The sequence below is a fragment of the Juglans regia genome, chromosome 8 (assembly GCF_001411555.2).
Source record: "Juglans regia cultivar Chandler chromosome 8, Walnut 2.0, whole genome shotgun sequence".
In the NCBI taxonomy this organism is placed as follows: domain Eukaryota; kingdom Viridiplantae; phylum Streptophyta; class Magnoliopsida; order Fagales; family Juglandaceae; genus Juglans; species Juglans regia.
The window spans coordinates 24,115,440-24,187,528 of NC_049908.1; the positions used below are offsets into that span (position 1 = coordinate 24,115,440).

The following is a 72,089-nucleotide window of genomic DNA, read 5'->3' on the forward strand; positions in this document are numbered from 1 at the left end:
GTGGAACTAGAGATTTGACTTTGGAGTCTAAAATAAATACGATGGTGATTATAAGTGTACATGTGGACCCATATGGAAATAGTATGCATTTTTTTCAAAAAATATATCGAGAAAATAAGTGAAAAAATACATATAATATTATGTGTGACAATTAGTGTTCGCACGTCGTGTTTATATCGTGTCAAGTCACGAGTATTAGATTATATAGATCAATTCAAACACGATTCGATTAATTAAACATATCAAATCCTAAAATCCTAACACGACACATATAAATAACTAGTAATAAGATCCACTTAATGCTTTTAGTAGTTAACTTTTATTGAATTGATTGGATATGATCCACTAATCTATTTCAATCCGTTTGATTTATTTCATATAAATAAATTGAGTTGACGCAATTAAACTGAATAAACTCTTTAAGAATTTTTAGGAGGTTAGGGGTAGGGTGGTAATATGTGATACGAGCCATGAACTCAATACGAACACGATACGAAATTAGTAGGTTTGAGTTTAATACTAACAGGTTCGGGTTAAAATAGATTAACCAGACTCGATTTATAAACGGGTCATCGTGCTTAACACAAAATCAATCCGTTTTGACTTGTTTAGAATTTATTTTAAAATTAAAATTTTATTATTGTTAAATTGTTATAATGATATTTTTCAGTATGCTTATGTTTTTACTGTTGAGATTGTAATTTTAGACATATACTCATATTGTATTGTTTGTAATATTAGTTTTATTATATATTTAAATTTGAAAAATATTGATATATATATTTTAAGATATTGTGGGTATTAATAAATATAGATTTTAACTTTTATGTGAAATTATGTTAATTAGATCAAATGAATTATGCTTTTTAGTTAAACTCATTTACATGAAACAAACGAGTTTAAATGAGTCATGTTGTGTTAATATATTTCTAATTAATTATTAAATGAGTTAAAACGGATGACACGACACGATCCATTATTTAAATGGATTGAGTTAGAATTTAAAAATTTGACATGTTTAACTTAACGGGTTGACTTTGGATTGACTTATATAATCGAATGTTCATGACTTGACATGATACGAACACGAACATGATGATTTTTCACCTCTAATCACGGGTCCATGCCCCCCTCTAGACTCCATTAGTTCGGCTCCAACTACCATTGAATTTATGCTACTGCTCGAGCGATTACTCTCAGCCGTAGGTACAGCACTATAGCCACTTACCCAAAGAAATAAAAATAGAGCATTATAGCTACCAATCACTATTTATTTATTTATTGGTTCTAGAAGATGGCTCTCAAAAACTAGTGAAAGATATATGGGTTTTCTTTTGTTTTATGTTTTTTTTTTTAATTTCTCAAACGGTATTTATAATTTTATAATAATATACCTAACGTACATTCCTCCCATTTTGCAGCAATTTGTATCATTATGAAGGATTTATACTTCATTTGGTGCTTATTAGATCTACAATTTCTATTTTTCTTTTTTATTTTTTTAAAAAGAAAATTTCTCTATATAAGAATTAGAACCCACGATCTCACTTTCTCCTTTGTCACAACAAAAGAAAGGTATACTAATTGAACAACAAATCAACCATTAAAAATAAGAATTTTCATATATATTTTTGAAAAATGCTATTAACATTGGTCCCCTCCAAAGAGATTTCAATCCAACTTAACCTTTTGACTTTAGTCTTAATTTAGTTCATCCCTCCAAAGAGATTTCAACCTTTTAACTTTAGTCTTAATTTAGTTCATGTTCTTGGTGTTGTCTCTTCAACTTTTTTCATGGTAAATATATTTTGTATGTATTGGGTCCTTATCATGGATCTTTACCTAATCATTATGTCCTTGACGATGTGACCCTATGGCAAAAATATGTATAGTTGCCAATATGGATTTTGCTTACCCCAATTATGTGGAGCGGGATTGCGAGAGGGCTTTTCTTCCGCATCTCACCTATACCCCTTTGTGAGAGGTGGGTAGATGTAAGGGTTGCAATATTTGATACGATCTGTGAATTGAATACAAACATGATTCGAGATTAGTGAATTTGTGTTTGATTTTAACGGGTTAGCTAGGGTAAAAAGAAATTTATCCAAAGCTCTAAGGTTAAGGAATTGAGTAATGCTGTACAATCTTCTCAATCTCCACACACAACATGTGGTTAAAAGAGTTAGAAAATCGTAATGACGCGTAGAGTTACGCACAGTATTAGCGACTCATGAGTCTGACGCGCTGTTTTTTTTTTTTTTTTTCCTTCCTTCCTTCATTTCTTCATTTCTTTCTTCTTCTAAGCAAACAAATATATTTCATTAGAAAAGATGATACAAGAGGAAGGAGTGAGAGGTGGGTAGATATAAAGGTGGCAGAATATGATACGATCCGTGAATTGAATACAAACACGATATGGGATTAGTGAATTTGTGTTTGATCTTAAAGGGTTAGAATCAAAAGAAATTGATCCGTTAAAACACGATTTATAAATGGGCCAACCCGCTTAACCCGATATCAATCTGTTTGGATCCGTTTAGATTTTATTTCAAAATTATAATTTTATTTTTGTTGAGTTGTAATATTGGTATTTCTCATTATATTTATGTTTTTATTGTTGAGATTGCAATTCTGACCTATGTCCATATTTGTTATTATAGGGTTTGTAATATTGGTTTTATTATATATTAAAATTTAAAAAATATTGATATATTTTTGTTAATAAGTAGTGATCTTCTTTTCTTTTAAAAAAAATATTGTGGCTATTAATAAATATAGATTTTAAATTTTATTTGAAATTATGTTAATCAGATCAAATAAGTTATGCGTGTTAATTCAACCCATTTAAATAAAATGAGTTTAAATAAGTCGTATTGTGTCTACTTATTTCCTATTAACTATTAAACAGATTAAAACAACTGATACGACATAATCTGTTATCCAAATAGGTTGAGTTAATGTTTTAAAGTTTGATATATTTAACTTAAAGGGCTGGGTTTAGATTGACCCATGTAGTCAAATGTTAATGACTTTACACGATACGAACACGATACAAAAATACAAATTGTCACCTCTAGGTAGACGTTGAGATACTAGTTAGTATATTATTGCATATGTGATAAATATACCTTAGGTTTTGGGACTAAAGCTTACACGAGGATCATTTTGTAGGTTAATTATAAAATTAGTCCCTCGATTTTAGCTTGTTTGTACATCAATCAATCAATTTTAATTTTTTATAATTTACTCACCGGGTATGCAAATTTGTGTAATTTGACCATTTTGTCTATCTCGTCAATTGATCTAGTGGCAAGCTTGCCACGTGGCAATTAATAAGAACGCAATATATGAAACCGTTTTTAAAAAATAAAAATCTGAAAAATAAAATAAAAACATTAAAAAACTCAAAAATAGATAAAATAGTTTAAAAAATTAAAAATATTAGTAATTACGTTTTTTTTTTAAGAAGAAAAAGACATAGCAATTTTGGGGAGAGGGATCCCCTCCCCATGGTTGCCCTCCAAACCCCGCATTGGGTTAGGGGTGGTCTCGAAGCTCTAAGGTTAAGGAATTGAGTAATGCTATACAATCTTCTCAACCTCTATACACCAACCTCCACACATCACATGTGGTTAGAAGAGTTAGAAAATCGTAATGACGTATAGAGTTACGCATAGTATTAGCGACTCATGAGTCTGACGCGTTGGTTTTTTTTTTCCTTTCTTTCTTTCTTCTAAGCAAACAAATATATTTCATTAGAAAAGATGAAACAAGAGGAAGGAGTGAGATTCTCCAACAAACACTCTAAAATAATAATAACAGTGCAAAGTGGTGGATACAAAAGAAAAAAAAAAATTTATTATCAATTTCTTGATCTTCATCTATATCCTACAAAAAGGACATCATCTTAAAAGATAGAAATAAGCTGTTAGATGGTAACAATTCTTAGCAAATTATCTTGTAGATCAACGTTTGGCATATGTAGTCGGGTGGCAAGCATAGACTTTCCCCAGCCGTGAAATGGTATATTGAATATGGACACTGCTATGTCCACAGATGAAGGCCACTGAATAGAGTAAATGTTTGTTTTTTTTTCATACATTTTTTTATACCTTTAAATATTTTTTCTTAAAACAAAATTTATGACATTATTTAAAAACACTTCTTTAATCACTAAGTAAACAAAATAATAATAAAAAAATTAAAAAAAGGGAATCAGTGGCTTCTTTCGGTGGACATCACATGTGGAGTAAGCATTTTCTATTGAATATTAATCGATGGAAAGAGAAAAAAAAAAGAAAAAGAAAAAAAGAAAAAGAAAAAGGACAAAAAACAAATATGTACAATGTCGATGACAAGAGGAAGGAGAGAGAGAGAGGCTCCAACTCCTCCCTTGTATAGAAAAAACAAGAACAACTTTTTTAGTTTTCTAAAAAGAATGGAGGGCAAAGTTTTCTAGAGTGTTGTGACAAAATGCGATAACCTCCATTGTTTTGCATGCTTGTGAATATACAACATACGTATGATTCAATTGACAAGATTTTCTGTCAATATCCACTTTAAAAAAATCTGTCATGACCAGGTCCTAATTATTTCTCTAGAAATCCAAATCGAAAATCACCTCAAAACGGGTGCCCTCCCTCCTCCCATATACAATTTTCTTCAAGTATTTAACTTTCTGGTCGATGTTTTCGATTTTGTTTTGGTTTTCTTCATGTCAAAGTATAGAGAAGTGGCGTTTGATGTTTTTTGGTGACTAATGACCACCATGCTCTCCATTGCGGGATTTCTAAGTCGTCAATTTTTCAGACTACTAAAGGTTTTTCGTCAAAACGAGTGGCGCGTGATCTACACACGCAGGTCAAAGTGCATGTGTGGCCTCCACGCCCACCACACAAAGGGCCACGCGTGGCATTTTCTGAGGTCAATGATCTTTGACCTTAGAGTTGTAACCGGTCCGGTCCGGTTTGGTTTTGGATAAAATTTAGGACCAAACCGGTATGTATCGATTTTACATTTTTCAAAACTGATTACGCATAGGTTACCCTCTTAAATCGGTATCTCCGGTTTTACCAGTTTCCAATCCGGTCCGGTTTTTTAAAATATAAGTTTGTCATTAAAAAATAAAAATCTGTTAATAAAAAAAAAAACTGATTCAAAAAATATGTTATTGAATCAAATATTTTTTTTTCAAGATCTTTAGCAGTCAAGGCCACTGGCCCTGTGAATGTCTCTGCCTATGGATTTAGCCCAGCTGAATCCTTGAAGAAAGTTGGGCCCTTCACGTAGTAAAGGTCAACTGTGGGCCATGAGCCCAACTTAGACTTTCCCTGCTCCTTGGGTCGTGGGCCTAATTTGGCAGACTTCGGCTTCCTGGCCGAATAAAAATGTGTTGAGAGTGAGCATGTGGCCAACGAAATTATATGGGCTATGAATCTCTTGTATTATAAGTCTGGTAAAATGGGCCATGAGCTTGCTGAAAAAGGATATGAGACCAACAAAATACGATTTGAGCAGAAACTCTTTGAACAAAGATGGGCCATGAGCCTATTGGGCCTACGCTACAATTCAAATGTGATATGGGCCAGCTCGATGGACTGTGAGTATAAAATAAGATATGGGCCCTGAGTCCTGTAACATATGGTTGATATTTACGAAAACGGGTTTGTAATATTTCTCGTTCGAATGGTTTTTCAAAAGAGATTGAAGATTCTTAAAGGGTCTGTCTAAATCAAGGCAAAGAAAGAAGGAAAATGATGCTTTTTTTTTTGGCTGGGAGCTCCAGTTGGGATTTTTTATTTTTAATTTTTTTTTATTTAATGGTTAAGAAAGTATTTTTTTAATAATATTGTAAATTTTTTTAATATCTAAAAGTATTAAAAAAATACATATAAAAATAAATAAATAAATAAATCTAAAATACACTAACGAGATCGATCTTTTATTGTTATTAAATAATAAACTCTCTAAATATTTTTCTATTTCATTAAAAAAAATTATAAATATAATTAAATTAAGATAATCTAATTTTTCCAAACAAAAATTGAGGTTAAACTTGACTCGTTTATTTTCTTTTACTCAAAGTTTAAACATAATTAACATTTAGCAAATCAAGTCCAATTAAGGTATTTGAGTTGATTCGAGTACAAGTCGAGTTCAAACAATTATATATGCTAATTATAAAGCTCGATCACATTTGTTCGAATTTGTCTTGACTTAATTTAATATAGGTTGCTCATGGACTAGCACGATATGCGTGGTCTGTTGAGTCTATTGAGATGTGGTGTGATGGTTTTTTAGATTTTATCTCTCAAGCAATTTGGCTTGATAGTTGTCTGTAATGCCTTTTTCATTAAAATTATTTTCTTGTTATAAAAAAAAAAAAAATACAATGGATTCCATATGTTGTTATTGAATTAGAAAATTATAACAAATCTTAGGGTTAGAGTGAGAGATATAAGAGAAATTCTATTTGCAGTCCTCAAGTGGGGACTGCATGTGCAGACATATTATTAAATGAGAGAAAACATTATTTTAAGAGGAATAATTTCGTAATTTTAAAAAAAATTAAAGTTAAAATAGCCTAGACTTATATTGTAATCCCTATTTGTGGACTTTACCTAGCATTGCTCGAGATATAAACATATAAATTAGGTCTTATAATATTTATTATTTATCTGTGTGAATCTCAAACAATAATAAATACTGTAAGAGGTTGTTTGGCTGATGATAACTATAAAAAGTAATTGCCAAATTTCAAATCCAATATCTTCTTCCTTCCTATTGTGTACATGAGGAATATAGGTAAAAAAAAAAAAAATACTCATTGAGTATTTATGGTCTGTTTGGAAACACAATCATTCTTACATATTCTCAAATTATTTACTATTATTCATAAACTATTCATTATTATTTTATTACTATTTCATTATTTTTTACAAATTATGTCACTATAATTTACAAATATTTTGAAATATTCTTAATATCCAAACTAGACTTAATGATATTCAAGACACTTTAGATTTTTACTCAAGTTGGATCGAAAAGCATATCAAGAGATGACTTACAACCTGAATGCATGGGTGGAATGAAGGCCACATATTTGAGTTTGAGTCTTGAGAGGGATAGCTTGATGCAAAGAGACAAAAGTGTGGACCTCATCCAAATCATTAACTCCGAGACCCCATTCTATACTACATACATTAACTACTGATCTTTTCTGTTCATGATTGTAATTTTATTCCTTAAACATTTCCAAAAAGCTTATCTAATAATTTTTCTCTTCAAATTGATTACAAAAATATTTTAAGCACATGATTTTCAAGTAGTTAGGTCTAGAGATAATAACGGACATACGGCCTCGTTTGCATTAAAAATCCACTTCAACTAATATCATCTTATCATTATAATTTTCTTAAATTCGCACATAAAATATAATAAACAATTCAACTTTTTCAAATCCCAAAACAAATTTCTCAAGTTCTCACACAAAATATAATAAATAATTCAACTTTTATTCAACTATTCATAAACTATCTCAACCCATCTCAATTCATCTCTGAATCCAAACGACTACTAATGATTTTTGTGTCAAAAATATTAGATTCGAAGACAGAACCAAATTAAGAGTACATAAATACAATAGTTGCAATTAATACACCATATATGGTCTTATGTTATTCTTCGAGTATCGAGAACTCCGTATTATTAATCCTGAAAAATTCTACATATCATATTCTGAATCTACGTATCGTATCGTATCGTATCATTTATATATATTTATATATATAAAAGAGCTTGATCTATATATTTTATTGCAAAGTTTATAAATGGCATGGAGCCCATGGTACTTGAGTTATCTATATGGTACTAGCTAGAAATTAGAAGGGAGGTCCTAATCAAAGGCCTAAGGGTATAATGCTTTCACATTATATATATTGAACTAACGAATTAATGAAGATAGCCCCCCCAACCACCATTAATGTCAACTTCATTCAACAAAATACCAGTGAAGTGGACGCAAAGGAAACAAATCCAACCCCATCAGCATGCCCGCCCAATGACTTTTACTAATTAATTTATTAACTTAAATTAGTTTGAGGAAGCAAATTAAAAATGGGCACCACACCCCATTGGCAACAACTTAGCTAATTGATCAATATCCCAGAGCTTACTTGTATCAAAAGGAGACTATTGTCCCCCGCCAACACTTTCATATATAACTCATTCATTCACTTCCCATCTTTTTCTTCAAGTTAAATTAATTTTTGTGCTGTAATACTACTTCTTGGAAAAGTGGTGCATGCTAGCTTAGTAGAGAAGGATCAGATGAGCAGATCAGATCAAGATCAGGGTGCAGGAGTAGTAATGGTCATGCAGCGTGCAGAGATCGACACCCGAGCGCCTTTCAATTCTGTTAAAGAAGCAGTCATGTTGTTCGGAGAAAGGGTTTTGGCCGGTGAAATCTACTCCAAGCAGCTCAAAGTGGTTCTCTCTCTCTCTCTCTCTCTCTCTCTCTCTCATACTTTTCTAAGCTTTTATGGTCTATTTTTGATCTTATGGGTTATTAACTTACATTAATTGCTATATATGTTAGATACGAGCAGCAGCAAGTGGTCAAACTGGGAATGCTCAATCTAGGCTTGGAGCCTTGACAGCTGAGCTTGAAGAAACAAAGCAAAGCCTTCAGAAAGCAAGAGAAGAAGGTAACTCCATGGCAATGTGCATAAAATCCTTTAGAGAAGAGCTGGAACAAGCAAAGAAAGAAATACATGAGTTAAAGAAGGTAATGGAGTTCCAAAAAGATCAGCAGGCTGAAACTGATCAGATCGAAGACCTCAAGTTCATCGAAAATGCAATAAAAGTTGATCAGATCAAGACACAAAATACAGAAGGAGCAAAGGAGTTACAGAGGAAGAGATCATACGTGAGATTTGCAAGCCCTCCTTCACTGGCTAAGGTTATAATCAGTGCTGCTGAAGACGATCAGTTTCAGGCCGAGAGGTCCCCTTCTATTAAGAAGACAAAGAAGAAGTCTTTGATACCACTCATAGGATGGCTTTTTTCAAGAAAGAAGGGAAGCCATGAATAGAGCTTGAGTCTCTCTACTGGCTGAATAAGCAAAGTTCCTTCACACATGCATGTTAGTCATAAGTAGTACTTGAAGTGAGAATCATGATCTTTACAAAGCCATTAATGCCATTTTTTTAATTGTCATGTCATGCATTAAAAAAAAAAAAAAAGCTACAATTTCTTTTTTTAGAAAGAAAAACTTATAAGTTCATAGAAAATTATCGTTTCTTTTTGGTTTTTAGCAAGAAATTTTGATTGGAAGTAAATAATCGGAGATCTCGGCTAGCTTTATATATACCACAGTTCATTATAATTTGTTCTATTTGAATAATTTTTTTGTTCTTTCTATTTCCTTTCTTAGTCCCTCCTCTTGGTAGAAAAAAGAAATATAATAGTTGGAAACTTTTCTTGTTTTGAAGAGATGCTTCCTATTCTCTATGGTTATTTGCTACCAAATGGACCAGCTGATATAAATTTAACATTACCTTGATCTGCAGTACTAGTACTTAATCATATATGGGCGATGTTTGCTCGTTGATCAAGAAGATTCATGAAGAAGATCAGACTCATTAAGGAATTTATACCAATTTAGAATTTGAAAATACAATAATTAAATTTCCGCACAAAAAAAAATTTAGTTTTTATTTTTATTTCTTAAAAAACGATGATGGCTCGTAATTTTATTGAAAATTAAAGGGAATTGAACAAATTATATAACCCGACAATAGCATTGCAAGGTAAATGATTTGTACAGTTTTAGAGTTTGTAAGTCTCGTGCACTCACTTTAAAAATAGTGGGTAAATTTGAAAATCATATATATAAAAAAATTTATTTTTTAATAATGGATCTCACTTTTTTTCAAAGAGATTATGTGTAATTTGTATATCATAAAACTCTATCTAACATTACTTTAGAATGTAAATTGATGCAAGAAATGTCTCTTTTCCTTCTGCATCAACAATTTTACTAGATCATGCACTTGCCATTGCAAGCCATCGAGGCAAAATAATATATATTAGGACTAGAGAAAATATATTTGTAATCGTGAATTGTGCAACTGTCGCATAATCGCTTTGAAAAAAGTGAATAAAATATGGAATCCACATGAAAAAAAAATTAATTTTTTAATAATAGACTCCACTATTTTTCAAAGTTATTACGCGATATTTATACACTACACAATTATATGTAGAATTACTCATTAGACTAACATGCAACACCATGTGATTGGATTACTTAAGATTCCTATTCTGATAGTCATCATATTTTTGTTTCGAAGACATGCAGTTCCGATAACAGACATGCAACATCAGCTTTCTGGGTAAAAACAAAACAAGAAGAGTACTGATCACCTGTCAAATTTATAAGGACCAATATAAGGATCAAATTTCACATACAAATTAATTAAGGTCATGTACTGCAACAAAATGATGAACTAAAAATGAGTACTGATGCTGGCCTCCATACATATATATGACTAAAATGCATGGCCGTGTGTATTTGTATGTATATATATATATATATAGTTATGTTATATACAGTTACTTTTATATAGTTATTGCACAATACTCTAGTATTGATGTAACTGATCAAAATAATTATTTTATATTAAAAAAAAATGACACAACTAATTACATTAATAAAATATGAGTCCTGTTATGGATTCCGAATTTGGGATTCAAAAATTGTTTCGAAAAGAGTAAATTTTTTTTCTTCTTTTTTTCTTTTATATATTTTTTTAATCATTAAGTAAAAAAAAAATAATAACAAAGAAGTCCCATTCGGGACATTTTTTTGTAAAATTCACTCTACATCGAGTTTTTGATATATATATATATATATATATATATATGCATATTTTCTTGCACTCGAACATATATACATACATACTATGTACAAGTCTAGGCTGTCTAGCAGCTAGCTATCATCATGGTTATCATCATCAACTTTAAAATCTATTAAGACTTGAAAAAAGAACTTAACCCTCCACATGATGATTCGGTTGATTACAAATGAGCGCCTTCAAAATAATTTAACTAACCTTCACGTGTAACCATGTGAATTGCGACTACGTAGCATATCAATCAGGACAAAAAGCTGCTAGGACATGATATTTATATGATTATAAATTTTAGGGTTTTTGTCCGGACATTATAGCCTAAAATGAAAGAAAGATAAGTATATGAAGGATGTGACTTACGATATTTATTTATATATATAAGTTTTTGAGATAATATTAAATGTTTAATAAATATATATTGTAAGAGTGATTTTATATGACTATTTTTTAAGTGAGAAATGATATTTATAGTTTTAAAATATACAAATCTCACACAATTCTTTTTTAAAAAGAATGATAAATTTGGGATCTATATGAAAATAATATTTTGTAATGGTGGATCTCACTTTTTCAAAAATGAGTAAGCGAGACTTGCACAATCTAAAAAAGAAAATAAAAGGCTGTGTTGAAAGATTACTCACACCTATAGGGAGATTGATACTTGTTAAACATGTCTTATCTTCTATTCTTATTCACATAATGGAAGCTTGTTCTCTTCCAAAGAGAGTCATGAAGACTAGAAACTCTTTGATGTCCAACTTTCTCTTCCACATCATGCGGCTCCATCCTAAGCTTCCATCGTCGGCTCTTGTCATTAGACCACTATTTATATATCTATGCATCATGTATTTTCGGCCTAGACTCAAATTTTTTGCTTCTCAAGTGGTGGCGAAGAATGCAGCTTACGTTGCGGGAGATGCCTGCCCCTAGCTCCTATAGATTAATGCTAGGCCACACGAAAGAAGCTGGAAAGGTAGGTAGCCTCAAGGATAAGCGGTTGAGCAACCGAGAATAGCTACTCGATCGAGTAAAAGACAAGAGGAAGCGAGTGAAAAGTAAGGATAGACAAGAAGGCTTATGTCCTCCATAAGTCACATGGCGTTTTAACCAAATAAACTTCTTGCGCAATTCATACATTTGTGTTTTAATGATCAGAAATTGTTTATTGATTTACATTTCAAATTATATCTAGTATTACTCTTCTTCAATTAATGCATGATCAGTAATTAACTAGCTATACAACATATTAATGTAAATTTATACTTTTTTGGATGTACAACTTAGTTGTCATTTTAGGCATAACAGGAGAAATGTATGTACATGACTCCCCAAACAACCTTGTTTATTGCTTAATGAAATATTCTTTTCGAAGTGCCCATTCATGGACTGCATAGCAGGCCTCACTTAAACAAAATGAGTTTTTTCGCTTAAGTGAAGGAATCATCGTTGGCTTTGCTACATAGGGGAGAAATTATGTTTGCGGGGGATTAGCAGCTCTCTTCAGCCCTAAGCACCATGGGTCTCTGAATCCCACGTTGTCGTTGCCACTTTGTGTTGCCCAATCGCCGTCGCCCACTTCAATTCTTTTCATCACTTTTTAATTCCCAGAACCTTAATCGCATTTTCCAGATTCAAACTGTGATTTGAATGCTTTCTTGTCCAAAACTGCCCAACCCCATCCCACCATCACTCCACTCTACTCATCTCTCCCTGCTTTCCTGCACAATCATCCTCCACGCAACCTTATTTCTCCTTACTTTAATCCCCATAAACTTTCCACCACGACCCAATCATTTCTTTCCTTATTTCCTCCAAAACCCACTCCCACTACTCATCGTCCTCAGACTCTTGGACTTTATCTCATGGCAATCTCGGAGAGTGCTACCGACCCCTAAACCCACCAAGTGGAGGAGAAGCATGTCTACTCAGTGTGGGCGGTGCCGCCGGACAACGTTGCAGCCATGCTCAAGAAGCTTTTGGAGGACCTCCAGTCCGAGTTCGGTGGGCCACAGTTCGAGCCCCACATCACTGTCTTTGGAGCCATCAGTTTGACGTCGGACAATGAGCTTAGCAGGTTCAGGTCAGCGTGCAATGGCCTCAAGCCTACACTGCCACCGTTGATCGTGTGGCCACGAGGACCTTCTTCTGTCAATCTATGGAAACTCAAGGTCTTGTTCACATATGGATTGGTTTTGTTTTTGAATTTTTTAAAGGTCTGGATTAGGTTCTGTAAAGAAAACAAGGGAAATTTTTGCATTTTTTCTTTTGTTGTTTTCGCTTGGCTTTTGGCGGATGAGAAGCCTAGCTCTGCTATATGTGTTTTTGTCTTTCTTTTCTTCTGGGTATTTGTGCGCGAGTTCTATTTTGTGTGGTTGGTAATGGAAGGGAGAATCAACTTAGCCTGTCTGAATCTTGGGCTCAAAACTTCATTTGGGTCAAATTAAAACCATTAATTTGTTAACTTTCCACAAGACTTAGCATTTTGCTTGGTGAAGATTTTGATATTGTAATGGGCGATGGGGAGCTCGGTATCTGATAATGTGTATAGTCTTTTAGTCTCTTATCTGACAGAGAGGGTGTCGATGGGCAGTCGATGGCATGATCTGCTCTCTTTCGCTTTTGAAGACAAGAGGAGTGAATGTCCTGGGTTTCTGAACTTCTGGTTTCTCCTTACTCGTGGAAGACCAATGGCTTTTTGGTCATTTAGTTGACATACACGTGTGGACTGTAAAGGAGTCCCAAAATAGGGACTCTACGTAGCACGACTCTTGCTTAATAGCATGCAGGCCTTATATTTCGTTCTTAGTGTTGACTTACCACTGATCATTCCTACCCTAATTTCTAGCTTTAATTTTGGATATGTTGTGATTTTTCTTTTGCAAGTTCTAGTTTAAATTAACACCACATGATCATTAATAATTAGTATAAGCCTTAATTTATTATATTGGTTGTTAATTGGCATTATTTGATCCGGTGCTATTTTCTTCCTATATATATATATATTATTAGAAATTGTGCAAAGATATGCCTTTCATGGAGTTGAATTGTTTTAAATTTTTTTATGGAACTTTAAGAGTTTGGATCAGGGAAAGAGGTCGGGATAATTATATATATTATAATAAGTGGCTTTCTAACTGTTACCGTAATTTTTTCTTATTTTTCCGTTAAGTTTTATTCTTTTCCCGTTTATATTGTAATTAAGTCCGTTATTTGTAATTAAGTCCATTACTTACCCTTCCAATGAACCCATTATTGAGACCAACCATGCAATGAAGACATCCATACTCAACAAGAGTGGAGGAGTTGTGCAAAGAATTGGGAGGTGGAGAAGATTATGTCGGTGAGGTGGCGGTTGAATACTAAGAGAGAGAGACCAACTAATGAAAGAGAGAGAGACTACGGGAGGGAAGAAAGCATAGAGGGAGAGAGGGAACTCACTGTGAAACCGTGAGAGGCATGCGATGAAGATGAGTGATGGTGGCAAGTGGCTGAACAACATAGAGAAAGAGAGTGATGACTGAGAGAGCACGGAAAGAGAGAGAGAGAGATGCTTTGGGTGGTCGAAACTTACCCAATGAAGGAAGAAGAAGCAGTGGCACCCCCCGCGACAAAGGTTGAGTTTATGGTACTTCCGAGCTCGGCTAATTAAGAATGTTGGCCAACAAGTTTGAAATCAACAAAGGCCGATCTTGACATGAAGGTTGCGATGGAATTGGTAAGCAATGGTTTGCTCTATTTCGAGAGTGGGAATACAGGGGATAATGCTGCCTACTGCCAAGGCTCCTTCACACAGCTGCCACAACGCTGCCCTACCAGTCTGAAACTCAGCCACAACCTCCCACACCCAAAAACCACCTCTGTTTTTCTTCTAACAAATAGAGCAAGTTCTTTCTCAAGTCCCCCACCGTGCTCCCCTTCGTCGGCCTCTCATTAGGTGTTGCACCTTACGTCGCCTCTACCAGCACGGAAGCTGCCACCGAGTACTGTGTGTCACTCCAACGACTTTCCTCTTGATAAGCCATGGCCGAACTCCCCCATTACTTTATGAACAGATTGTAATTACTTTGTATATTTATTTAATTACTTTATGCTTGGATGTTAAAATCTTGGTTATGCGTTCTTTGAGTGTGATGGTAGTATTTATTATGGTGGCAATGATGCTATTTTTATTTTTCTATGTTATTCTAATGTATCTTGACTTTAATTTTGAACTAATCTTTTTGTTTTCTAATTTATCCAAATATGTAATTATTATACTTACCGACCTATCATTATAAAAAACATGTTTAACCCAACTAGGCAAACGTGCTTTACACATGCTCCTGACCTAATATATATATATATATATGAAGTAGATGTCATAATGTTTATTAAGTATTTAATGTTATTCGAGAAAATCACTCCTATCGTTATAAATATTGTGTGGTCCATCTACTTCACGTGTCTATCTCCCTCATTCTAATATCTAAAATTCAATAAAACTATAGAGAATTTAAATCGGTGCATGTTTTATCTTCTTAATTAAACTCCAAATTTGTGTAAAGTTTCCCTAATATATGAATATGAAAAATCATCGACTAATCAATAAGACACGAACTTACAAATTATTTAGAACCAAGTTGCTAGCTAGCTAGGTCTGTCATGACTATTTGACTGGATGAAACAACAAAATCACGTTGTGCGAAGAAGGTCATCATGTATACATATTTTTGTCAAACAATACCGACCATATTCTAACAAGCTGCTCGGTTTTCATTCACATGGCAGAAGCTGCTAACTAGCCAAGCACTTGATCAAGATACGTCCCTATGATTTTTCCTTGCATGTGTATTAGATTCTCCTATAAATTAAGACCCCATTTTCAAGCAACAATAGTAACCAATGGAAATATTTTCCTGCCCAACCAACACTAGCAACCAATGAAAATATTTTCATAGACCACTAGCTATTAGTTATATACCGATTAAAAAAACTATATAATATTATCATGAGAAAATATATTTACAGTTATGAATTGTACAACTGTCACGTAATCATTTTGAAAAAAATAAATAAAATATGAGACTTATATAAAAAAAATTAAATTTTTAATAGTGAATTCTATTCTTTTTTAAAATGATTATACAATAATTATATACTTCACAGTTATATGTAGAATTATTCATATATCAATACTATTCTGATGGTCACTTCTTCAAGTGGAAAAGTGAAGAAAAAAATCTTAAAAAAATTTGTAGTTATGAATTGTGCAACCGTTGTGTAATCGTTTTGAAAAAAGTAAATAAAATATGAGACTCACAAAAAAAAAAATTAAATTTTTAATAGTAAACTCTACTCTTTTTTAAAATAATTACACGACAGTTACATACTTTCCAGTTATATATAGAATTATTCATATACCTATACTATTCTGACGGTCACTTCTTCAAGTGGAAAAGTGAAAAAAAAAACCTTAAAAAAACCAACCCTAGTAACGAATAAAAGCCCCAATGTTGTAGTGAAGAAAGTAAAATACGATCACTTTATCCCATCCAAAATATCCCACTGCAGTACTCGTTACGTTTGATTATCAAATTCAATTCAATTTATTTTAATTTATTATTATAAATTTTTTAAATTTTAATATAAAATATAACAAATAATTTAATTTTTTTAAATTTTAAAATAATAATAATATTAAAAAATAATATTTTATCATCTCAATTTAATTAAATTTAATTTAATTTAACATTCAAACATAAGTTTAGATTTGTAAAGTTGAAATGTCGAGAAGAGAAATGGGACGGTTAGGATTTGTCCAATATTCTCTCTCTTTTTATTTTTATTTATAATGATGTGGCAGTGACAGATGTACGGTCATGTCAGCGCGCGTAGGGGGACCGCGTTTTTCAAGCTTTGGGTAGCAAGATGGATGACGTTCTTTCCTTTAAGCAAGTTTTGCCATTTTCGGCCCAGAACTAGAAGTATGGGCCGGAGGCCCGTATTATGGTCCATGATAAATTATTAATGAAGTAAATAAATTGTTTTTGAAGACAATGAATGAAGTAAATAAATAAATATTAGGTAAATAAATGATTAATAAACATCTCTCTTGATACTAATATTTGCTGCTCCGGATTCCAGAGGGTCCTGGTGGTGTGGTGCTCCGTTCTTATATTTTCCGGCGGTCGGAGATTTTAGTAGTTAGGGCTTCCGAACTTTCTTCAAAACTTATCCTTTTACTCTGAGTGAAACTTGCGAATCCGAGACCGAAACAAGATCAATAGAGAATGGGTGGTATGTGAAATTGGTCTCTCTCTTTCTCTCTCTCTGAATGTGTGTCGTGCAATTGTTAATGTTGTATATGCAGGAACACAATCTGAGAGAGAAGAAAAGGTTTCCTTGGAGCTCAGTGAAGAAATTCTTCAGAGCATGGAAGTCGGCATGACCTTCAGAGACTATGTAAAATTCTTTTTCTTTCAATTCCCTCTTCTGTTATTTTACCACTTCAAACATATTCGAATAATTTTTTCGAACGCTGTGATTTATCAGAATTCTATAGCTTTCCATGTGTCATGAGTTGAATTTTATGATTCTGATGCGCACAAGCAACGGACGGTGTCTGGTTTGCCAGTGTGTTTTTTGGGGATTCTTATTGGAACCCTAATCCTCTGTTTGGTAGCTAGATAATTTGAAAGAAGGAAAAACTTATCTTGCCAAGTCGAATAGCTTTCCTAGGTCTATCTGAATATGGTTTCTATGTTTTTACACTATAACTTATTGGAGATGTCTAACTTTATGTTTGATGTTTCTGCTTCATGGTTTTATTTTCCTTTACGTATTCTGCCTTGGTGAATTTTTTAGGATAAAAATTTACTGATTTTTCTGCGAGTATTTTTATTGCTATTCACAGAGTGGTAGAATTAGTTCGATGGATTTTCATAAGACATCAAGTTATCTAGTGACGGCTAGTGACGATGAATCCATTCGCCTTTATGATGTCGCCAGTGCAACGTGAGTGACTCATTTCCTTTTTGGCTTGTATATAAGAGTTCACTGAAAATCGTCCAACTATGTATTAGTAACACCATGCAGTCCTCAATCCTAGTAGTGATACGTAAATTTAATTGCTCCAAGACTCTTAAAGCATTTTCAGTTGGTAGATACTTAAAGCACAATGACCTTAAGCTTAACCTCAAAGTCACATTATATTTTCTAAGGGAACCAAAAAAGAGTATTAAGGGGAACTGTAATGAGACATCCTTGGTCCAGGTTTTAGACGCCAGTTTTGCTGCTTTAGTTGGTTTATTCTAAACAACTTTATCAATTGTGCCCATGAAATCCTCCCCTTGCCTTCTAAACTTTTATATTTTCAGTATGCATTATTTTGATTTTTAGGCCCTTGTTATCGTAGTGGCGCAAATTGTTGAAACACCCTTTTTTTATTGCCAGCTGTTTGAAGACAATCAACAGCAAAAAGTATGGAGTTGATCTGGTTTGCTTTACTTCTCACCCTACAACAGTCATATACTCTTCAAAAAATGGTTGGGACGGTAAGTTAATCCCCAAACGAAAATTATTGTATGTGCATTGTTTATGTAGAATAATTATTTATTTGATTAACATAATCAGAATCTCTGAGGCTACTATCATTGCATGACTACAAGTATTTGCGGTATTTCAAAGGTCACCACGACAGGTTTGGTTTCTTGAATAATATTGCTATTTTTTCTTTTTAATTCTCAAGTGATTGCTCGCACTGAACATATCTGTGTTTTTAAGAGGACAGCTTCTACTCTTGTTTCCAGGGTTGTGTCACTCAGCTTGTGCTCTCGCAAAGAATGCTTCATCTCTGGTTCTCTTGATCGAACAGTTTTGCTTTGGGATCAACGAGCTGAAAAGTGTCAGGTGTAGGCATTTGCAAGTAGTTTTTTTTTTTTTTCCTTTCTCATTTTTTTCCCCTTTTGAAGGTTTGATCCTTAACTGAGTAATCTATCATCTGCAATATAGGGGCTTTTACATGTACAAGGAAGGCCTGCTACGTCATATGATGAACAAGGGTTAGTCTTTGCTATTGCCTTTGGAGGATACATAAGAATGTTTGATGCTCGCAAGTACGAAAGGGTTAGTGTTGATGCAAGAATGTGGAACTCTTAGATTTTTCTAGATTGCTAAATCGGTAAATGAATATTATTTGCTGCAATTGGAATTCTTTAGGGTCCTTTTGACATCTTTCCTGTTGGGGGGGATACATCTGATGCAAATGTCGTAAAGTTCAGTAATGATGGGAGACTTATGCTTTTGACAACTATGGATGGACATATTCATGTTCTTGACTCATTCCGTGGCACACTTGTGAGTTTTCCACCTGCACTCAAAGTTTTTCCATAAAGTTTTCCATGCCTAACTTAAAAGGGAGCCATTTAACAGTGCTGATCCCATTTGCATGAGGTCATAGCAAAACTTTAATCCCTAGATTTGATTTTATGATCTCTATTGATGCAGTTATCTACGTATAATGTCAAGCCTGTTTCAGTCAATTCCACATTAGAGGCATCTTTCAGTCCAGAGGGAATGTTTGTTATATCAGGTAATGCTTGTAACTTAAATAAAAAAGAAAATCAGATACTGCTTGTATCATGTCAGCTTTTCCAGGAATGGTAAGTTTGAAAAATTAATTCAGAACTCGTTGCCTGTATGGATGAGTAGTTCCTGATTATGTGCTTATTATTGCATATTTGGTCTAATGAGCCCTATAATTTCCTTTCCCAAGTGGTTGGCTCAAGTGGTAAAGGCCTTGGGCTTGGGAGTATGCTCCCCCCCGGTCTAAGGTTCAAATCCCATTGGGTGCAAACAATTTCTAGGGGCCACACCCCCTGGTGAAAAGTCAGGGATTTAACCAATTCCGTGTAAGGAAACTTCCCAGGGTGCGTTGCACGGGACTGGGGTTTACTCTGTAGGGGTGGGTCCGAAGGAGAGGTTCCCCAACATAAAAATAAAAAAATTCCTTTCCCAAAACAAAACTGTGAAGTTTTGGAAGGCAGCTATAGGATTTGATCTTGCTGGTGAATAACATGGCTTCAAATGCAGAGCTTCTCCGAGGCTCTGTTTCCAGAACTAGTTTTGTTGGAATAACGTTTATATTTATGTTCATTGGGAGGTTGTTCTTGATTACCTTGGCTGCACATGCTAAAAAAGAAGGAACGTAGCTTGGTCACCGGACTTGCTGTCTCTTCCACCCATTCTCCCAAAACTCCCAAAAAACTTTTATCAATATATTTGGTTGCCCTCTTGGTGGGTATTTGAATTTCTTCAGTCTGATTTCTGGCAGGCTCTGGTGATGGTAGTGTTTATGCTTGGAGTGTACGAAGTGGAAAAGAAGTATGTTCCTTGACCTCATGCATCTCTAATACCTCTTCACTTTATTTCACTTGTTCTCAATGTTTATTTAGCTGGTATGTAGTGGTATGTTTCTACATTCTACTTGGTTATACATGATGCGGTATGCACACACTCGCGCACACACATACATTCTAGATTGAAAACAGAATACTTGTGGTGTTAACAGACTTCAGTGCCATCATTTTTCTTTTTCTTTTTTTGTTCTCTTTGCAAGTGTTCTCCCTAATAAGAAAAAAATGCTTAACTGAACTCGTGGAAATGGAAATGACCCACCCCGGTACATTTGCTCAATGGTGAAATTGTAAGATAATAGTGCATTGTTCTTATTTCAGGGATTTAGATTGGCTAGTGTATGCTCGTAATGCATGCCTTGTAATGCCTACTGACTTCAGCAGCACTTGTCATTTTTCTGTTTAGGTTGCTAGCTGGATGAGTACTGACACTGAGCCTCCAGTCATAAAATGGGCTCCTGGAAGTCTTACATTTGTAACTGGCTCGTCTGAACTGTCATTCTGGATACCAGACTTGTCTAAGCTGGGAGCTTATGCTGGAAGGAAGTAGAATTGCTGTCATCTAGCCACAATTTCAAGCGTGAAGCATTTGTAAGGTATACCATTTCTACTTGGGTACTTCTTGGTATGGCTTGAAATTGCAAACAGGTTTCCCTGTTCCCTCCGTAAAGTTTTTTGCTTTGCAGGGGACAGTTGCCGAACAGAGAAAGGAAAATGTGTTCCATATACAAAATCATATTGTTAAATCTGAGGAGCTCCTTTTGAGAGGCGGCTGTAGATGCTCATGTTAGTTCTAGGATGGGAATTACTTTCTTGTCATCATTCTGAAGGGAAAAAAAAAATCTTCTGTACAATGGACGGCAACGGGGTGGATTTGATTAGAAGAAAACCTCGGCTCAATCGGAAATACTCAGCCCGACCGCAACCCTATCCGGTCGCGGGTTTTAATGGGATGCCCAATTCCCGCTCTGTATGTATTTTTGAAAAGGTTTGTTGTGTATTCAGACGGATTGGAGAAATTGCCATTCCGAGTCTTTAGTTCAGGTATCAAAAAGTCATTTTTAATTAGCCGGTTCTCTAATCTTTTAAATTGTTATGCGATACGAAATCTGAGTCTTGAAAAGGACTTGCTGTGTGTACAACATAAAGCAGCTCCCAATGGAAGCCGTGCCTAGTGTCTGAGATAGTCTGCTAATTGCTTAGCTAGGGTTGGCCACCCCCCTCCTGTAAATTATAATGGCTGTGTGTAGGGTGTGAGTCAACAACAAGATCTATCCTTGTCGAGTACGAATAAATAAAGATGTTGGGCCTAATCTTCATGAGAATAATAGATGCAGCACAAATGGTAGCCCTCACCTTTTGAGGCTTCCTCTACCCTATTGATAGGGGCAGAAAAATCAGTGGTCATGTATGCGTTATATCATTCTCCCTAATAGCTACAAGTCCAAACATGGAAGGCTAAATTGTTGTAGAGAATAGGACCCACATGGGATGGTGTTTCGTCTACTCTTAGTTATAACAACTAGCAAACGAAATACATAATTGACACCGTTAGTAAGTGGATGAACTGATGTAGCATCGATAAGACAAGTATAGCAATAAATAAAGAGAAAAAACCCACCCATGGATAGCTCAATTGGTAGGGCGAATTTGTGTGCCTGAGTCTCATGTTATAGCTTTAATTCTTTCTAGAATCAAACTGCGATTTAAGTAGAATGTTATGGCAGTGAGTTGTTGTGTTAGTCTCTCTGGAGGTTTAGGTTCCATGAGTGAGTCTTGAGGGTTTTTCTGGAATCAAACTGCGATTTAAGTAGAATGTCATGGTAGCGAGGTGTTGTGTTAGTCTCTCTGGAGGTTTAAGTTTCATGAGTGAATCTTAAGGGTTCTGCCGTGAGGTATTGTTCTCACATCATAAAAATAAATAAAATAATAAGCCAAAATAATGTAAAATGGATGGCGAGGGCAATAGGAAAGAGTCTCTAGCTTATAATAGGAAAGGAAATGAGAGAAATGAGGAGTAATGAAGAGGAAGAGGAGGCGGATCGAGCGGGAGAGAGATTGAAGAGAGCTGTGTTGATGAAAGGCATTGCATGCACATACATATAATACGGATATCCCCACGAAAAGGGCATTGCGTACACGATCGATCGAACACTAATTAACAATCCCCGTGGGGCATTGGAAAATCCCTCATATTACTCGTAAAAGGCATTACGTACTTGAAGTCTTGAAAAGCTTGGAAGATCCTGATCTGGGATCCACAGCTAGCTAAATCTCAATGTATCCCAACTACGTACTCTAGGAATAGAAGCATTGTCTATTGTTTCCTAAAGTCATCCTCATTGTCGTAAAGGACATGGGAGCCATTCCCAGACAATCAAAAAGCGTATGTATATAAATATATATATATATATTTATATATATAATCTGAGACTTTTGTCTAACCAATTAATGGAATGCATCAATCCAAGATCTTTTTGATGGGGACCCTCTTTGCAAAATCATATATAGCTAGCTTTATATAAATAATATTCATAAAGGAGTTAGGCCGGGGAAGCTAAAAGACACACAAGACAATAGCTTTGGAGTATGCAGTTTCTGCATACTTCATTTGAAAAAAAATAATAATAAATTTGAGACTCATATAAAAGTATTTTTTTTTTAATAATGACTCCTACTTTTTTTTTTGTAGGAATTGCATATTTCAAGATTGTATATAACATTACTTTTGAATTCTCGTTAAATGTAAATTGAACATGTTGCTCTTTCTTATAAAAAAATTCTATTTATAATTTATATTTAGGGACTGCATGTGCAAACCCTTCATTAAATGAAAAAAATACCATTTTGATAAGGATATTATTATAATTTTAAAAAAATTTAAAGATAAAATTAACTAGACTTATAATATAGTTCTCATTTAGACACTGTACGTAGCATTGCTCAATCAGAACAGAAAAACTTGCATAATCATGAATTCACATGCTTTAGCTATCTCTCTCTCTTTTTTTTTTGGTTATTATCTATAAAAATTATTTGAGATAGGTAATTGTAGAACACTTGATTTCTTCAAACAAATGCGGTCAAAAAAAGGGCAAAGAAAGGTTTGGCCAGATTAGAAATGATCACCAGGTTGTGAAAAAAAGGAACTAATTAGTTGGGATATTACTTTCATGTATTGGAGGGACTAGCTAAGGGAGTTCATGCCTCGTTTGTTTTTACAGTTTATTTTAATACAATATTTCATCTTATTTTATTATTATTATTTTTTTAAAATTTTACATAAAAAATAATTTAATTTTTAAAATCTTAAAATAAAAATAATATTAAAAAAATATTTTATAATAATATTTTATTTAATTTTTAAATTTCATCTCAATTCATCTTAAAAAAACAAAACAAACAAAGAGTACCATTAATTTACTTCACGTGGAATGAAATGACAACATCAATAAACCCACATGGGTACTGAAAAATCCTCCAAAATTTAGTCCTTGTCAGTTTGAACTTTAGGATCACGACAGACGCAAAGATTGAAATTAGATGGAAACGAGCTTTGGTCAACAAATTTTTTTGTTTTTAATTGGAGATCATCAAATAACTTACAAGAATTTTTTCTATTCATTACAAGAAAAATAGACTTTTATGATCATTTAATTATGACGAAAAGATTATTTATAATTAAAATAGATTCATTTTAATTGTAAATAATCATTTTATTAGAATTAATTAGTCACAAATAAATAACTTTCTTGTAGTGACGTACTCCTTTGAACAAAACCGACCAATTACCATTTGATAGTTTTGGTGAAAAAAATTAAAAAAAAATTATGTTACAGCTATCGAAAAGATGATCTGAATAAGTGTTCCGGATGATATTTTTTATTTATTTTTATGTAGTTTTTTTATAATTAAAAATATTTTTAAAAAAAATAAAAAATTCTTAATATTATTAAAAAATATTTTTTTAATTACTAAATAAAAAAAACTATTCAGACCCAAATTCAGAATCCAAATTCAAAGTCCTAAAGTATTTCTGATTAAAAAAAAATGGAATAATTTTGCACGAAGTGGGTTCAAACTTCAAAAATATAAACACCCTTTACACATTCTCTGAGCACTCATCATCATCATGCATATACTTCACCTAACAGTTCCTTCTCATAGAGTTTATTCTTTATACCATTTACACAACGATCATTGGGCAAAAATCTTTTCGATCCAAGTGTACATGACAAATGTACAGCTAGCTCGATCCATATGATACCCGGAAAACTTGTATTTATAAACTGTGGCTTAGTGGGCCACCACCACACCTTCTTCCTATGGCCATAGCCTAATCCAAGGGTCCCACTCGTTCCCACCTCAAATCTCTGTCGAGAAAATCACTCACCCACGCGCGAGGGAGAGCTACGTACGTAGTACCCCATGCATTGTTCATATATGACGTCCTTGAAAACAAATGATCTTCCACTATCTCATGATCTGATCTTTAATTTATTGATATTGATGCATGATCGATGAAGACGAGATTGCATGTCTTGCTGCAATTAATTAGACACCAATGATCGATGTTTGGTTTGGGTTTTACAAGCTGATGATGATCTAAACCAGGTTTTATCTCCTAATCATTTGCCATGATTGTGTTCTTAACCATCTGTTTTAGCAGAATTTCAAGGAATGTTTCTAAATATAGAGACAAAGGAAAAGTTAAACTAATCATGCACCCATTTAAGTTCTTCACATACACATGTCAACTTCACAATTAATAATTAGTAGAGTAGTTTGAACTGAAAAAGAAGAAAACAAGCCTTATTAATTAGCATATTAAAATTTTATATATATATCTGGATAGGTACCCAGAAATGCCATCTGAAACTGCGGTTAATGTTGGGGTGAAGATCTGCGAGAGTAGGAGTTGAGGCTGAGCTCCAGGGAAGTACGAGAAGAGCTTTTGCCGTCATCGCCGCCAGAGCGATACCAGGTGGTGTAGAAGCCGTTGGATGAAGGAGTACTGATGTTGCAGAAGCCATTTATGTCATCACCATGCATGGGGAACAGTGGCAGTGTTTCTATCTCTGGAGCAGCTTCTTCTTCTTCTTCTTCTTCTTCATCATGATGATCTCCTTCTCCGGAATTTTCTTCCATTGACATTCTCTTGTCAAGGAAAGTGTAGGACGAGGAGTAGGGATCATTAACCCCTACCCATCCAAAGTTGTGGCTGATTGATCCACCAACACCACCGCCACCTCCAGCTGATATTGAGCAGTCCTAATGTTTGAGAGAGAGAGAGAGAGAGAGAGAGAGAGGTTATGCTTCTCTCAACGGAAGACTTTAAAACTTCTTTTTTCTAATAGAATATAACCCCATCTTAGACATACTTGTTTCTAGTTCACCTAGTTTCTTGATCCCTCACCTTAGTTTGCCCCAAATTGGGTTTTCTTAGTTCTCATGAAAACTTCCTTCAATGTTTGGGCTGCATGCTTAAAAGCAAACCGCAGGATTTATTCTTCTTTGTTTAGACATTTTTGAGGTCATGTTGAAGAGTAGAATTGTCTAGTTTGTGATCATCTGATCTCCCTTTAATTTTTCAGTTATCAGATAAAAAGATGCGATCTTCTTAGCATATAATAAACTTGCCCTATGATCACATGGGTTCAAGTTTCATGTTGGTTTCTCACCATTTCACCATGCTTGAAAAAGAGAGCTGGTTTAAAGTTTAAACTAGAAAGAACGTTAATTATTGTGTAACCAACTTCAACATCTCTTTCAAGACGCCAAAGTCTCAAGCCCTAGTCATTATCATTACTTACTCTAAAGCTCTTCTCCATCGTGACAGATCCATATCCATAGTTCCCCATCTGCCCCACAGAAATCACCCCAGATGAAGAAGACGAAGCAGGAAACCCTGCAAACATCAGATACCCGAATTAGAGAAGACTTCAAATTAAACATCATGAAATGAAGCACAAATTACAAGTACTGATCAGCCGGACCCACAAACTAAAAGATGGGTTAAATGAAGTGAAAGCGAGAGGAAACGAAATGGAGAGTATAGTGGTTCACCAGAGGTTATGTTAGCCATGGGGTACTTGTTGTGGATGGATTCTTCAGGTTTCCAACCTCCATTACCAGCCCCTCTTTGCATGGGAACATCAGTATTGAACCTTTTCTTCTGCCTTTCACGAGCTTTGTGGTTCTGAAACCAATAAAATACGTTCTTGCCTTCAATTTTGCCGTACTGTCTCAGCCTAGCAGAGATCCTCTGAATCTGCTCAGCACTTGGGGACCTAACTCCATTGTTGTAGTAAAGGTCCTTGAGAATTCTTATCTGGTCAGTTGTAGGAGTCCAACGTGTACTACTTGGCCTACATAGAAACCCCCCTTTCCCACTGCCGCCATCCTCGTTCGGAGGTTGGTTTTGTTGTTGAGGTTCCATGACAGATTGAAAATGAAAAGAAGAACAAAACAAAGAGAAGCAAACAAAAACTTACACACGCAGAGAGAGAGAGAGTGAGAGTGAGAGTGAGAGTGCATGAAATGGTGAGAAGGGTGTGAGTTATAAGAGAGTAGGGAGGGGTAAGGGGCACATGGAGGGAAGGAGATCAGAGGAAATCAGAGCAATATCTGGGAGAGAAGGACTGAAGTTGACAGAGAAAGGTTCATAAAAAGGGAAGGGACAAAAGAGGGCTTAGAAAGGGAGGGTATCAGTGGAATTGCCTAGGTGAAAAGGCATGGCCAGGGATGAATTGATTATTAAGCACTACTTTGTCTGTGTGTGTGTGTGTGTGAGAGAGAGAGAGAGAGAGAGGAGAGAGAGGTAGGTTAAATGCAGAATATTAAGCATGAAATGATATATGGATAGAAAGAAAGAAAGAAAAGAGAAGAGGAGAGGGTACTTGTGAATGAATGAATGAATGGCAATGTTGATAAATTGATGTGGGAGTGTCATTTATAGATTCATGAGGGTTCTTCTTTTAATGGAGATATGGTCCTCTTTTTTACCAGGCCCCAAAAGCCAGACTAGAAGATATTCTTGTACTTTACCTATGGATGTGTCATGGGTAAACCTGTAAAATGACTTGGATCGATCAATAGATCATCAACTCCTCTCACACCAGCCCCCCCAATTAGCTATTGATCAGCATGACTGACTATATATGAGGCTTTTTCCTTCTAGGGTTTCTGTTTTTTGTTCCTGTCAACCCCTACCTTATTAAGCTGCCTGCTCGTAGCCTCTCTAGGAATATCAGGAAATTCGAGCTTTTCTGGTTCTAGCTAGTACTTCTAGCTCAGACAACTGGGGGATTAATATAATTTGGTGCTAGCTAAGCTAGCTAGCAAAGGATATTCCTCTGTTACTTACATCTTCATTAATATATAACTGCATATACATATATATATATATATATAACATTCATAAGCAGAAAAAAATTATGCAAATTAACCAAATTTAGGGTTCTTCATGGTCCTAACAAATTAAGAAATGCATGTTTATTGTAGTACTTTCTCTACGAAAATCGATAGATTACAATGATCAAGCAATATTATTCATGATCAACATGCATGCAGTTAAGGAATGTTGCATGTGAACAATGCATGGCTGCAAAATTGCAGCTATATCTAGACTAATTTGTTTCTATCAAACAATATTTAAAGCTGTTTTTCTAAGGAAAACTTTCACTTTAGTCTTTTATTTTTTTTCTTTCTTTCTTTTAACAAGGACCAAACTTCCAGTTCTATTAATAAATCTCTCTTATATAGCGAAAGAATACAGAACTGAATTCCAGTCTACTATTCACTACCTCACACTCTATACCTCACACCCTATAAAAAACACTACACACCATATGAAAAATATCCTCTTATCTTATAAAAAAGTTATAGGCGTGAGGTGTGTAAGTGAATAGTAGCAGATGTATAACATTAATCATCTCTATATATATATAGATAGCTTGTTGTATCATATATATATATATATATATATGCAAGAAAAAGTTCCAATTAGAATGAGATCTTTCTACCTTCCTCGCTTTATTATATCATGGTTGAAGAAATACAAGACCTACTTAACAAAATGTACAAAAATCCACTTTAATGGAGTTTTGATATGGTTAAAATAGGATAGAAACCAGATCATGAGGAATTCAAAGATTCAGCGTTCTCATCTCATGTTCTTAATTAATTCTTGGACTCTAGTAGTTGGAGTTCTACTAGTACTGGTTCGTTCCATTTCTTCAAACTAGGAGCTAAAACAGAGAGACACCCAAAGCTTGAGGGCAAAAGAGCAAAGAAACAAAAAAAACTTAAAAAAAAAAAAAAAAAAAACCACTGTCATGATGTGTCTAGTCCTTGATGCTACGGAGCACGCGTCCCAAAAATAAATGCTCTCTCTCTCTCTCTCTTTCTCTCTCGAGCATTAAATTAGAGAGGGTTGGGGGTTGTCATGGTTTTTGTGGAGGTTTTATGTATGTATATGATGTGAGAGATCAATCATCATCAAAAGCTACATCATTCCTTTGCCCTTTCCCACTGCACCTTTTTTGGTACCCTCCCCAATTCCCAAACACCCGCATTTCAGCAACCCAAGATCATCACCATCCCTCCATCCGCATTTTCTTCCTTTTTCTCATGATCTAGATCTTCGTTTTCCGCCGGCTAGGGCATATATATATTTATATATGATTCAGTGACACAAACCAGCAGCTGCAGCAGCTTTGATAACAAATAGATAAGACTAATCTCCAGGCTGCCACCACCAGTAGTGTTTGTTTTTTACGTGCGTGTGGAAAAATAATATAAAAAAGGGTTCCCAATTAGCAAGATTGGACTACTCCCAAGTGTTTTAATCAGAAATGAGATTTATGTATGTATATTAATATAACTCATCATGTCCTAGTTACAGCTAGATGTTATGTGTTACTTTTTTTCTGCACATGACACATGCAGCATGCTCCAGGGTACGTAATTAAAGAAGCAAGCTAGCTAGGTATCATGTTAGACATTAAGTTCTGACGTTTTTTTTTAATACAATACTATTGGTTTGCAGAAATATTTCCGGCTAAAATGAAAGAATATGGAATGGGAATCTGATTTTCTTGGCAAATAATTTGCAATGATATGTAAGCTAATATATACAGATAGAACCATGCTGATCTTTTATGTTTTTAAAAGATGAGAAAATACTCCATGAAAGATGATGTTACCACCTAATAATTATCCATTAAGGAGTTGTTTGGATTCAGAGATGAGTAGAGATGATTTGTGAATAGTATAATAAAAATTAAATTGTTTATTATATTTTGTGTATGAATTTGAAAAAGTTGTTTTACAATTTTAAAAAGTTGAATTGTTTATTATATTTTGTGTAAGAATTTAAAAAAATTATAATAACGAGATGAGATGAGTTGATGTGGGTTTTGAATTCAAACGAGGCAATGCTGGCCGGAGCTAGCTAGTTGGCTTAATTGGCAAGGACTTTTGTCTTGGCTGTATGCTCATAGATTTAAGATTTGAACCCTTAACGATGCGTTTGAATATTGAGCTGAGTTGAGTTCTTTATGAATAGTAGTGAGTTGAGTGGGTAGAGTGAGTTATGTGAGACCCATCTAAAATGAATTTAAATGTGTTTGGATGTTAAAATGAGTTTAGTACTATTTGTGAGAAATTGAAAAAATTTGTGGGTCTCACGTATAAAGATGTGTTGAGTTGAAAAATGTTTTGAGTCTCATGTCTAAGGAAGTTTTGAGTTAAGATGAGTTTAGTAATTTGAGAGTTGAGTATTTGGATGTTAGACTCAGTTTAAAATTAGATTGAACTCAGTTGATCTCATTAACCGAGTTTTACAACCAAATGAGAACTTAGACGCAAACAATTTTTAGAGACCCCGTACGTATTCCAATTAACTAGTTTGATAATTTACCTTATTCATGTGATGGCCGGGGAAGCATAATACAAGTCTGAAGTTAAACAAACTTAATACAAGTTGCATTAGCACGGCTTCTGAGAGTGCTTCTCAATCCATTATCTATATCATGCACGCTATCAAATAACATTTTAGATTATACCATGCTGCATGCTGCATGCAGGGCTAGTTCATGATATATATCGAGTACAAATGATGCCTTTGCGTGGTACTAAGGTGGATGATCAAGGCCATGAGGTACGTTATACGTAGTATATAGTTGGTAATAATAAATAGCTAGCAGTACATGATCGATGAGTATGATCAGTTGGTGATCTTTGATCATCAAGTTCATTAATCTTTCTTAAACGTCCAAAGATTATTTAATAATCTTTGCGTCCAGCTTTCTATAAGCGGAGTCTATTTTCTGTCATCTCATTTTTGTTCTGTGATTTGAGGCATTAGTACTACTACAGCTAGCAGCTTGTCGTCTCATCTTGCTAAAATTGGGTCTCATTCATCATGATCACTTGGAAAAATAGATAAATAAAAAAAATAAAAAAAAAAGCGTCATATATAACTACAGACCAATCCATGCAAGAGTTTGAATAATTAATATTATCTATTTTGTTTTAATTTTAAGTTTTTGAGTAAATGGAAATATTCAATATCTCCTTGAATTCTATCTGTAAACAGTCTCATTCCCTTTTTTCTACAATTCTGACTGTTTCAGTCTCTCTTTCTCTACCTCTCTCTATATGTCCCTCTCAATTTCAACTTTTACAGATTGCATAATTTGTTTGATTTTGACATTATCATCATGAGATTTGCCTTTCCTTATCATGCATTTACATGGGGTTTCTCTCTCTCTCTCTCTCACTCATCCAAAATCCTGAGCTGCTTACCTCATAAGGGAGTGCCCTAGTGTGCACTGTGCACAGCCGCAGTAGTACACTCCCTTTTCTTTCGGGTAATCATCCTCTTGCCCTTATTTTCTACCCATATCTCTCAATACACATCACAGTATTATTTCCATATCTCTCTCTCTCTCTCTCTCTCTCTAGACTTCTACTAACCTCATCTTCTTCTTTCCTGCTACGTATAAGATACAGACCAAACCCTACCCACAAGCTGTTTTGTTTCTCTTTTTCTCTTTGGTTTTGTTAATTATAAGTTTATCTAATTTTAAGGTTTTGTTAATTATAATATCTGGAGTTTCCATTATTTTGATTCACATGATATCGATATTAAGAATATTGACATTGGTTTCATTAAATTTATCTCTAAAATTTGATAAAAATTACATATTTTTCATAAATCCAAAACCTCCCTAGCCATTACCCCACATTAGATTAATTATTAGATTAGTCAAAATAATAATATAATATTATTTTTTTAATAATAATATTTTTAATTTATTTCTTTTCATATTTTACAATTATACTAACTATATGTTAATTAATAATTTAATTTGATACTTAAATTATTATTTCTCAACTTAAATATATTGTACCTCAAAATTAAAAAATAATAATTTAAGTAAATAAAATAATGGTTACAGAGTGTGAACAGTTAATTATCTTTAAATTTGGTGATAAACTTAAATGTACTGTAGTTTAAAGTTGAAGATTTTAATATATGCTGAATCCAATGCAGTGATTTTAAACACAAATTCATCGAATTTTGAAGATGACACTCATGATTTGATCATGAGTCCAATGCCAATGCTCTTACAAAATAAAGTTCATATATAAACTAATACGTACGGTTTGTTGTAGTGCATCAAATTATCAATTACGTGCATTAATTTTACTATAAATTAAGTAAATTTAATATATTATATGATCTTTTTTTTTACATAATATATTATATGATCTAACCATATTAATTTATAAAATTTACTTTTTAAAAGTCTTTTTGTACAACCTATATATATATATATCACTCCTAATTTTTACGTAAAAAGATCTCTAAAATTCTCAGTTTTCATATAACTTAATTTTAAAATAATGAAATATATAAACCTCAAATGTACGTATAAGTCTTGCACAATTTCTATATAAAAAGTAGATCTCACTATATGAAAAAGTATGGAAATTTTAATTTTTTTTTATGGAAGTCACTTTTTTACAAAAGAAATTACTTACGTAAGTTTTGTACATTTAAGGTAGCTTTAATATGGCAATGTTGGCAAAACAGGGGTGGAGGTTACTAAAAGAGCCTCAATCCTTGGTTGCTAAAATTTTTAAGGAAAAATACTATAAGCATTCAAAGGTTCTGGAGGCATCACTTGGCAGATTCCCTTCTCTAATCTGGAGAAGTGTATGGGCAGCTATGGAGGTGGTAAGGGAAGGGGCTATATGGAGGGTGGGGAATGGTAAGGATATTAAGATCTGGGGACAGAAATGGTTGCCTACCAAAACTACATACTGTGTTCAGTCTCCTGTATCGATGCTGCAAGATGATGCAAAGGTTTGTGAATTAATTGATGAGGAAAATAGATGCTGGAAGTTGGATATGGTAAATGCAGTGTTGTCAAAGGAAGAAGCTGAGATTGTGAGATCAATCCCTATCAGTCAAAGGGGTATAGCATATAAGCTAGTGTGGGGTCAAACAAAGAATGGGAAGTACTCGGTGAGGAGTGCTTACCATATGGTCCAGCAAAGGCTTTTGCAGACAGGTGGTGAGCCTTCTAATTCTGAGAAAAGAAATGAGATATGGTCAAAAATGTGGAGAATGAATGTACCAGCTGCTACAAAGCTGTTTGTGTGGAGAGCTGTGAGTGATTTATTGCCCACAAGGAAAAACCTCTGGAAGAAAAAGATTGTAGAGGATCCCTTGTGCCCAATTTGCAACTTGAATGAAGAAACAATATCTCATGTAATGTGGTCTTGCCCTGCAACAGTTGATGTATGGGGGGATACAAGGAGCCCGATAAGTAAGTGGCCTTCTGGAGATTGTAATTTTGAACAAAAATGGTTGGACTTGTGCAGAGTTATGAATCGGGAAAGCATTGAGAAGGTGGCTGTAATAATGAGGGGTATTTGGTATAGAAGAAATAAATATGTCTTTGAAAACAAATTTTGGAGGCCTGGTAATGTAGTGCAGATGGCAGTTACGGGATTGGAGGACTATTACTCAGTAAATGAGAAAAAAACTGGTTTGAACAAGGGGAAGGGAGAGGATAGAGGAGAAAGTCATTGGAGATGTCCTGTTGATGTAGATTTCAAAGTAAATTTTGATGGGGCCTTTGACCAGAGTAGCTCAAAGATTGGAATGGGGGTGGTAATAAGAGATAAGAAGGGGAGGTTGTTGCTGCTTTGAGTGCTTCACGAAGGGAAGGCCAAAATGCATTTGTGGCAGAGGGTATGGCATTATGGAGAGCAATGGAATTCTGCTTAGAGATTGGCATGGTGGATGTGGAGTTTGAAGGAGACTCAAAAGAATTGATTGAAGTTGTGATGTCAGATGAAGAAGAGGATTCCAGATGGGGACAGATTGTTGAAGATATAAAACAACTAAGGCATCAGTACAGCAACTGGAAGGTGGTCTTCAATTATAGGGAAAGTAACGAAGTAGCTCACAACTTGGCAAAAATGGCACTTTTGTATGATGAGGAATTTGTTTGGATAGAAGAAGTACCAAACTCGATACAACAGTATATTGTAAAGGACAATCTTTGTAACGATTTACAGTAAATGAAAGTTGATGAAATGATTCAAAAAAAAAAAAAAGGTAGCTCGTCCCTAACATTATTCGAATTTAAATGAGTAGTTTGAAATTCACACGCTGTAATATTTTCGTTTATCACCCCTTGGATTTTAGTATCACAATATATATATATATATATATATATATATATATATATATACACTATATCATTATGAATATGCATGTCAATCAATCAAAGCGCGCGATATGTGATATTTCATTTCCACGTTAACCACTCAATTAAATAATTATAGAAAGGTAGATTTTAAAAGCCAAGACTTAGAACTTTAAAACCCACGAATATGTATTGGAAAAAAAATATATAAAGAATCAGGAAAAATTATAAAAGTGAAAAAAAAAATAAGAACCAACTATAATAATAATAATAATACAACTAAAAATTAAAGAAAAAAATAATTATATAAAACATAAATAATATAAAAATTAAAACTATAAAATAGCTTAAGAGAGAGATATATATATATATATATATAATTTTTTTAAAAAATATAAGTTAGAAAAGAGGTTAGGGATCTCACCTTTGCCCTAGCCTCTCCCTCAAGGAAGTAGGCCTACTACTCCCATGGGAGACACCCATTTCCGCACCACTTGGGCGGAGGGGCCTTCTATGAAATCCGTACTGTATGGGTGGGTGGCCTTACCCAACTGTCTAGTGGGCAAATTGGCCTATGGGTCGTCCACCTGCTTGTGTGCCACAATGGACCTATAGACTCGTTGTGCCCATAACTTGTTTTTAAAAGCCTTTATGGCTATTTGTGGGTGCATAACCTGTTTTTAAAGGCCCTTTTGGCTATATGTGGGCCCATAACCTGTTTTTAAATTTTTGACTATATGTGGGCCCATAACCTATTTTTAAAAGGCCAGTTTGATTATTTGTGGGCCTAATTTTTGCTATTGGTGGGTTCCAAAAACAAAACACATATTAGGGTTTCTTTTGTGAGGCTGCATTATAGGTCAACGATCTCTCGTTGATCTCGTCTCAACGGTGCCCCAACCTCTTCTTGAGATGACAATGGCACATCGAGCGCCAAAACTTATTGATGGGGAATTGTGTTTTCAATTTTCAAAGGAGGAGATATCTCCCATTCAACATAAACTTTTTGTTTCTCCATTGTTTTGAAGTTTCTTCAGCAGCCGCCATAATTGGATGCCATCCGCTCATTCATTCATAGACGTTGGGGTCTAGCAGAATGCCAGTTATATCCACTATGCAACACCCGCAGAATGTCTTTGTTCATATGTCTTCGGAAGCGGATTTCCTGCAAGCATTATCTCGTGAAGCATGCGAGGTTGATGGTGTTCCCTATTGTGCATTTCATTAGAAGCCTAATTTTAATGAAGATGAAGAGCCTTCCTTTGTTCTAGTGTGGATCTTGATGCCAGGCTTGCCCCAAACTTTTATCATGATCAGTCTTTTCTCAGAATCCTTACGGCACCAATAGGACGGTTCATTCGTCGTGATAACCCTACAAGATGTGCAACTCGCAATGATGGTGCTCGGCTCTGTTTGGAGATGGATGCTGCCAAGTAACCAATTCCTTATTTCTGGATTGGGTCCCTTGTTTTGGAGACGAGTAGAAAGCAGGAGATTGTTTATGAGACTCTTCCCGCGTTTTGTTGTCGTTGCAAAGTGCAGGGATACAACGCACGTACATGTCGTTCTAGTAATTAGGTTGTTACTGGGAAAAAGGTCTGAGTTCGAAAGAAAGGTCCTGTTGCAAGTGAGTTGAAAGAGGAAAACCCTAATATGGAGGAGGACATGAAGGCGGTGAAGGAAGGTGATAAAGGACAAGAGGACTCAACACTTGCTCTTAATGATGTAAATCTGGAGGAGGTTAATGAAACTGGTGGACTGGAAATGGTTGTTCGTGATGAAGTAGCAGATACTCAGTTTGAGAGAACTATTTTTAATGTGACAAAAGATGATGTACATCCAGTGATCCAGATCAGTTCTAGGGATGTGGGGAATGAGATCTTGAGGGAAGGGGATGAGGAGAATATGATGGGATATCTGTCAGGAACAAAAAATAACCCTGAGGGGGATGGTGCAGGTCAGTCGAAACTGGAGATATATCATAGGGAAGAGGAGATTGCTTTGGATCCAGAACCGAAGACAAATACTAGGATATTTTCTAAGCATAAAAACTATGCCATTGAAACGGAGGGAGACGACTTGAAAAAGAACGCTACAAAAAAACAACTTGAGAAAAAGAGGAGTTCTACACGGGTGCTCACCTGTACCACTAAACTGTCTTTATGATAGGGTCTTTGTTTGCATGGAATATATGTAGGGGTGGACCTATGAAAGGGCAGGGGGCCATGGCCCCCCGAAGGTTTGAAAAAAATAATAATATATATTAATTTTTTATGATTTAATAGGATTATATTAATCTTATCTCGTGTTGGCCCCCTCTCTAAAAATTATCTTGGCCCCCTCTCTAAAAATTATCTTGGCCCCCTCTACAAAATTATTTTAATCTTACAAATTATTTTGATCTAGAAATAAATAAAAAAATATTTTATTATAGTTTTAGTTTTGCTCGACCCTCCTACAACAAATTCCTGATTCCGCCACTGAATATACGGGGGGTTGGAACTTCAAGGGGCAGGTTAAAGGAATTGATTTCTAAGTATAAACCAATGATAGTAGCATTGATGGAACCTTTCTTACAGTACGAAAAAGCACAAGGTTTGATGAGAACTTTAAAGTTTGATAATGTTATCTCTAATGAAGAGTATGGTGGGGAGATTTGGGTGCTCTAGAAGGATGAAGTGTTAGTGCAGGTCATTCAGAAGGGTATGCAGTTTATATTGTTGCGACTAGGGGATGGTGATCAGAAGTTTTTGTGTATTTTTGTTTATGCAAAGTGTAATATGCATGAACGACAGGTTCTATGGGAAGAACATGGTTATCAAAATTTAGGCTCTGAGCTTTGTATCATTGCAGTTGACTTCAATATAATTCATAAAGATTTGAAACCGAGGGGTGGGAGGCCGAGACCAAGAGCTGCTATAGAGGATTTTAATAACTGGATACACCAAGGTGGCTTGATTGAATTAAATACAAAGAGTAGGAGTTTTTCTTGGTGTAACAGTCAAGGGGGTTTATCCAGAAGTTGGGCTAAGTTGGATCGGGTATTCATGGATGCAAGCTTACTCACCAGCTTTCATAATGCAGTTTGTTCTTATTTGCCGAGGTCTATGTCGGATCACTCCCCTATGCTCATTGATTTTAACCAAGATCATTTTCTATATGGTCCTTCCCCATTTCGGGTCCACCAAATGTGGGCTAACCATTAAGATTTTGTCAGTTGTGTTCAGAATGTTTGGAAGGATGCTGCTAGTGGTGTGAGGGCTCCTTAAGCTTGCTGGTAAACTAAAAAAATTGAAGGTGGCCTTGAGAGAATGGAACAAGGTGGTTTTTGGGAGAACTGAAGTGAAGATTAGGGAGCTCGAGGATCATGTTGAGGGGTTGGATCGCAGCCTTCAGCTTGGTTGGGATGAAGAAGTTGAGAGGGACCTGATTCAGTCGTGCATGGAACTGTCCTGTTGGAGATTCAGAGAAGATACACGGCTGGCTCAAATGGCATGCTGAGGGTGACCAAAACTCTAAATGTTTCCATGTATGTTTAGCAAATGAAAGGTGGAAGAGGGTCTTGAAGATAAGATTATAGGATGACATTTTTTTTTACTCACCAGAAGCAATTCACCAAGGGATCGTGGATTATTTTTCTGGTTTCCCCAAATAGGATCATCATAGGGTGGTTCTGGATCTTTCTTCCCTCATTTCGCCGGTTATTTCGATGGAGGAGAGTGAGAGAATATGCAAAGATACATCTATGAAAGAGGTGTATGATGCCTTTATTTCTATTCCCTCAAATAGTACACCGGGTCTAGATGGGTTTGGATCGGGGTTCTTTAAAAGTTCTTGGGATGTGGTGAAGGAAGATGTTTTAGAAGCTATTATGGAATTTTTCTTGCAAAAACAGTTGCCTAGAATTTATACAGCATCTTACGTGGTTTTCATTCCAAAGGTGGAGATTCCAATGGGGTTTGATAAGTTTAGGCCTATCAACCTTTGTTATGTGATTTATAAAGTTTGTTCAAAGGTGATTGTTAATCGTTTGACAGGTCTCCTCCTAAAGATGATCTCTCCCGAGTAGGAAGCCTTTATTCCTAGACAGAGCATTTTTTTAAAATATTAGTCTCACGCAGGAAATGGTTTAATCCATTCATAAGAAGACTCGTGGTGGAAATGTCATGCTTAATGTGGACATGGCTAAGGCATATGACCGGATTGATTGGGAGTTCTTGCTGGCGGTCCTACATTATTTCGGCTTCTCTACACAGGTTTGTGATTTAATCCGAGCCTGTATTTCATTGTCCCGGTATTCAATTATTATGAATGGTACTACAAAATGTTTCTTTCAAGGAGGCCAAGGATTGCGTCAAGAGGACAATCTTTCTCCTTACTTGTTTATTATTTTACAAGAGGTTCTTTCAAAACTCATAAAGCAAAATGTGGCGGCGAAGCGGCTTGGGCAGTTTTCACAAGCTAGAGGTGCAACTCTGATCTCTCATCTCATGTATGCAGATGATGTGGTTATTTTTACAAATGGAGGATCGAGATCTGTTCGGGGATTCTTAGAATTGTTGGCCAAGTATGAGGAGTAGTCAGGTCAAGAGTTAAGTAAAGAGAAAACTGCCATATTTTTCTCTAATAAAATTCCTTTGGCACGGAAGAGAGCTCTAAAGCAAATAGAAAAATTATATTCCTAAGCCTCATACACCACACACCATCCTTTTTATGATTTCTTTAATTTTATTCTCTTATCAAATGTGTGGTATGTGGATTATGAGTAGAATAATTCAATTATTTTAAGAATAATAAAATCAAAAAAAAATTTTAAAAAATTTTAAAAAAATAAAAATATATTGGTGTGTGGTGTATGGGCTTATGAATAGCAATGCTCGTATATATATATATATATATATAAATATATAATAAAAATGCGAGCAGGCAGGTGTGGATCCCCACCCTGCATTTTTTTTTTCCCCCTTTCAACCGTCTGCCCACCCACCCATTTGGTGCATGTGGGCAAGCTTTCAACCCGTCCAATTACATTTTTGGGTAGGTCAGATACGAGTACCTGCCCATCACCTCTACAAGAAAGGATCCTAAATCAGGCCTAATCTGGGTAGGAGGAACCTTGACTCAGATATCGCCTAGGTCAAAAGGAAAAAACTCCTCCTATAATCCAAACCATGCTTGAGTCATGATTTTTATATATGTTGCGATAAAGGGATACATGCCCTCTTCTACAATTTAGATACGTGCCCTCTTCTACAATTTAGACGTGATCGTCACGATAAAGGGATGCCGCCTCTCCTAATTAGGAGGAGGGTCTCCTTTTGACCTTAGTGTCACTGGAGTAGGATTCCCTGAGCCATATTAGTTTATCAATGGGAGTAAAAGGGAAGATCGTTGGTTGTAGGCCTGTGTAAAAACCCGCTTAACCCGACCCAACCCGACTCGAAAATTTGGTTTTAATTACATCTCGGGTTCGACCCATACAACCCGCCTCTTAAAACACGAAATCTAGCCACCCACCTCCCCATTTCTCTTTGCATCGCCTCTATTCCCCCCCACTCCACTTCTCTTCGTCACGACCCTATCATCCACAACCCGAGAGTTTGAAATGATTTACTTGGAGCGATGGACGACGCGTGGCGAAAGCTACAAGTTTTACTAGGAGAGAATCAATGGATCATTTTGTTTGCTTCGTTCGGTTTGCATTGACTTCTCTTCTCTTCTCCTCCTTCCAATGTTCAAGTTTTGGTATTTTCGTCTTTGCTTTTCCTTTATTTTTTACCTGGTTTCCTTTCTCTGCTTTCATGGGCGGTGGGCCTTGCTGGCTATGGCATTCAATGGCTTGTGATTACTAGTATCATCACCTTGCCTTACGTTTCGAATAAGACGATGATATGTTGATGGGTCTTCCTGCTTTTTTACACATGCTTAATCTGAACATTTTGTCTTGATGCCATTTAACAAGTATAAAACTTGTTTCTTTTTTTCTTTTCAATAATTGTATGCTGTGGGAATCTCTGATTAATACCGCATCTTGGTGCGAAAACACGATATTTTCTTAAGTACTCGATTTTGGGTATAAGCTTTTCTTCGACACTAGTGGAAAGCAAATACGTGTGCTTGTTTGTCTTGGAGATGCCGATACTTAGAGGCAATTCAGTACACACCCAAAGTTCAAACAAAAAAAAAAAAAAAAAGGTCGAACCCAACTAGAAACCGTCAATATGGTTGTTGGGTCGGTCCAAAAACATGGCCAGATTGCTCAGGTTGCAAGCCTAGCTGGCCTCCCATTGATTTATGTTTTAGAATAAACTTACATGCAAGTATCTTTATTGATACACTAAACACATGATTGTTTACACGGAAGTATAACATATTAGTTTACAAAAAAAAAAAAAAATTTAGGCCTCAAAATCCACCTCAACTCATCATTACAATTTTTTCAAATTTTCACACAAAATATAATAAACAATTCAATTTTTTCAAATCCTAAAATAATTTTCTCAAATTCTCACACAAAATATAATAAATAATTTAACTTTTATTCTACTATTCACAAATCATCTCAACCCATCTTAACTCATTTCTAAATCCAAACCACTCCTAAGATCTTTTTTTTATGAATATAACGAATTATATAATAAGTGATGTGTTACATACGTACCATGGTTTTAAGCAGTATAATTTTTTTAATATTTTTTTTTATTCAGATTTTTAATATTTTTATTTATTTATTTATTTAATATTTTAATTAGATTTTAATTTATTTATTTTCTTATCTTTATTTGTTTGGTGTGGTTATATTATTAATATTAGCTTTTTTACTTCTTGTTATTTATTTAAATATTTTATTTTTATATTTTTTTTAAGTTTTAATAACTTATGGTTTCAGAATATATTTAATATTTTTTATAAATATTTTAATTGGAGTCATTGACGTGGAAATGAAATGTGTTAATGTGTAGGCTGAAGGCAATATAGTGAAAATCCAAAGACTTTGTATGTAATTAACCCTTTTATCTAATTGTACACATGATCACTTTGAAAGACTGACCTTGCTAGATGCATTAATATATATATATATATATATATATATAGTACTATATACTTACAATTTTACTTACACTTTTATTTACAAGATTTATTTTGTTAATTTTCTTTTTAAATTCAAATTTTAAATCTTAAATTTTATAATTTCCAACGTATCAATAACCAACTCGAGAAATAAATTTTTTATAAATTTTTCTCCAAGTACATTTAGCATTTTCATATATATATATATATATATATATAGAGAGAGAGAGAGAGAGATCAGCAAATCAAAGTATATTTTTTTTTTCTAGATGACATCATCAAAAGCTTTTTATATTAGTAATCATGCATGTTTGGCAACACAGATTTCTGGGATTTTGTGATATATTTAGAACATACAGAAGTATAAAATTGGTTGTAAGTGTAAATATTAATTACTCCATCCAATTACCATCATGTACATGATAAGCAAAAGTCATGTGCTGCCAAATTAATCATACTGCATGTAGTTCCAGTGGTCAAATTACATCATCCAACTAATTCATGATCATTTTAATAATAGAAATTAAGTACATTAACTCACCCAGTTTACAAATTTCATTACTCTGAAAAAATGCCGGAAAATAAATCAAAACATACCAACTTAATTAGTGATACATACATTTAAGCAAATTCACCATAAGAATCCTCAATAATGCACACAATCAGCCAATCCTTCGTCAGGATACAGCTCGAATCAGGATTCAAACCGTCAGAATTTTCTCCGGCCAGCTTGTCCACCACATTAGACCAACTTTGTTACCTTCACAAGCTTTGCCTCTGCCCCTTGGAACTGAAGTATTCTAATAAAGACCGCATCCAAACAAACAGCAATACATAGTACATAGCTGAAATCAAGACGCTTGGCTCTTGGTAATGATGCAACCATCAGCTGCCTAAGTTCACCCTACTCTCCTCCTGTTTGGAGGCACTCCTCGACTCCAACTTGATTCACGAGGCTCTCTATAGGTGTCAACTCCCTCAGCAGATCCCCTTGATCTTGTGTTAACTGGTCTCCAACTTGATTCATGAGGCCGTCGATAGGTGTCACTTCCCTCGGCAGATCCCCTTGATTCCATGTTAACTGGTCTTCGAAATGACTGCTTCATATATCGGTCGGGCTTTGGAGCATTTAACCTTTTCTCTTTCTCCACTTGATATGGCAATGGTTGAATACCCAGCAAATCAGGTTCTTCAACATACCCAATCGGCCTTTTGGATTCATCCATTCTTCTAAATGTGATTGATATCCTAAAAAAATATAACAAAGGGACACGTTAGCATTAATCGAAAGCCACCTGTAGAACATCTACAAGCAAACAAGAATTATCCTATATAGTTTTAACACCTACCTCTTTGTAGGAACTGCAGGCACACAATGCTTAGCCACGTCAGCCCCATTTCCATTCAAGACAAGAACAGATCTGGAGAAAAAAATACTGACTCAATAATTGTTCTAAAATTTTAAAAATATGGAATGATAAAGGTTCCACTTTGGCAAATGTAATGTCAGTTAAGCTGTGAAGAGGGCGAGAGAAAAACAATAAAATAATAATGAGAAAAAGCAGTAGAGAATATGAGAAAGGACAGAAAAACAGGAAAAAAATTCAGCACATCATACTTACCCAACAGGGAGTGGGATTGCACAGGCGCCATCAAAATCGCCAGGACCCAAAATCTTCAAGTTCGATCCAAAAATGATATCACATTCACTTAGAAAAGACACAGTGCAGAAAGGCCGCACAAAATCATGGTTGTCAATGTGCGGAGGTATACAGTCCCCTTCTTCATAGATGTTGACAATGCAACTATCAGGTACACAGGTCGGAGGAAGTACATGCCATCCGATCAGCCTTTTAACGATCATCTTGAAAAGATAAGGCATAGGATCTACAGTATTGTCATGGAGGATACCAGGTGGGTTACCATTTTTATCCTGGCACAAATAGAAAACTACTTAGCAGTTTATCATCAAACTTTTTTCTGTAATTATACTGATGACACCAGAGTTAATGAGAAACTAGGAGTACTGGTAGTTGGAAAAACTAACCGTTGCATAATTGTAACAGCACCCAAATTGGATAGTTACACGTCCCTTCCCCCTCATCCACTTAGTGGGTGCCGTATATGTCCGTTCTGAAAGAAGTTTAGAGATACTTAAATACCTCAGAATATGTTCCCAAATCAGTTAACAAAAAACATCATAAAAGAAAAAACAAAGGAAATAGAAAGAAAAACTTTGTTTCAGAGAAAGAAGGAAAAGAAAGTCCAATCCAAACCAATTCATGGATACAAAAATAAGATAGACCTCAGGGCAATAAAATTGTACATATTTTCCTGACTCAATGAAAGAAACACGTGCATAAAATCAAAATTTGATCATCGTGCATTTAGAGCTTCCAAATCGACAATCAGTACCTATTAATTGTCCCAGTAGCCAAGCAATAATAAATAGAAGGAAAAATTTGAGGTAAGAATATATCACATTGGCACTTACAATCAGGTGAGAAACATTCCTACAAATGGAGAAGATGGCAAACCATAGTACAGATTACATTTGGGCTACAATATTATTTGCATCTGCCTAAGAGTATATACTTGTGGGTGAAGCTCCTATTTGGCATTGTCTTTTTACAGCTATTACACACCAAGATAATAGTACTAGTAATAATAATAATAATAATAATAATAAATTCCCAGATAGGAAAATAGTATCTTTTCTGTTTAGCACTTGAAATATTGATTATAAAAATGTGCCTCCAATTAATATTAATGAATAACTACAAGAGAAAGGAAATTATTAGTATAAAAACCACAAGCACCTCAACCAATGATGCTGCTCAAACTCCCCCTCAAACACTAATAGTAAGAAAATATGTAAAGTCTAATGATTCTTGGATCTCTACCTTACATATTGACCCAATTCCCATTCAAGATGCCTAGGTCAGAAACTCCTACTTGCTCAATGATTTCAAATAAACAACAAAAGGACCAAACTCACCTATCAATAAACCAATGATTGCTTATACTAAATACAAGATTACACCAATATGGAGAACGAGAATCCACCACAACCATCAACAGCAACCAATGCAAAGCAATCTATGTGGAGCAATCTGTAAATAGAACTGGAACGAAATGATTAAATTGATATATCTTCATGTGACAAGAGTGGGTGAATACAGTTTAAATTGTAGAAATCTAACAAAACTGTAGGTTCACCACATGCATCTCTAAAGCTATAGAGTACATGAGTCTGTAATGTTGATGCCCGTGCACGCACGTATGTGTGAGAGAGACAAAAAGAGAGCAATTCTAGATAATATACACGGGCAGTATAAATAACAGAACAACCATATAACTATAATGCCTTGCCAAACAAACGAACAATCTAACAAATAACACTTCCTAATACCATTTTCGGGGCATGCACATTGCAGCCATTGCAAGAACAACGAATTACCACAAAACGGAATGTTCCTTTCCTAGTTACAGTGACCATTGTTTTTTATAAGTATGAAGAATTTATTAATTCACATAATTAGGCATAGCAGTTACAGTGACCAATTAATATAAACACACCCACGCATGTAAACCTCAATACCAACCTTCATTAGCCAATCGGAGTAATCCAAACAAAAAAGTAAACACAACTCTGAAGATTTGCAAAAAACAAAAAGACCCAGTAATCGAACTAACCTTTTAATTCCCCTTTCCTCCCCTTCTCCTGATATATATACACAGTATCCACTATCTTCTTCTGCTCCGCCGCACTAAAGATACCAGTGTGAAGCTCAAGTCCCTCAAGAATATTAACAAGCTTTCCCCTAAGTCTTTCAAAGCAAATAAAGTCTTTCTCTCTCTTCACTTTCATGAACCGAGTGTACTCCCTCTGTTCCCTTGACAGGTTTGTCTTCGGCTTCTCAACTGCCTTCATCGATATCCTCAATTTCCCAGTGGCAGCATTCACATCAACCACCCGTTTGGCTGTTGTTTCAGAGTCCTCCTCCACCTCCTCAACCTTCTCCTCTTCCCCGAACTCGTCTTCTTCCTCCTGTGCTATGTCGGCCCAAGACATCCGATGATGGCTCGGCGATCCGCTCGTAGACTGTTCGCGAGCCACAGGTCCAGACCACCCGTCTTTCCAGCTACCGATTGAATTGGTGTCACAGTTCTCATCGTGATCGTCACTCACCTCTTGCTGCACCTCTTGATTTACCTCTTGCTGCTCCTCTTGATTCACCTCTTGCTGCAATTTGGGTATATCCGAATTCGAAGGATCCGAATTTAAAGGATCTGAATTCTCATTCGGGCGCTCAGGTCCGGCATCGGCATCAAGTTCTACAAGACCAATTAACAATTAAAATGTCAATAATAAACAATAATAAAGATGAACAAAAACCCTAATAGAAGTCCCAGAAAAGCACAAGCAACCTGAGAAACGAAATCCATAGAGAAAAGCAAAAGTCTAACGTTATCATGTAAAAGACGCTAATTTAGGAAAAATAACGCTATCCAAAAAACATAGAAAGATCGAAGAGAATAAAAGGAACCATATTTTCAAAAGGAACAATCCCGTTCCCAATAACTTCACCGCGAAGCAATTTGGGTTAACTAAAAAGCAGAGAGTAACAAAATAAAACCCAAAACCAAAATCTAAAGTTAAGATTAAGGGCGGGTACCATGGCCGAGAGAGCGGACGCGATCCGAGAGGGTTTGGGAGCAGTCGGGGCAGAGATCTCTGGAGAGGAAGGGGAGCCAGGTGGTGAGGAACTCGGAGGCGGTTCGGAGCTCGGAGGGCTCGAACTTGAGGAGTAAAGGGTCACTCGGTGGGACCGAGCGATCATCCATGGCTGAGTCGACTCGGACGGGAGTAATCGGCGACAGGAGTGTTGGGAACAAAAGGAAAAAGGGTTTTGTTGAGGTTAAGGTCGAGAATCGCTTTGCAAGTGGCTATACGAGGAGGATACAGATGTATTTATAGGTAATGCCAAGGAAAGATTACCGGTTAATTCCTATTCAAATTTGTACAACTTTTTCTATTCGGATTATCCGTTTCAGTTTCCTATTAGGATTTGTATTTTGTACACTAGATTTTTGTCCCTAACAGAAAAAGGAATAATAATTATGAAAAATTATATTTACAGTCCACTTAGTGGGGACTATACACGTAGTTTAATTGATAAATGATGGTAAAATGAGAAAAAATATCATTTTAAAAAATATATTATTATAAATTTAAATTTTTTTTAAACATAACTGTATGGATTTATATGAACGGTCTCTATTTGGAAACTATATATAGACTAACACAATATTATAAGGGAATCAGGATATATCTCGACTCAATTTTTGAATATTCTTTTAATTTTCAAATATACGATGTGAGTTGTATAAGAATAATAATACTATTTAAGAGAGAAGTATTATTATTCTTATACCGGTACTATCTTTCTTTATGCCGCAGTATATTTAGCTTAGCGTGCTGTTCTTTAAATATTTCACCTAGTTGTCAAAGTATAAAAAAAGTGTGAGAAAATGGTTGACAAGAATTTTAGTCAATTTTCATAAATCTTTTAATTATTTCATCTTATTTCATCTCAACATTTAAGATCAGTTAAATATAAATATTTTTCAATAAATATATAGTGCTACTATATCATTCAAGTTTAATATTACTATATCACCCAAGTTTACCTATTTGATGTGTCCCTAAAGCACATTGTACTTTTCTTTTTTTGTCTTTTTTTTTTAAATATTTTTTAAGCACCTTTAAATATTTAAAAAAAATTCAATACACTAATAGTTACTTCCTTAACCATCAAGTAAAAAAATTAAGAAATAAAATAAAATCTATGAGGGGTAAACTTAGACATCATAGTATCATTTTTCTTTTTCAATTTTAATTTTTCATTTTTTGCATCTAATTATTATCTAATCATTACAACTTTTTTAAATTTTCAAATAAAATACAAAAAATAATTCAATTTTTTTAAATTCTAAAAAAAAATTATATTCTAACCTTCTTTTAATTTTATAATTTTTTTATTTAACTTTTTCTCTCTTATTTTTCAAAATCCCATAAAAATCTTAATTCAAACTATCTCATTCTTATTCACAAATTTCTCATCTCATCTCATTTGTATAATCAAACGAGGCCTTACACTTACAATAAATACATACATAAATGTGTGTGTATATTAATGCCTTCTTTACCTCTTGGTTTTGCTATCTAGAAATTCTTTAATTATAAAGAGATCTCATAAAAATAAATAAATAAATTAATATAGCTTGAAATAATACATTAGATTCTAAAATTATTTTTACCATAAAATTAATATGATCTATCATATGAATTCACATTAATTTATGAACTTATTTTTATAAATTTATTTATGAGATTAGCACTTCTCTTTACTATAAAAAGAGTCTCGACTTTATGGAATAAACAAACTTTTATGGGAAGCAAGTTTTAGAAAATGCGTTTTTAAGTTTTTTGCAACAGTTTTGAACCTCTACGTCACGATTTCATTCAATTCAAATTATTATAATGCACTAATCCCAGAGATTCTCGGAATTAACTCATATTACCTGTTAATCAATTTTAATAATGTTAATATATTTTTTAAATCTAAATATATACTTTCAAATGCTCCAAACCAAACATATATACCTCTAATTTAATTAACTATGCATAATGATATATCAAATCATTAATACCATAAATTAAATAAAATAGATTAACTTCTCCACATGTTTCAATTAACGTAATAAAATTAAAGGAAAATCATACCTTACTACGTTGTACCACCCGTTTAGTTTTTGGAAAATGCTACATGCCCCGCTGGGGGCTCCAGCTGGGAGCTCCCGCTGGGCATTTAACATTTTTTTATCTATTTATTTTAGTTTTTTTAATATAAATATTATTAATAATTTTAAATATTTTAAAAAATAAAATAAAAATTATAATATTATTAAAAAATATTTTTTTAATCAAGAAATAGAATAAAAAATAATATTTATTTTACTTCGTGATTAAGGAAGTATTTTTTAATAATTTTTTTTACTTTCTGATTAAGAAAGTGTTTTTTAATGATATTTTAAATTTATTTTATTTTTTAAAAGTGTAAAAAAAATCTATATAAAAAATAAATTAAAAAAATACACATAAAAGAGTACATATTAAGCCCAACAGGAACCCCAGCGAAGCTGTAGCATATCCATTTTAAATATTTAAAAAAATCATAATATTATTAAAAATACTTTCTTAATCATGAAGTAAAATAAAAAATTATAAAAAAATATTTTTTATTTTACTTCGTAATTAAAAAAATATATTTTTTTTTAGATTAAAAAAATATTTTCTTAATAATATTTTAAATTTATTATTTTTTTAAAATATTAAAAAATGTTAAAAAATCTATATAAAAAATTATTTAAATAAAAAATATATAAAATAATCCTACGGCCCCCGCTGGGGGCTCCCGCTATCACCCTTAGTTTTTTAATTTCTTTTGCCTCAGCAGTGTTGCACGCTCGCTTCACTTCAGAATTTGCTGTCAGTTTTATCACTTATTTTGTCCACAGTTTTTTTTTTTTTTTTTTTCCGTGCTACGTCCATAGTTAAGTATAATTGGTCTTTTGTTTTTGTTATCTTTTTTACATATGTTTTTTTACACTTTTAAATATTTTAACATAAATAAAAAAATCACAATATTATTAAAAAATAATTTCTTAATAATTAAGAAATAAAAAATAAAAAAAAATCCAACAAAAGCTTTAAGAACCAGTGGTGAGACTATCATTTTTCTTAAATTTAGGACGGCACTACAGCTACTGCCGGCTCTCGCTAGTTATTTTGGTATGTTTTTTTTTTTTTTACTTTTTTTACATGTATTTTTTAAATACTTTTAAATATATATTTTTTTTTAAAAAATCACAACATCATTAAAAAACACTTTTTTAATCCTGAAGTAGAAAACAAAAAACAAAATGCAAGTGGTAGCGGGAGGACTAGCATTATCCTTTGTCTAATATAAATTTCACATTTCTAATATATGACTGGGCATGTCTACTAATATAAATTTCACATTTTATTTTATTTTTATTTTTTTCATATTTTTTAAATATCTTTAAATATTTTTAAAAAATAAAAAAATATATCAATACACAAAAACTCACTTCTTTAATCATTAAATAAAAAATAAATAAATTAAAAATTAAAAATTAAAATTAAATAGATAAACAGTGAAAATAAGAAAGTAAACTCGTGGGCTACCATTTTCTTTTAAATATTGATATAAAGGAATTTCATATTTTTTTTAGAAACTAACACTTTTCTCTGAGTCTCAGTCAAATCTTTGACAGAGTGTGATCTGAGCAGTGAGCAGGATGAAATGGGCTTATGAAGTCCTAACCTGCAGAGGAAAAAATTAAAAAAATAAATTAGTAGTAGACTGATAGTATAGGGTGGTAAGGGTATCACTACCCAAAATGAAATAGGGTTTACAAAAGTCTTCATAACCACCTAAACATAATGAAATGCGTCTACTTTATAAACAAATCTACCAATTGCACTAGTACCTCAGGTACTCAACTACTATTCTCAGCTAATCTTGCTCATGCACTCTATTATTAATCCTCAGCTAAACCATCAAAGCCATCTGAAATATTGTGAAGATAAATGAGTAAGTTATCAATAACTCAATAAATAGAGAACATATACTATTATGTAAACATGAGCATTTACAAAATTCAGAATACGAAACAAAACATTTACTTTTAGAATGCAGAATCAAAACGTGTTACAAAATATAGAGCGAATCTTTTAGAAAACATTCTTATTCCAAAAACAAAAATCCTTTGACATATCTAAATTTGAAACATTATCTTCATATCATATCAAATCATCACATTAGGATAAATACCATATTTAACTCACATAATAGTGTTATAAACTACTATTATACCTGTGGCGAGGCCTTATGCCATTATTATACCCATGGCGGGCCTATATACCACTATTATACCCATGGCAGATTGATAGAGATCCAAGAATGGCCGTTCGTAATGCCACTAGGAGGGCTAGGTGTGCCGTGGCTAGGAAGGCATTGGGGTGCATGCATGGCTCTGGTGATGGGTCTTTGGGCGCCCAAGACAAGGTCAACTAGATGAGGATCAAGTTGTTAGCCAATTTCTTTATTTTAGGGGTTGGTTGACAAATCTCTTGAATTTAGAGGAGGCAAACTCATTGATTTTAGGAGATTGGGTGGTTGCTAGAAGGTTGACAGAATATCTCCTTCAAATTAGGGAGATCATCTATTTGTTAATTTGTTTGAGTTTGTTTCATTTATTTTAGAAGTTGTTGGGATTGTTTCCTTAATTTTAGAAGTTTGACTTGTTTTGAGATTATGATTTCAAATTTCAAAAGAAATTGTTAGAAGAAATAAGTGGGGGAAGGCTAGCCGAACTCTAGTACTATTTATTTCTGGTTTGCATTGTAATGGAGGCATTATGCTATTTTCAATAAAAGTGAAGCTTATGCTTTGTCAGCTTAATTTTTGAGAATTGAGTGCTAGCCCAAGTTAATCTTAATTTTCACCATCATACCAATTGAATCTTGGTGTTGCCTCGAGGTAACCCTAGATTTAATCACCCAACACGCCACAAACACTTGAGTAAAAGTGAGACTTCTATCATTGGTGCTTTCGTTAAGAATATCCAACTCAAGGAGAAGAATCCATGGTCGATCGACAACCAACTCATAGGGAGCGGATTGAAAACCTTGAAACCATTTTGGAGGCACAACACACCACCACCAATGAACGGCTTGGAAGGTTAGAGGAGGTGCTTCACCAATTGGTGGATTGTAACAACCTGGTCCTAAGATTAGGTCATAAGATAAGTTTTATGTAATTATAAATATTTTATTATTATTATTATTATTTTATCAGATTCTAAATTTATTAATTTTAATAGCATTATTATTATATTATTATTGGTATTTTATGTATGACCCGATTTTGCAATAGGAGTTTGTTTTGAATTTAAACCTTATGTCTCCATATCTCCACCCATAAGCCTCATTCTTATCTCTTGATTTGAAAATCCTAATCACAATTACATTTTTATCTCTTAATTGATCAACCTAATGGAAAACCAACTCTGAAATCCTATCATCACTCCTCCATTTTCCCTCTATAAAATCCCACGAACCCCTCTGAAATAAACACAAGAAACCTTCTAAGCCAACTCATGCCACTTCCCTCCCCATCTTCTATTAAATCACCGAAACCCTTTGTATAAAACAAGGAACCTTACACACATAGCCATCGTAGCAGCCTCAACCGAGAACCCACCAGCAGTGCCGTCAACTTTTTTAGGCTAAGATGAAAGCCACCGTCGCATGGAACAGAGTAACCTACCGTGAACCATCATCACCCACGTTCCTCCGCAGCGACTCCACGCTGCCCTCCATTTCATGCACAGCCACGCAAAAACCATAACACCAGCACAACTCCTCCCCTTGCAACAACTCCACGCCACCACCACTTTCAAATCACGTCGGTGCCAGCTCATGGACCACCACTACCCGAGGAACCAGCTCAACCACGCTACAGCCTCTTGCACCCATATACGAGCACCTCGACGCAACCAGTCCAAGTGGTTTTGCCAACCACCTTAAGGACGTCGGAGCACCTCTCGGGCATCATGGAAACTACAGGTGAGGACTTTCCGTCACCCCAAGTTCGCCGCACGCCACCTCAGCCTTGACTGCCTCACGATGATCTCCTCTCCCTATGTTATTCTCGACTAGGCAGTCCTCTCTCTCTCTCTCTCTCTCTCTCTCTAGCATGACGTCACACCACCCTGCCCAGAGACCTAGTCACGTCGCCGACCACTTCTAGCTGCTCAGAACTGTCAAACCATGCCCCTCTCGGTGAGCCCTCTGTTTCTCTCTTACGCACGGCCAATTCCTTCCTTGTTTTCTTTCTGTGTGCTTTAAATCTCCAAGAACCTTTGATTCATAATGGGCCATGGGCCCTAAGCCCATACGGCCAGTATTTTTCCTAAGACAAAAGAATGTTGGGCTTACTTTTAAAAGGTCTTGTAATTTTAATTGGGATTGGACTCTTGTGGGCTTGAGTATTTTATTTGGTAATGGGTTGGGTTTATTATTTTAAAGGTAAGCTTTTACTTAAATAAATATATTAGTCAAATGCTCATTTTTATAAGAAAGTGTTGAAAGAATTTGAAATATATTTTAAAGTATACTATTGAGCCTAATATTTTGTTAAATATTCCTTTGCCTATTTGGTAGAATTTTAATAAAATTGTTATGTTAAGAATATTTAAACAATATTAATATTTATTAGATTACTTATAAGATTGAATAATTATGTTAAGAAAGGAAAACCTTATTTAAGAATTGGAATTTTTATCACTTATTTAAAATAGCCTAATTATTATCTAATCATTACAACTTTTTTAAATTTTCAAATAAAATACAAAAAATAATTCAATTTTTTTAAATTCTAAAAAAAAATTATATTCTAACCTTCTTTTAATTTTATAATTTTTTTATTTAACTTTTTCTCTCTTATTTTTCAAAATCCCATAAAAATCTTAATTCAAACTATCTCATTCTTATTCACAAATTTCTCATCTCATCTCATTTGTATAATCAAACGAGGCCTTACACTTACAATAAATACATACATAAATGTGTGTGTATATTAATGCCTTCTTTACCTCTTGGTTTTGCTATCTAGAAATTCTTTAATTATAAAGAGATCTCATAAAAATAAATAAATAAATTAATATAGCTTGAAATAATACATTAGATTCTAAAATTATTTTTACCATAAAATTAATATGATCTATCATATGAATTCACATTAATTTATGAACTTATTTTTATAAATTTATTTATGAGATTAGCACTTCTCTTTACTATAAAAAGAGTCTCGACTTTATGGCATAAACAAACTTTTATGGGAAGCAAGTTTTAGAAAATGCGTTTTTAAGTTTTTTGCAACAGTTTTGAACCTCTACGTCACGATTTCATTCAATTCAAATTATTATAATGCACTAATCCCAGAGATTCTCGGAATTAACTCATATTACCTGTTAATCAATTTTAATAATATTAATATATTTTTTAAATCTAAATATATACTTTCAAATGCTCCAAACCAAACATATATACCTCTAATTTAATTAACTATGCATAATGATATATCAAATCATTAATACCATAAATTAAATAAAATAGATTAACTTCTCCACATGTTTCAATTAACGTAATAAAATTAAAGGAAAATCATACCTTACTACGTTGTACCACCCGTTTAGTTTTTGGAAAATGCTACATGCCCCGCTGGGAGCTCCCAGCTCCCGCTGGGCATGTAACATTTTTTTATCTATTTATTTTAGTTTTTTTAATATAAATATTATTAATAATTTTAAATATTTTAAAAAATAAAATAAAAATTATAATATTATTAAAAAATATTTTTTTAATCAAGAAATAGAATAAAAAATAATATTTATTTTACTTCGTGATTAAGGAAGTATTTTTTAATAATTTTTTTTTACTTTCTGATTAAGAAAGTGTTTTTTAATGATATTTTAAATTTATTTTATTTTTTAAAAGTGTAAAAAAAATCTATATAAAAAATAAATTAAAAAAATACACATAAAAGAGTACATATTAAGCCCAACAGGAACCCCAGCGAAGCTGTAGCATGTCCATTTTAAATATTTAAAAAAATCATAATATTATTAAAAATACTTTCTTAATCATGAAGTAAAATAAAAAATTATAAAAAAATATTTTTTATTTTACTTCGTAATTAAGAAAATATATATTTTTTTACTTTCTGATTAAAAAAATATTTTCTTAATAATATTTTAAATTTATTATTTTTTTAAAATATTAAAAAATGTTAAAAAATCTATATAAAAAATTATTTAAATAAAAAATATATAAAATAATCCTACGGTCCCCAGCGGGAGCCCCCAGCGGGGGCTGTAGCATCACCCTTAGTTTTTTAATTTCTTTTGCCTCAGCAGTGTTGCACGCTCGCTTCACTTCAGAATTTGCTGTCAGTTTTATCACTTATTTTGTCCACAGTTTTTTTTTTTTTTTTTTTCCGTGCTACGTCCATAGTTAAGTATAATTGGTCTTTTGTTTTTGTTATCTTTTTTACATATGTTTTTTTACACTTTTAAATATTTTAACATAAATAAAAAAATCACAATATTATTAAAAAATAATTTCTTAATAATTAAGAAATAAAAAATAAAAAAAAATCCAGCAAAAGCTTTAAGAACCAGTGATGAGACTATCATTTTTCTTAAATTTAGGGCGGCACTACAGCTACTGCCGGCTCTCGCTAGTTATTTTGGTATGTTTTTTTTTTTTTTTACTTTTTTACATGTATTTTTTAAATACTTTTAAATATATATTTTTTTAAAAAATCACAACATCATTAAAAAACACTTTCTTAATCCTGAAGTAGAAAACAAAAAACAAAATGCAAGTGGTAGCGGGAGGACTAGCATTATCCTTTGTCTAATATAAATTTCACATTTCTAATATATGACTGGGCATGTCTACTAATATAAATTTCACATTTTATTTTATTTTTATTTTTTTCATATTTTTTAAATATCTTTAAATATTTTTAAAAAATAAAAAAATATATCAATACACAAAAACTCACTTCTTTAATCATTAAATAAAAAATAAATAAATTAAAAATTAAAATTAAATAGATGAACAGTGAAAATAAGAAAGTAAACTCGTGGGCTACCATTTTCTTTTAAATATTGATATAAAGGAATTTCATATTTTTTTTAGAAACTAACACTTTTCTCTGAGTCTCAGTCAAATCTTTGACAGAGTGTGATCTGAGCAGTGAACAGGATGAAATGGGCTTATGAAGTCCTAACCTGCAGAGGAAAAAATTAAAAAAATAAATTAGTAGTAGACTGATAGTATAGGGTGGTAAGGGTATCACTACCCAAAATGAAATAGGGTTTACAAAAGTCTTCATAACCACCTAAACATAATGAAATGCGTCTACTTTATAAACAAATCTACCAATTGCACTAGTACCTCAGGTACTCAACTACTATTCTCAGCTAATCTTGCTCATGCACTCTATTATTAATCCTCAGCTAAACCATCAAAGCCATCTGAAATATTGTGAAGATAAATGAGTAAGTTATCAATAACTCAATAAATAGAGAACATATACTATTATGTAAACATGAGCATTTACAAAATTCAGAATACGAAACAAAACATTTACTTTTAGAATGCAGAATCAAAACGTGTTACAAAATATAGAGCGAATCTTTTAGAAAACATTCTTATTCCAAAAACAAAAATCCTTTGACATATCTAAATTTGAAACATTATCTTCATATCATATCAAATCATCACATTAGGATAAATACCATATTTAACTCACATAATAGTGTTATAAACTACTATTATACCTGTGGCGAGGCCTTATGCCATTATTATACCCATGGCGGGCCTATATACCACTATTATACCCATGGCAGATTGATAGAGATCCAAGAATGGCCGTTCGTAATGCCACTAGGAGGGCTAGGTGTGCCGTGGCTAGGAAGGCATTGGGGTGCATGCATGGCTCTGGTGATGGGTCTTTGGGCGCCCAAGACAAGGTCAACTAGATGAGGATCAAGTTGTTAGCCAATTTCTTTATTTTAGGGGTTGGTTGACAAATCTCTTGAATTTAGAGGAGGCAAACTCATTGATTTTAGGAGATTGGGTGGTTGCTAGAAGGTTGACAGAATATCTCCTTCAAATTAGGGAGATCATCTATTTGTTAATTTGTTTGAGTTTGTTTCATTTATTTTAGGAGTTGTTGGGATTGTTTCCTTAATTTTAGAAGTTTGACTTGTTTTGAGATTATGATTTCAAATTTCAAAAGAAATTGTTAGAAGAAATAAGTGGGGGAAGGCTAGCCGAACTCTAGTACTATTTATTTCTGGTTTGCATTGTAATGGAGGCATTATGCTATTTTCAATAAAAGTGAAGCTTATGCTTTGTCAGCTTAATTTTTGAGAATTGAGTGCTAGCCCAAGTTAATCTTAATTTTCACCATCATACCAATTGAATCTTGGTGTTGCCTCGAGGTAACCCTAGATTTAATCACCCAACACGCCACAAACACTTGAGTAAAAGTGAGACTTCTATCATTGGTGCTTTCGTTAAGAATATCCAACTCAAGGAGAAGAATCCATGGTCGATCGACAACCAACTCATAGGGAGCGGATTGAAAACCTTGAAACCATTTTGGAGGCACAACACACCACCACCAATGAACGGCTTGGAAGGTTAGAGGAGGTGCTTCACCAATTGGTGGATTGTAACAACCTGGTCCTAAGATTAGGTCATAAGATAAGTTTTATGTAATTATAAATATTTTATTATTATTATTATTATTTTATCAGATTCTAAATTTATTAATTTTAATAGCATTATTATTATATTATTATTGGTATTTTATGTATGACCCGATTTTGCAATAGGAGTTTGTTTTGAATTTAAACCTTATGTCTCCATATCTCCACCCATAAGCCTCATTCTTATCTCTTGATTTGAAAATCCTAATCACAATTACATTTTTATCTCTTAATTGATCAACCTAATGGAAAACCAACTCTGAAATCCTATCATCACTCCTCCATTTTCCCTCTATAAAATCCCACGAACCCCTCTGAAATAAACACAAGAAACCTTCTAAGCCAACTCATGCCACTTCCCTCCCCATCTTCTATTAAATCACCGAAACCCTTTGTATAAAACAAGGAACCTTACACACATAGCCATCGTAGCAGCCTCAACCGAGAACCCACCAGCAGTGCCGTCAACTTTTTTAGGCTAAGATGAAAGCCACCGTCGCATGGAACAGAGTAACCTACCGTGAACCATCATCACCCACGTTCCTCCGCAGCGACTCCACGCTGCCCTCCATTTCATGCACAGCCACGCAAAAACCATAACACCAGCACAACTCCTCCCCTTGCAACAACTCCACGCCACCACCACTTTCAAATCACGTCGGTGCCAGCTCATGGACCACCACTACCCGAGGAACCAGCTCAACCACGCTACAGCCTCTTGCACCCATATACGAGCACCTCGACGCAACCAGTCCAAGTGGTTTTGCCAACCACCTTAAGGACGTCGGAGCACCTCTCGGGCATCATGGAAACTACAGGTGAGGACTTTCCGTCACCCCAAGTTCGCCGCACGCCACCTCAGCCTTGACTGCCTCACGATGATCTCCTCTCCCTATGTTATTCTCGACTAGGCAGTCCTCTCTCTCTCTCTCTCTCTCTCTCTCTAGCATGACGTCACACCACCCTGCCCAGAGACCTAGTCACGTCGCCGACCACTTCTAGCTGCTCAGAACTGTCAAACCATGCCCCTCTCGGTGAGCCCTCTATTTCTCTCTTACGCACGGCCAATTCCTTCCTTGTTTTCTTTCTGTGTGCTTTAAATCTCCAAGAACCTTTGATTCATAATGGGCCATGGGCCCTAAGCCCATACGGCCAGTATTTTTCCTAAGACAAAAGAATGTTGGGCTTACTTTTAAAAGGTCTTGTAATTTTAATTGGGATTGGACTCTTGTGGGCTTGAGTATTTTATTTGGTAATGGGTTGGGTTTATTATTTTAAAGGTAAGCTTTTACTTAAATAAATATATTAGTCAAATGCTCATTTTTATAAGAAAGTGTTGAAAGAATTTGAAATATATTTTAAAGTATACTATTGAGCCTAATATTTTGTTAAATATTCCTTTGCCTATTTGGTAGAATTTTAATAAAATTGTTATGTTAAGAATATTTAAACAATATTAATATTTATTAGATTACTTATAAGATTGAATAATTATGTTAAGAAAGGAAAACCTTATTTAAGAATTGGAATTTTTATCACTTATTTAAAATAGCCTAAGTATTCTACTAAATTATAATACGTTATTATAATATTTTTAGCCTAAGAATGGAATGAGATCTGTTATTATAAAAAAAAAAAAAAGTAATTTAAAATATCAGGATTTATTAATTATGATGTTAAATAAAAGATTTATTTGATTATCTTCAAGATTATGAATTTAATTAAATAGGATATTAGTACAGGTTGTTCTTAGACAGATTTAGTGATAGTTAATACACGTATATATAAGTATTATTCAAGCCAGTTCATTGACAGCCATTATTTATGCACCACTCATGTCATATGCAAACATGTCATCCAGCATATCATATGATCATATCATTTCGCATCATGTTCAAATTCAGAAATTATAATTATGTATATATTATGTCGTGTATCCCATGTGTATAAGATACGTAAACTATCTTAAGTTCAAGTACAAGATAAGATCAGATTAGTTAGTTAGATGACCATTCAGATGCATGGTACCAATGAAGTTCAGTTTCAGGGTAGATGTGTAAGTCACAAACTCAAGCATAGTCCACCATTTTATGCCAGAATACCATCAACGGCTCCCCTCGTGACCGCGGGAATTGGGGCCGGTGCACAACCTCGCACACATGGATAAGTGTGTTGGCCTGTCAGATCAATCAGTTAAGTCAGATCAGTCAGTTAATTCTGATAAATCAAGTCATGCATAGTATAAGTATCAGTACGAACAATCATGATTTTAAACTCTCAGCATGAAAACTTTTTATGAAAACCTTATATTTATTATGTTTATGTTGTAATGGATTTCTTGCTGAGTCTTCGATTCATTTTAGTTTGTTTTCATGTTTTTAACCACCCAGGTGAGGATGATGAATATGAGCAGGCTTGCTAGGATTAGAAAGAGCAGTTAATTTAGTTTTCGACCTTCTAGAATAAAATTACTTTTATGACAAATTTTATTCGGTTTATTCATTTAATATTTTTGAAAGAATTTTTATTAGACATTTTTCTACAACATAAATCCTAATTTCATTTATTAAATATGAGATCTCTTACCGGGTTTATTTTATGAAAAATACGTGACACTCCTAACCCACGGAAAGGGGGTGTTACATAGATTAAATGAGGAATGGAGAGAGGAGGCAGCATAGGAGAAGAGCCCATAGTTTGAAGGGTTCCGTTGGATCTAGAAGAAGCCAACGCTGAGAGAGGGTGGAAAACTCGAATTCATCTTCTCAAGATTCCTTAGGCACTCATGAGGAATCAACCGGTGAAAGTGAAGGAGAAGGAAGGAACCGTGATGAGAGGAGAGGAGCACGTATGGGGAAGTTTTCAAGCCAAAGATGGACTTTTCAAAGTTCAATGGTGATGAACCGAGCACGAAGGTTAGTAGAGCCGAGCAATACTTTGAACACAACCACATGGACGGTCATGCAAAAGTGTCCTATGCCACCTACTTCCTTGAGTGGGAGGCCAACCAATGGTGGCAATGGATGAGGAAGACGTATGGGGCTCAAAGGAAGGAGTTGAAATGGATGAAGTTTGTCAAGGAGCTTTTGAGGAGGTTCAGGCCAACCGAGTATATGGACTACCGTGAGACTCTCTCAAAGATCAAGCAAACTGGATCTTTAAGAGATTATCAAAAGGAGTTCGAATACTTGTCCACTAGAGCACATGGGTGGTCGGAGAAGGCCCTCATTGGGACCTTTGTGGGCGACTTGAAGAGTGAGTTGGCAACGAAAGTGAAGTTGAAGAAACCAAAGACCTTGATGCAAGCTTTGGAGGTTGCACGGATCAAGTAAGATCAACTTCAAGATTTGAAGAAGAGTAGCCGGTTATAGGTGAGAAAACCACCCCCAATGGTTTCCAAGTTTGATGCAAACCTAACTTTTAACAAGGACTTCTCACCTAGAGGTCCTAGTGGAGGTGCACCAAGTGGAACCAAAGTATTACCCACTGGAGTAAAAAGGCTACCTTGGGAAGAGATACAACGATGAAGTGAGAAGGGGCTTTGTTTCAATTGCAATGGGAGGTTCACAATGGGCCACAGATACAAAGTCAGGCAATTTTTTCTCATAAAGATGGAGTCGGAGGAAGAGGAAGACATAGGGGAGGAAAAGCAAGGGCGAGAAGAGCAAGAACAAGATGAAGCTGTGAGGGGAGATCCTCAAATTTCTATCCATGCATTGACGGGTGTTGTGGGGCCTAGAACGATGAAAGCACAAGCACACATTGGCAAGATGGAGGTAACGGTTCTTGTTAATAATGGTTCATCTCTAAACTTCATCAACTCTAAAGTGGCCAAGAGGTTGGGGTTGCCTATGACTTCTATCACTCCATTCGAGGTCACGGTAGCTAGCAGGGAGAAGATGAGGTGTAGAGAAGTATTTAAAAAAGTATGTTTGAAAACACAAGGCCTTGAAATTATAGTGGATTTATATTATTTGCCTATTGTGGGGTTGGACGTTGTGTTGGGTGTGCAATGGCTAGAGGAGCTAGAGAAGATAGTCTCGAACTATAGAAAAATGACTATGGAGTTTATGATGGGGGCAAATGGGTGACCATCAGGATGAATGGAGGATGTAAGGTCGTGGGGCCTAATGAGATGGAGAAGCAATTGAGAGAAGGAGGAAATGTTTTGCTATCACATTGGCCTCCCAACCGAGGGGCTTGAGTGAGGGACATGAAGTGGAAGATGGGGGGCATGGAGAGGGAGTTAGGGGGCCAAGGTTTCTAATGACTTAAGGGAGTATGTGAGGAAGGGTGGCCAAGTGACAACATAAGCTGTTCAATGGAGGGGGCTCCCAACTGAAGATGCTACATGGGAGAGTGTTCAAGTTCTCAAGGATAAATTCTCAAATTTGGACCTTGAGGACAAGGTCAGTCTTGAAGGGGGAGGATTGATGGAGATCCAAGAATGGCCATTCGTAATGCCACTAGGAGGGCTAGGCGTATCAAGGATAGGAGGGTGGCATTGGGGTGCATGCATGGCTCGGGTTATGGGTCCTTGGGTGCCTAAGACAAGGTCAATTAGAGGAGGATCAAGTTGTTAGCCAATTTCTTAACTTTAGGGGTTGGTTGGAAAATCTCTTGAATTTAGGGGAGGAGTCAAACCCCTTGATTTTAGGGGATTGGGCGGTTGCTAGAGGGTTGACCGAATATCTCCTTCAAATTAGAGAGATTATCTATTTGTTAATTTGTTTGAGTTTGTTTCCTTTATTTTAGGAGTTGTTGGGATTGTTTTCTTAAATTTAGAAGTTTGACTTGTTTTGGGATTGTGATTTCAAATTTCAAAAGAAGTTATTAGAGGGAATAAGTGAGGGAAGGCTAGCCGAACCCTAATACTATTTATTTCTGGTTTGCATTGTAATGGATGTATTATGCTATTTTCAATAAAAGTGAAGCTTATGCTTTGTCACCCTAATTTTTGAGAATTGAGTGCTAGCCCGAGTTAGTCTTAATTTTCACCATCATACCAACCGGATCTTAGTGTTACCTTAAGGTAACTTTAGATTCAATCACCCAACATGCCACAAACACTTGAGTGAGAATGAGGCTTCCATCATAGAGCCGTATACCACTATTATACTTGTGGCAAGGCCATATATCATGTTTAACTCCCAAGGTAGGATTATAAACCACCATTATACCCGTGGCAAGGCCTTAACGAAAATAGAACAGAATCAACATCGGAACCAGATTATAATCAAATACGGAATAAAAAATTCATGCCAAGGTTTTTAGGTGGCACATCATATCAAAACAGAGTACTGAATAACTTTAAATCATTTCACATATTCAAAATAACAGAATTAAAGCATATTCATTTAATCAAAGCAAAACTTTTTAGATCTCATATTCGTTCTTTTTTGTAGTTTAAAAAATAGAATGCTAAAATAAGCTCATGTCTATAACAGTCATGGCAGAAATACTTTATTCTTATACAGATTTCATGAGTATGAAGAAACACATATCTGAGGTTGTTTTTAGGTTTCTTTTTAAAACAAACATACATATTTTCAAATCAACCTCAGTTATTTTCTTTGCTGCAAAGTCTAGTATAGGAATTATGCTTACCTGATCTACGTGTATTATCTACGCCTTGAGTCCGCACTCTAACTGTATCACAGTAATATAAATAAAAATTTAATCGCATGTACGTTAAACATTAATCCCCACACAAAACTTACTATGCACAAGTTTACACCAACAAACACAAGTCTCTAATTAGTTTGGTTTATAGACCACCCAAACAACCATCTCTCTCCATTAACCAGCACATAACATTACACAGTCACTCCCTACATTTCACAAACAACCAAACCTATAAATTCTTCAATCCCGAGCATCCACATAACTCGCCATAGTGCAAATACAACCAACCCATTATGATCAATCCAAAAACAATCATGTAGTAAACTTGGCCAGCCCCACGTCTCAACCTAAACTACCATGCTCATCAACCCAACATCCCCTTTTTAACCCAGCAAGTCACACCAGCTCAACAATCCTCCACTCGACTTCAATAGTATCTTATAGATTCACAACAGCCAAATCCAACTCAAACAATTACCACTCAAACTTGGAACAACCAACAAAGTACATAAGTACCCCAGGCAACCACTTAACTCCATCCTAATTAGCAACAAACAAACTGTACCTTCACATCTCAATTCAACAACAACCACATTAATCCATCCAGCTACTCAAATAGCCTCAAACTCAACCCAATACAAACACCAACAACACTACCACAAATCAACACCATACTTTCTCATCATTCAAAATTTATAAATTTATCATCATAGTAGTACATTGCAAAGAGGAGAGAAATTACGATACCTAATTTTGTGCAATGTTACGTGGGGTTAGGGAGTGACACCCGCTGCCTAGAGATGCGATTACTTCACTACTATCAATGACAAAAAGAAAATTGATTTCATTTAGTGGGAAAACCACATTGTAGCATGGCCAACTTGAATTCTCCTAAGAGAGGGAATTACATTGGCAGCAAGAATCAATGAGGTTCACACTATCTGACCAAAACATAGCAACCAATACCCAACGAGAGTAGTACTGCACAACTATACAACTGAGGAAGTATACACATCAAATAAAATAAATAAAATTAAAACAATAATAATAAAAATAGATTTGTAACACCTTGCGTGGATAGATGAACACCAAGAGAATGATAGATTCGGATTTAGAGAGAGAGAGAGTGAGAGAGAGAGAAGGCTAGACTTACTAGTGTTTCACACACGGTGGCTGAAATCGACTAAAGTGAAGAGGGACTCTGAAAAAACTCTACAGTTTTTCATAAATTAACAATGAAAAGGAAGGATAGATGGGGTGAAATAGAAGAAAGGGTGTGTGAGAGTCTGTATGTGTGAGAGTGAAAACAGAGAGTGCATGGAGGTTGAGTGTGTACTTTAAGCCTGAGAGAGAGATATATATATCTGAAATTAAGAGAAAAAAAGTGAATTAAAGTGGGCTTACGAGCTTGGAGGGAGTCCGGCAACGATGATGACTGTGGTGGGTGGCACAGCTCAACAAGGAGGGACAATCAGCGTCGACGAGGGCCACTTGCGACGGAGCCTTAATGGTGATGGTGCCAGATTGGGAGGAGGGGTGAAGATGCTCTGTGAGGAGGAAATATGTGAGGATGGAATACCAACCATAAAGATGAAAGAATAGGTAGTAGAGAGAGAGAGAGATTTGTGTGACGGGGAAAAGAAAAGGAAAAAAAAATTGTATAGACGTGGGGGAGTTGGAAATTGGGGGGGAGGGATTTTCGGGTTGAAGAAAATTGATAGAGAGAGAAGAAATCTAGGCATGGGGGAAGAGGGTATCAGGGAGAAGAAAACTGAAAAGGAGGAAAAGAAAACTTACCTAAACGAAGCCGTTTGGGTCTTCATGGTTAGAGCCTTCTTGGGCTTGGGCCTGGGTTGCGGGCTTGGGCATTGGCATGAGTGTTACAATTATTCAATGTCAACTCACATGCAAGGATATTCTTTTTTTTGTGGCCTTGGTGGTTTATTATCTTGTTTCATAACTAATGAACTTGATACTTGTTCAATGAACAAATTAAAACTCTTAATCTCAAAATAATAGCAATATCACAAAATGATATAATTAATATATGCACAAAATAGATCATGTCAAACTCCTTCATACATGTAATTTAAGAAAGAAAAATAAATCTTAATTTTTAAAAATTTAAAATTAAAAGTACCAAACTTGAAGTATTTGTTTAGTTAACAATCACATAGAATTCAAAAAATACATAAAATAACAAAAGAAAAACTTATTTGTATTGATATAAAAATTGAGATTATGATTCTTCCTCATAATTTATTTTTTTCTTCAATTTATAATATTTAAATATATAAAAAAAAAGTATGGAATCTTTTTGAAAAATCGTTCCTGATCAGGTGACCTAGTTATCGGTTTGGATTCAAAACTCATCTCAACTCATCTCATTACTATTCATTACTATTCATCAACTTTAACTCACAGATCTCACTACTATTTATAACTCATCTCACTACTATTTACAACTCATCTTAACTCATCTTCGAATCCAAACGAGTAAAATAGGCTAGATAAGTTGAAGGCCATTACTCTCCCATTGGCTACACTTCTCTAAGTAATGACAATTCTAATCCTTTAGTCAGAATCAAGCAACCATTCTGGTATTGTTATAAAGGCCTCATTAAGGCAACACCGAGACTTTCACTGATCAATTGCAATGGAAATAAAAACCAGTATTTATATATATATATATATATATATATATTATATATATATATATACGCACACATACACACAAACAGAGAAAGATCAATAGAGAATGGTGGGGTTGAATGGCTTTAGGTCCCGTTTTCTTTCCTTCCACAGGAAACTGTATTAGCAAGGCTTATTATTTTCCATAGGACTAAGAGTGCTATTTTCCTTCCAAAACAATATATATATATATATATATATAATTAAAAAAAAAAAACAACAAAGAAAGAAAGAAAGGAATGAAGGGAGAGAATTGCTAGATCCACAAATGAATCTCGTAAAAGTAAACTTACAAATCGAAGTAACTTAATATGGTACGTTGGATTTACTTTACATATTTTACAATCTGACACATAAGATCATGATACATCAGTTTTAAGTTTACTTTTATAAAATTCATTTGTGGACGAGGTATTTCTCCAAAAAGAAATATTTTAGTCACAAACAGATTACACAAAAATAAACTTACAAACTGATATATATTTAATTCATAAGTGAAATCGAGTCGCCAATAATAGAATACAGATAATGTTTGGAGTTGTTGTAGGAAACAGAGCTTTTCATTATTAAAGTTTTAAATTATAGAATTTTGTTAAAAGTTCTACTATTGAAAATTGAGAAATGATAGTTGCAGTCATGCGTATGCAAGCGCCGTGCAATCACTTTGAAAAAAATAATAAATGTGAGACCCACGTGAAAGGAAATTAATTTTTTAATAGTAAATCTCACTCTTTTTCAAAATGACTGCATGCTGCTTGCACACTTCACGATTGCATGTAATATTACTCTTAAAAATTTGTTTATTATTTGGTATACAAATTACATATGACTTAAAGCACTTTTAAAGTTAATTGCGGTATATTTTTTAAAGTTTCAAATTGATGCATTTAAAAAATGGATTTTAAAAAATTTTTTTTTAAGTGTTTAAAATATTTTTTATAAATTTACCAAATATATTATTTACTTTATAAAAAAAAAAAAAAACTTCTAGACGGTTAAAAACACATTTTAAGCTTCCAAATTCAAAACCAAGCAATTGCTAAATATGATGTGGTAAAATAAGTGGATATCCTGATAATATTTATATGCTTAAACAATTTATCAGAGTGATTAATTACATATATATACTTTCAAGAAATTATCTAAAATAATTATAAGCCACAGCCTTAGCCAAAAGAAAATTTCTATTTACAAGTATGATACCATTTAAAAATATATAAATTTATTCTTTTACTCTTATATTTTATAAAAAAAAAATTATATATTTTTTAAATAATGTACAGAACGTGAATTTGTATACAGCTCAACTCTAACCAAAAACTTGTCCGTTTTATTCTGTCTCTGATGATCTCTATTTGATCTTAACAGCCAAATCCTATTCTATTTGGATGTTGAATCTTGGACAGTGCCATACCTACCGCGCTGATTTTCATAAGTTATCTGAAACGACAAAGCCGCTTAGAATAAAGAAAAGGATGGGAAAAAATGATTAATACAGAAATGAAAATTCCAAGAATTGGGTGATGGAATCATGGAAGCTGGCAGCTGGGGAATGACCCTACAGTGCAGTTACATACTTTGTTATCCCTTTCGATCAACCAGAACGACAAGCCAGCCTGTGAAAATGAAACCACCTCGTCCGGCCTTCTTAACGATAGCAAACTTATGTTCTTCCATCGCTTCATGTTGTTAATTCAGCAATATATATATATATATATATATATATATATATATATGTATGTATGTTTGTATGTATATAAGCACTAAGAATTGTTTCCTTCTATCTTCTATGAATTTTCCCTTTTTGGCTCTTTGAAATACAATTCACGCGCGAGAAAACTGAACCCAGATCCGTTGAAATTGGAATGGAAGCCAAGCTGAAAGCAGAGGAAACAAAGTCCAGGGGCTGGTTTTGGTGGTTACTGGTGTTGGTGATTGGAGCTCTTGTAGTCGCAGCGGCTACACTGACTATTTTAAGAGATTTCCGTCGCTCAGGGTCAGCTTCAAGAATCCCCGGCCACCCCGGCGCTGTTGTTGAATCATACGCCTTTGCTCTCGAAACAGCTCTGCAATTCTTCGACGTTCAAAAGTGTAAATACGCCGATCCGTCACCCCCCTCGTCTTGATTGCTGATATATATCGGTCTGTGGCTTGAACGTACGCTTTCTGTCCTGATGATCTGTTGTTGTTGTTGTTGCAGCAGGTAGGCTGGAGAACAATAGGATTTCGTGGAGAGGGGACTCGGGGTTAAGAGATGGGAGTGAGGAGAACTTGGATTTGTCGAAAGGAATGTACGATGCAGGTGATCTGATCAAGTTTGGATTCCCCATGGCTTTTACGGCAACAATGTTGTCGTGGGCGATTCTTGAATACGGGGATCACATGAGTGCAGTGAAGCAACTGGGACATGCTCAGGACTCACTCAAGTGGATCACTGATTACCTTGTCAATGCTCATCCTTCTGCAAATGTGCTTTATGTTCAGGTGGTTCATTCAATTTATGTGTTTTTGAGCATAGTCTGTAGATAGGTAAATGCTTGATCTACAAAGAAATCTTATCAAGAGAACCTATCAAATTAATATAGTTTAATATAGTACGTTGAACTTTTGTGTCACCATCTAATAATTGTCATGTCAACTATCTGTATAAGGAAGAGAAATTATCCTCTGATTTGCTGTCTGCTTCCTTCTGTGTGTGATTGAAGGTGGGTGATCCTGAACTAGACCACAACTGTTGGCAAAGACCTGAAGCCATGACTGAGAGAAGACCTCTGGTGGAGGTTAACATGTCATTCCCAGGAACAGAAGCTGCAGCAGAAACTGCAGCAGCTATGGCATCAGCATCTCTGGTTTTCAAGAAAATCAATTCTACTTACTCTAGAATGCTCCTTATGCATGCACAACAGCTTTTTGCTTTCGCTGATACTTATAGAGGTTCATACAGTGTCAGCATCCCCCAAGTGCAGAAATACTACAACTCCACAGGATATGGAGATGAACTCTTATGGGCAGCTACTTGGCTCTATCATGCAACTGGAGAACGATCATACCTCAGATATGTAACTGAAGAAAACGGCAAGGGATTTGCTAACTGGGGCAGTCCAACTTGGTTTAGTTGGGATGACAAGCATGCTGGAACTCATGTATGTATTATGAAGAAAAGCCTTCATTGTTTCAATTCTAGTTTTCAAATAATTACATCAGAAAATGGATGGCCTAATATCAACAATCATATCACTTGTTAATATAGCTCCTTTGTTGGTTGATTACTACTAATTAACATGAAATTTTGCATCTTTTTTTTTTTCTAAAAAAAAGTGCACTCTTTGAGACCATACAATCAACCTAAACAAAATACTCATCGTGTCATAATGTCTATTTAATATATTACTTGATTTGTATATTGGGGAGGTGTATTAAGAAGAGAGAAGGTAGCTCAAAGTTTTACATGGAATATGGTCAGTCGTGTCATGGAAATTAAAAGGGGATGCAGATAGTGCTATCTCTCACCAAATAGTTCCATATAGAATAGAGTTAACCTGATATGAACATTTTGCAATTTCTGGGCAGGTTCTCCTGTCTAGGATAAATTTCTTCAATGCAGAAGATGTGTCAATGGCTGAGAATCTTGATCTCCAGCTGTACAGGATATCTGCTGAGGCCATCATGTGTGCACTTCTACCAAATTCACCAATGGCCACTTCTGACAGAACAGATGGTAAGGTTGGGATGAGTTCTGTGATGTTTTCGCAGCCGAAAGTTCTACTGTTTTCTTTTGATATTTTGTTTATTTATTTTGAAACAAGAGCTATCAATCTACCAGCTGAAAATCTATGATACCACAGCGGGCTATGTGGTTCTCCCTGTAGCGCTCTTTACTTTTCAGGTTTCCTCTCTTTACTTTGAAGCTACATTAAACAATACCCAGCTAAAAAAAAAGGCTCTATTGCACAAACATAGCACTGACTATATAAGAAATCGAAACATCAATGGGGGCAGGGAAAATATAAAAGTAGTGCGTACGTTCAGTCAAAATTTATTAAAGAATAATCGAAAAAGTTTGAGTTGTAGAAAACATGCATTCTGATAGGAATCTTCTAACTTATCCATCTTCATCAACCCTTATAGATGGAGTACACAATCTTGTAAATTATGTTTATGCTTTGATTCCTTCAATTTCTATTTATACTACAGTTGACACTCTTCCATCAGGGGATGCTATACTTGGTAGATATCACCAATGGATACACCCTTTCATAAGTAATTATCTTTATCCATCACTCATAACATTATATTGAAATAGGTGGTCTGATATGGGTAATAGAGTGGAACTCTCTACAGCATCCTGTGGCATCTGCCTTCCTGGCTGTTCTTTATAGTGATTACATGCTCACATCCCAGACTGAAACTCTATATTGCAGTGGTAGATCATACAAGCCAGAAGATCTTCGTAAATTTGCCATTTCTCAGGTAGGCAATCTGCTGTGATAAGCTGCAATAATTTTGCATTTTTAGATGGGGTTGGACTTGAAAGAATTCATGTGTTTCCAAATGAATTCCCAACACAACCAGCCTGCATTGTTTTGGAGTTCCAGTTCATGTTTGCATGCATGTTTTTACTACATTTCTTTGTTTTGCTCCTGACCACCTTCTCATATACTTTCAGGCAGATTATGTCTTGGGAAAAAATCCAATGAAGATGAGCTATCTTGTTGGATATGGGAGTGATTACCCTCAATATGTACACCACAGGGGATCTTCAATTCCTGTTGATGCTGACACTGGCTGCAGGGAGGGGTTTAAGTGGCTTAATTCTTCCGATCCCAATTGCAATGTGGCTATTGGAGCACTTGTGGGTGGACCCTTTCTAAATGAGACCTATATCGATTCCCGAAACAACTCAATGCAGGGTGAACCCACCACTTACAACAGTGCTCTCATCGTTGGCCTTCTCTCTGGCTTGATATCCAGTTCTTCAGTAGTTAGGAATTTTGCTTAGATGATAATTTAAGTATCTCAAATAGGAGAGAGGTAGATAGATTAAAGTGAACCCTACAGAGCCCACTTCATGTGTATCATGTTTTTGTCCCTCTCCCACTTGAAAATCCGTTTTCTTTTCTAGAATTAGCCAACAATGTATAGGACCCTCCATGAAGTTTTGTTCATAGTGTGTATATATAATGAAAGACTAATGCAGTAATGAAATGAAAGAGAAGAAAAACTTGTGCTTAAGGAGCCTGTTCCATATGCTTGTGGTTGGGGTACCTCTACCTGATCACCACTCTCCCTTCCCCCTCTCCCTGGACACAAGCAGATAGCATTCAAACCAAGCATACACATTGTAAACTGATTTTTTGGCGCCTTCTTTCTGAAATCAAAACATTGAAAATCTAGGCCGCTCACCACGGAGTAATTGTGCTTGCCATCATTTTGGTGAGCATCATGGAAAGCAAAAGTACTTACTTCTAAGAAGCACATCGGCAAGCAAAAGTGTTTTATCCCAACAAAGCATCGATGTGAGCAAAAGTGTTCGTCACCCAGACGAGCACCACTAACAAAGAAAAGTGCTCACACTTATGCGAACACCATAGAGAGCAAAAGTGTCCGCCCCACGCAAACACCCAAGTGAGCAAAATTGCTCGACCCCGAGTGAACTTCACGGAAATAAAAGTTCCTGCCTCCAAAACGAACATCCATGCAAGCAAAAGTGCTTGTCACTTAGCCGAGCACCATAGAAAATAAAGTAATTGCCACCTCGGCAAGCACCATAAAATAAGCCAATTCCGCTACATACAAACACCATTGTGCAAGCGGCATATAATCGGCGGACGTGGCATAACAATTAATGCTCTAAACAGTCTTGGTGAACAATCTGGAGAGAAGAGAGGGGCAGCCATATTTGTGCAGTGCGACTCTGACATGGCCACCTCCGCAGCCGCCACTGAAGGCGTCGCAGCAGCTTTCCGGTTCGTGCTTCGACGTGCCCATCTAGCCGTTGAGCGCTTCGGTCGTGGGTCCGACCATGTCCGAGTGGTGGCTGTGAGCAAGACCAAACCGGTCTCTCTTATTCGCCAAGTCTACGATGCCGAGCATCGGTGCTCTGGGGAAAATTATGTTCAAGAGCTCATCGAGAAAGCTCCTCAGGTCTATTTCCTTTCTTTCTTTCTCTTCTCTCTGAAATTATTAATTTTCTTTTTTATTATATGCAATTGGCCCACAACCAAACAGAGCATGAGTAACAAGGTGTATATATATATATATTTTTTTTTTTTTTTCTAATCAAGCTTGCATATTTATAAATAAAAAGTTTAAGTTACAGAAAAATGAGGGTCATTGCCACTATCAATAAGTACAATACTAGAAAGTAAAATAGCTACTGGTATGCGACCAATTATTCTATTGGTTGCGGCCCATTGCACCGCCAAATGCGCTAGTCGATTTTGAGCGAACTATTTTTTTAAAACTCCATCTTGTATGAGAGCACATGATGAGAGCTATATCTTCAGAGATGGTAGAAATTTGCCAGACTGATGATGACCCTTGAATTACTGAGACTACAAGAAGAGAATCTCCTTCAATTGTGACATCTGGAAAATTTAAATATTTAGCCATATTGACTGCAAGTCTTGCCGCAATTGCTTATGCTACTATTAGAGTTGTTGTTCCAATTTCTTCCGTCCATATTTCAATTGCGCTTCCTTCAGAATCACGACTTACTGCAGAGGCCAAAGAGAACGTTGTTCTTATTGCCGCATCAAATGAAATGTTTACTGTGTTGAGATGAGGGTTTTGCCATAGTTGTGGTTGCTTTTCTTTTTGTTTCATTTGCCAAGCAAATAGATATTCCTGATAGAGGAATCCCAATTGATCTATAGCATTCCTAATAGATAAAGCTGACTGATTATGGACTATATCATTTCTCAATCTCCAAGTGAAATCCAATATCAGGACTGCAAACAGTTGGAAATGGTGCACTTCTTATGAGCTTAATCCCAGCTTTTGCTTTGGATTAAGAATGAAAGATATCCAATCTTGCTTTGTAACAATTGCCAATGAAGACAGATTTAGTGGCCACTTGCTTTGGCTCTAGAGGATTCTTGATACTGAACATTCCAAAAAAAGATGAAGTAGCATTTCTTCTTTCTCATTACACAAAGGGCAACTAAAAGAAGGCATTGATGGTATGATGTTCTTTAGCCTTCATCTAGTTGGAAGTAAATCCCAGA

At 34.8% G+C, this 72,089-nt stretch overlaps 6 protein-coding genes across 7 annotated transcripts; 4 read left to right on the top strand and 2 right to left on the bottom strand.

The window, feature by feature from the left end:
* Nucleotides 1-8,198: 8,198 nt before the first annotated feature.
* Nucleotides 8,199-9,229, top strand: LOC109010166 (WEB family protein At2g17940-like). Of its 2 annotated transcripts, none has more exons than XM_018990904.2 (2): nt 8,199-8,487; nt 8,597-9,229. In XM_018990904.2, the coding sequence occupies exons 1-2, from the start codon at nt 8,329-8,331 to the stop codon at nt 9,089-9,091; spliced, it is 654 nt and encodes a 217-aa protein (XP_018846449.2). In that variant the 5' UTR covers nt 8,199-8,328; the 3' UTR covers nt 9,092-9,229. The 2 variants fall into 2 exon arrangements, with proteins under 2 accessions (XP_018846449.2, XP_018846450.2); XM_018990905.2 differs by having other exon boundaries at nt 8,199-8,484.
* Nucleotides 9,230-16,990: 7,761 nt separating this feature from the next.
* Nucleotides 16,991-21,373, top strand: LOC109000607 (protein ANTHESIS POMOTING FACTOR 1). The gene is made up of 12 exons (XM_018977555.2): nt 16,991-17,189; nt 17,263-17,354; nt 17,806-17,906; nt 18,345-18,445; nt 18,525-18,591; nt 18,701-18,800; nt 18,903-19,016; nt 19,110-19,247; nt 19,398-19,482; nt 20,224-20,273; nt 20,712-20,901; nt 20,992-21,373. Exons 1-11 carry the CDS (start codon nt 17,183-17,185, stop codon nt 20,853-20,855), a joined length of 999 nt encoding a protein of 332 aa, XP_018833100.1. The 5' UTR covers nt 16,991-17,182; the 3' UTR covers nt 20,856-20,901; nt 20,992-21,373.
* A 3,642-nt stretch (nt 21,374-25,015) lies between these two features.
* On the bottom strand, nt 25,016-26,838 carry LOC109000572 (protein WUSCHEL-like). Its single transcript, XM_018977489.2, has 3 exons — nt 26,372-26,838; nt 26,119-26,213; nt 25,016-25,576 (listed from the first exon to the last, which is right to left on the bottom strand). Exons 1-3 carry the CDS (start codon nt 26,742-26,744, stop codon nt 25,190-25,192), a joined length of 855 nt encoding a protein of 284 aa, XP_018833034.2. The 5' UTR covers nt 26,745-26,838; the 3' UTR covers nt 25,016-25,189.
* Nucleotides 26,839-41,542: 14,704 nt separating this feature from the next.
* Nucleotides 41,543-46,065, bottom strand: LOC108983870 (RNA demethylase ALKBH9B-like). Its single transcript, XM_018955644.2, has 6 exons — nt 45,786-46,065; nt 44,803-45,444; nt 43,154-43,239; nt 42,729-43,039; nt 42,456-42,527; nt 41,543-42,354 (listed from the first exon to the last, which is right to left on the bottom strand). The coding sequence occupies exons 1-6, from the start codon at nt 45,952-45,954 to the stop codon at nt 42,006-42,008; spliced, it is 1,629 nt and encodes a 542-aa protein (XP_018811189.2). The 5' UTR covers nt 45,955-46,065; the 3' UTR covers nt 41,543-42,005.
* Nucleotides 46,066-66,679: 20,614 nt separating this feature from the next.
* Nucleotides 66,680-70,007, top strand: LOC108982352 (endoglucanase 2-like). The gene is made up of 6 exons (XM_018953698.2): nt 66,680-66,954; nt 67,064-67,347; nt 67,569-68,006; nt 68,434-68,581; nt 69,167-69,333; nt 69,530-70,007. Exons 1-6 carry the CDS (start codon nt 66,729-66,731, stop codon nt 69,860-69,862), a joined length of 1,596 nt encoding a protein of 531 aa, XP_018809243.2. The 5' UTR covers nt 66,680-66,728; the 3' UTR covers nt 69,863-70,007.
* Nucleotides 70,008-70,782: 775 nt separating this feature from the next.
* Nucleotides 70,783-71,647, top strand: LOC108982353 (pyridoxal phosphate homeostasis protein-like). Its single transcript, XM_018953701.1, has 2 exons — nt 70,783-71,007; nt 71,417-71,647. Exons 1-2 carry the CDS (start codon nt 70,783-70,785, stop codon nt 71,645-71,647), a joined length of 456 nt encoding a protein of 151 aa, XP_018809246.1.
* The last annotated feature ends 442 nt before the right edge of the window (nt 71,648-72,089 follow it).

Bases quoted from the DNA above. Each gene is read 5' to 3' on its own strand.
- LOC109010166 (XM_018990904.2), top strand. From the start codon at position 8,329: ATGAGCAGATCAGATCAAGATCAGGGTGCAGGAGTAGTAATGGTCATG. The intron at 8,488-8,596 runs GTTCTCTCTCTC...TATATATGTTAG, and splicing joins ACTCCAAGCAGCTCAAAGTG to ATACGAGCAGCAGCAAGTGG.
- LOC109000607 (XM_018977555.2), top strand. The intron at 19,483-20,223 runs GTAATGCTTGTA...GATTTCTGGCAG, and splicing joins GGGAATGTTTGTTATATCAG to GCTCTGGTGATGGTAGTGTT. The intron at 20,274-20,711 runs GTATGTTCCTTG...TTTTCTGTTTAG, and splicing joins GTGTACGAAGTGGAAAAGAA to GTTGCTAGCTGGATGAGTAC.
- LOC109000572 (XM_018977489.2), bottom strand. From the start codon at position 26,744: ATGGAACCTCAACAACAAAACCAACCTCCGAACGAGGATGGCGGCAGT. The intron at 26,214-26,371 runs GTGAACCACTAT...TGATGTTTGCAG, and splicing joins CATGGCTAACATAACCTCTG to GGTTTCCTGCTTCGTCTTCT. The intron at 25,577-26,118 runs GTAAGTAATGAT...CTCAAACATTAG, and splicing joins CGATGGAGAAGAGCTTTAGA to GACTGCTCAATATCAGCTGG.
- LOC108983870 (XM_018955644.2), bottom strand. From the start codon at position 45,954: ATGGATGATCGCTCGGTCCCACCGAGTGACCCTTTACTCCTCAAGTTC. The intron at 45,445-45,785 runs GTACCCGCCCTT...TTGGTCTTGTAG, and splicing joins CGTCCGCTCTCTCGGCCATG to AACTTGATGCCGATGCCGGA. The intron at 43,240-44,802 runs GTTAGTTCGATT...AACTTCTTTCAG, and splicing joins GAGGAAAGGGGAATTAAAAG to AACGGACATATACGGCACCC.
- LOC108982352 (XM_018953698.2), top strand. From the start codon at position 66,729: ATGGAAGCCAAGCTGAAAGCAGAGGAAACAAAGTCCAGGGGCTGGTTT. The intron at 67,348-67,568 runs GTGGTTCATTCA...GTGTGATTGAAG, and splicing joins CAAATGTGCTTTATGTTCAG to GTGGGTGATCCTGAACTAGA. The intron at 68,007-68,433 runs GTATGTATTATG...ATTTCTGGGCAG, and splicing joins ACAAGCATGCTGGAACTCAT to GTTCTCCTGTCTAGGATAAA.
- LOC108982353 (XM_018953701.1), top strand. From the start codon at position 70,783: ATGGCCACCTCCGCAGCCGCCACTGAAGGCGTCGCAGCAGCTTTCCGG. The intron at 71,008-71,416 runs GTCTATTTCCTT...TGAATTACTGAG, and splicing joins TCATCGAGAAAGCTCCTCAG to ACTACAAGAAGAGAATCTCC.